The sequence below is a fragment of the Neolamprologus multifasciatus genome, chromosome 23 (genome assembly GCF_963576455.1).
Source record: "Neolamprologus multifasciatus chromosome 23, fNeoMul1.2, whole genome shotgun sequence".
In the NCBI taxonomy this organism is placed as follows: domain Eukaryota; kingdom Metazoa; phylum Chordata; class Actinopteri; order Cichliformes; family Cichlidae; genus Neolamprologus; species Neolamprologus multifasciatus.
The window spans coordinates 14,541,372-14,613,460 of NC_140460.1; the positions used below are offsets into that span (position 1 = coordinate 14,541,372).

The following is a 72,089-nucleotide window of genomic DNA, read 5'->3' on the forward strand; positions in this document are numbered from 1 at the left end:
TATATATGTTTATATATAAATATATGCGGTGGCCCCTAGACACAAAAAACGTACAAACTCCAAAACACATTTCTAGCATGAACTGAACTTCCAAAGCAGAGCTACTAGATCACTTAAATTACACAATTGAAAGCATGTGTGTATTGTTTGTGTATTTATACACAGGCACTCATGTATATTCAAATAATTAAAAAAAAAAAGTTCATTTACCTGTTACTACCACACACCAAATCCGGTCATTGGTACTTGCTGGCTTGTGTAGCCAGTAGGTAACAAAAGCTCAACACTGCGCCCAGCATCCTGGAGCACTTCTGTTGTCTTTTGTAAGTGTTTTGAGTTTTTACGTGCTTCTGAGTTTTTACGTGCTTTGGAGTTTGTACGTGCTTCGGAGTTTGTACGTGCTTCGGAGTTTGTACGTGTTTTTACGTGCTTCGGAGTTTGTACGTGATTTGAAGTTTGTATGTGCTTTGTCTCTAGGGGCCACCATAAATATACTTTTATTTATTCACTCCACATAAAATGTAATAAATAAATCATATAATACAAAAACCAACTATTCACATTTCAACTTTTAACTATTTAAAATTTCAGCTTTTTCCTTTTAAACAAATTTTAAATGAAACGACACAAAACACTGCAAACCACAACACAATTAAATATAAATTAAAATATGAAAACAAAAAGAAGATGCATATTCTCTGTCATATGGGCCCGCATGAAAAAACGTTCTGAATCCTTTATCATCTGCAACCGAAAATAGTTGTGGATGATTACTATACCTTTCTAATGTGACGTTGTTGTCCCTGGCTCTCTTTCTCTCTCTCTGGCTCTGTTCCTGTGCTACTGAGTGTAACTACCGTCCCTCCCCCCTCTGCCCAGCGTAAAGCACAAGGCTCGCGTGCGGAGTGAAGCGAAAAAAAGTGCGAGAGAGAGAGAGAGAGAGAGGCTGAGAGAAAGAAAAAAAAACCCCACGTGACGGCTCGCGATAAGGAGCCGGCTCCCGTCGTTCACTTCAAAGAGTCGGCTCTAAGAGCCATTTCGTTCGCGAACGACCCATCACTAATTGTTGGGCTGTACTGAACAGTCATTACAAGAGTAGTGAGTAAATAACAATTAGCTCATGTTGTTCATGAGACTAAAGTCATCTCACTGTGGTAGTGTAAATATAATATGGCCAATATTATAGTATTGCCAGATTATTATGATATATATATATATATATATATATATATATATGTATATATATATATATATATATACATCTGCCGTATTTTGCGCAAAATTATCCACACCCACCACCGCGCTATGAATTGTGGGATATATGGGACCACGAAGCGTGCACCGGACCACGCTTGATATTTGGGGAAATCGACGGCGCATTTGGAGTATGCATTTGAAGTACACTTCGAATTGGGACAGCCGTCGTCGCGTGGCGGTGACGTAATCGCACTTAAAATGCGTACTTCAAGCGTGCAGACCCTGAATTGGGACACAGCAAACATGTCCTGAAGTTCTCCAGAGGCCTGGTAACGAACTAATCATGTGATTCAGGTGTGTTGACCCAAGGTGAGATCTAAAACCTGCAGGGACACCGGCCCTCGTGGAATGAGATTGCCCACCCCTGGTCAAGCCCCACAGTACATATCTGACCTGCTGAAACTGCTCTAAGGTCATCAGATCAGAGACTGTTGGTGGCCCCATGCACTCGATTCATCGACTGCATTGATTCTTTTAAAAAGCAGCTGAAGACATTTTTATATAGGCAAGCTTTTAATTAATTTGTTGTATTTTACTGTTTTACATTGTTATTTGTTGTATTTCCATCCTTTTCATTTTCTTTGTTGTAAAGAACTTTGATTTTTATCTGTGAAAAGCGTTATATAAATACATTTTACGTACTTACTTAAAGCGCCTTGAGGCGACTGCTGTTGTGATTTGGTGCTGTATAAATAAAATTTAATTAAATTGACTTGAATTGCATTAACCCCTCCAAATATTTTGGCCTATGGTTGATAGCAATGCCAGTTATCTCACAGAAAAATTATTTAGGTGTGCTTAAGGATAAAAACGCAAAGTACTTTCATACTCAACTCTCACTGCCTTTCTTGTTAATACGTCAGGCCGAAGCTGTCACAGCAGCTGCCCTAGTCACAATCTTCTTTGTGTAGTTTTTTCCTGTAGTTGTTGGGGTTCTATTTCTTCTTCACGATGTAATGCTAGATTACAACACGTGCTAGTCAGTGTATGTTGCCCCTGTCAGTTCCAGAACCCCAAACAAACCAAAAACAATTACCATTCATTTTCAAATTTTTCTTATGGCAAGGTATCAAAAATGTTGGTTCTGGTAACATCCCTAAATAACACCATGTGACAAAAAAAAACAACCTTCCACCTGCAATCAAGGCTTAAATTATTCTCTCTAGTGTGATTTTTGTCTCTTTTATATTGCTGAAACCTCTGTAGCATCTGGAAAAGTAAGTTGTATTTTCAGAATTTCAGAAGAAACTGTGGTGGACAAGTGAAATATTAATGCACACGGGGAAAAATATGTTTGCCCTTGCTGGGTGAAGAACTTTCTTTCAAGAAAAAGGGCACCATCTTGTACCCAGTTCTCCTTACATGGCTTCAGGTATAAAGACTAAAAATATAGCTCCAACTTTTTCTTGATTTAAGTGAATCAAGTGATTAATGTTAATTTGAGCCAATCGAAACTCTGGTACTGTAGGGACATGTCAGTCACTCTCTTTTCACTTGGTACAGGCTGCTCCATAGCACCAGGAACGACGTCTATGAGAAGAAATTAATAGACTCAGTCCACATTGTCCAGAGATACTCTGTGTAAACCAGCTACAGTAATATGAAAAAAAAAAAAGTGTTATAAATCACTCACATTGTTGTGGCGGAATTTTGGCTTTTTCTTCTTTACATTGTTGCTTCTGGTCATTGAGTTTGTAGGCATTCATTTATGCACAGCTCTCTTAAGGTCCTGCACAGCATTTCAATAGGGTAGAGATCTGGACTTTGTTCATTGCAACACTTTGATTCTTTAGTTTTTCAGCCATTCAGCCAGAGATCTCCATTTTAGTCTAGTCTGTCCAGAGGACATTGTTCCAGGAGTTTTGCTGTTTGTTCAGATGCAACTTTGCAAACCTAAGCCATGCTGTCACATCCTTTTACAAAGAAGAGGCATTGCACAGTGTGACCTTGTAGTGAATTTGCTGGGACATGCTCTCCTGCGAAGATTGTGGTTTTGTGTTAACACACACCAGACTGGCAAACTGCTAAAACGTCTACTTTTATAGAGATAGTCATACTGGCTGATGATCAGTACAAGTGCATTACATACATTTGATTAGCAGCACTTCACTACTACTTACTCTCTTAATTCCTATGAAAACAGTAAGAGTGGAATTAGTTTACCACATGATTGCAACTGTGTTTTAGGATTACTAGGGGAAAAAAAATGAGAAGCCCTTTTCATATTATTTATAAATATTTATTAAAGTAAAAAGTATCTGATTGACCTGTTTGTTTACTAACATCCAGTTTACTTCCTGGATTAGCATATGCATTTAAAGTATTAGTTAATACCAACACTACCAAACAGAAGAGAGAAAGCAGGTACTGAAACTTAAGCATGGTTGTGTGGGCTTGATCTAAAACAACATTTAGGCCGGGGGTACATGCTGTAACAGCCACGTAAATGCCAGGATCTGAGATTTCTCAGCAGGACATTGCAATGTAACGACTTAACACGCACAAGTTTCAGTCTTTGCAGTGTAGTTGCATCACTGCTGTTTGTTTGGATATTGATTTTCCAGCCACAAAAATGAGTATCAGCTCAATGAAATTAGATTCAATGAGGAACACTGGCAAATACTTGTTCCGAGGCATTCGCGACTGTTGTCATTTCCACAAGCACTCTTTGTGTAGCTGAATTTGTAATCCCTTTTGAAATGCAAAAATGTGCTTTATATATGATATGGTTGAATGCATCCAATTATGGCCTTTAATTTTTAAATGATTTGCTCTTGAAACATATTCCAGGCAAGTGTTCCTCACTAAAATTTTTAGTACTCTTTAATCTCGCACTGAGTAAAGGAGAAGCTACGTCGACCAAAATGGGCTTTCGTAACTTAAGTGAAAATCAGCCAACCTCACACAAGTGTTAGGCTGATGGCCTTGCAGTAGTGTGTCATTAGCATTCATTATAGTCCTATAAGCCAGAGTAATTACAGGCCCAAGTGCAGGGAGGAATAGCAGTTTACACTGCTAGTAATTTGATTTGCATCTACGCTAATAACTTCTTTTGTGTGTGTTTATGTGCCGTGTCAGAACACAAGTGCCATTTGGCTGCAGGCTGTATGAGGCAAAAAAAAAAGCCTTTTAAATTCTAAGATTGAGTTGCCTTTGCTTTCAGCACTCGAAGCTCTCAATCTGCTAAAGCGTTCAGATTAGCGTGATCACAGAACAAGTGATACTGCATTTTTCTGAAAGTCGTTTTGATGGGCTTTGAAGGAAATGTGGGGCTGTAAAGGAACAAGAAAGCTCAAAGTTTTTGAGTGCAGATTTTTCTTTGCAGCACGCACATTGTTCCTCTTTAAACTGGTGGTATATGACAGAGAAATACCATTACCACATCAAGGAATTAACCTTTCCATAAATGCATGTTCTTCAATAATAGGTGAGGTGTCTTAACGGCTTCCTTTTTGGAACCATTAAAGTAAAAGCTCGTGTTGCCACAAGTTGCTGTGTTTGTATCCCATTCTACAGGTGTACCAGTGGGCCCTCGGGGTACTAATACCTGTGGTACCTGGGCAGAGCCAAGCTCCCTCTTCTGATGACTGACTGAGAATAGAGAAGCATTCCCCAAAGCTGATGAGGTCACAGGGTTAAGACTATGCTTTTGTTATGGCACAATGACATCCTATTTACCTGGTGGAGTCCGGCTTTCTTCTCCATGCAACTGTGACCTCAGCGTGAAAACCAGACTTTTGTCTCCCTGACAAATAGAGGCTCAACGTTCAGATTTGCTTGGTTGCACCTCAGTGGCCTCTAGCTGCGAGACCTGCGGGCTCCTTATGTAGTCACAATGTCTGTCTCTGCTGAAGATATTTCAGCAACAGCTTTGCTCTTGGACCTGGGTTTTTGATCAGTCGACAGGTTTGAAAACCACTTATGCATTATCATCTGCAAAATCTTGAACATTGTAGTTTGAAGAAATGATCTTTCTGAAATGAATAGGTTTTTTTTTTTATTTGTAAAGAATTCATAAATTGCAAACTACACGTAAAGTCTTTTTTAAACAGTGAAACAGAGCTGTTTCAAACACTTAGAGCAAGCCCACCATAAGTTGACTCCTCTGCACCCAGCCTTTGAACTAGATGATGAACACATAACACAGGATATAAAGAGCTTTCATGAGTTTTACCAAACCAGAGCTAAAAATTGCTAAAATATCTGCTTAGATTGGGCTTCAAAACTTTTGGCCTTTCCGTCTCTAAAGTTGCCTCCAAACCGCTAAAACCTGAGCAGTCCCTGTGATGTATTCTTTCTAATCTCGTCCAATCTGGTCACTCCCAATGAAAATCTTAACATCTCCAGCACTGCCACCTTCGATTCAGCCTCCTTTTTTTAGTGCCACTGTCTTCAGATGTGGAAAAACTAACTAAATGAACCTTCTAAAGTCTCTGAACTCAGTGCCAACACAAACACAATCAGTGTTAGTTCATCAGATCAACAGATCACTGACCAGATGTCACGCAAATTCATGTTACGCATGAAGCAAATAAAATGAAACGTATGCTTACATCTTTATTCCAAACATGACTGCACATAGTTACAAGTACTCAGTTGCAACTGACTTGAAACTTGTTCAGAGTCCCAACATAATTGGATCACATGTTTCCTGATTCATCTGTTGATTGGCTCATTTGGGGGTAGTGACAGGACACGTACCATCTTTTGATCTTTTCTAGATTTTTATTCACTATACTTTTAGTGCCATGTCTCGGCTAAATAAAGTCTCTCTGACTGCCTCCCATCACCTTATTTGCCTCCTCCAAGAGCACGATTCCTTCTTCTTTCCAAAGTTGTTCCAGCATAAGTCATTTCATCTGGGAAATGCTAAAGCTAAAGGGGAAAGCAGAAGCTTTATTGTTTTGGTTGCTCATTTCAGCTTTAATTTTCCTAGGGGTCAATATTCATTTACTTCATAATGATAAAAAGAATTGCTTAAACATTGCTCTCACACCTTAAAAGAAACAATGAAATAAAAAGCTCCAACCACCGCCTCACTGCTACTTACTTTTAAGGTCTTTGCGACGATTTGTGCTTTCTTTCTTTTCTTTTTTTTTGAAGGTTCCTTCAATATTTGAAGTCAGTTTTTATCATTTTCTCTGTCCCAACTGATTTCTTTCAAAAAGCTTTAAGTTATTCAGTCTCTTGATTAAAAGTCTGAGAAGAACTTGAGTTATATCGGGTTGTTTACCAGTCGCTAGTGATAAAATCTTATGGCTCTGTCCCAACTGCTTTTTTATTAAGACGAAGCCAAGTGTCAGTAAGCCAGTGAAGACTCTTTACTTGTTAAATGGGGCGGTACCATGACCATCAATTGCCACCCACTTTGCTTTTATGCTCTGCTAATGTATTGACACTGTCAAGGATAGGAGTAAAATGCTGAGTGGAAAGGCAGACTGCAAGAGTAAAGCTGCTCACTTTCACCCTGAGGAGTGTTGTTTTTTTTAGCTGTACACCTCGAATTGATACAGCTTTATTTGCAAGTTTAAACCCGAAGCCCTGACTGGTCATCTGAGGAAGTCGGTTATGAAAGCCACCTGATAGCTAGCCCCCGGGGCCCTTCTCTTTCCGTTTACCCGCTCTCCTAATCCAGCGCTAATGGTTAGCAATGGAGGCCCAGAGGAAGATTCAACCGTTGGTGTGTGGAAATCCCTGCTGGAGTGGGAGTGTCGCGCTTGAGGAAGTACTCAGCGAAGCGCGCCACAGACAGCGACGGGACCCTCATGCCATGTGCACCGCAATGCTCAAGGTGACCCGGCAAGACAAATTTACCAGCCGCGCACACACTCACACAGCACAGCGGACACACTTTTGATTGTGATCGCAGAGGAAAGCTATAAAGAAGGGATATTCCTTTTGGAACATCTTCTAAATCTGTCAGTTGGTGAATTTAATTTGTTGTGTCTCCACAGTTGTTGTAATAGTTGCGGCTTCTGTGGTATTTTCAGACAAGGATATCTGAGGCTTGACAATGGGACAGAGGCAGAACCCAGACGCCAGCAGAAACAAAAGACTTGAAAGAAGTGTTCAATATCAAACCTGCTGCAAACTGCTCCAGGCATTTAGGGTGATTGTAGAGAAGTGGTGGCAGAGATGTGATACAGCTAGATAGTACATAAACTGCTAATTAAATGTTTCAGGGTCGCAGCCGTGTAATTTCCTTCATCGGCTGATAAGAGACTTAAAGGTTTGTTCTCGCTGTCTTCTTTGCAGCGTTTTGGCCTCAGCTTTGTTAGCCTTTGATGGATGACTTTATGCATTATTTCACAGGCCTAACTTTTCATACATGAGAATTGTTACACAGAAGAAACCATGTTGTTTCACCTCATTGTTTAGCCTTGGGGCCCAGGGTCACGTTTAAATGCCATTTGTTAGTGTCTGCACAAGTGTTTGGAGGTCTGAACTTTGACCCTGCTTGTGTCTGAGTGGGATGCTGCTGTCGGTATTGAACAATGGCAGTGCGACAGGGCGGACTGATATGGTGTGGTCGAGGCCGATGCCGCAGGCCTTTGGTCTAACCTTTGGCCAGCAGTGCTGTCAGCAAAGAAAAAACACCAATCAGAATACTCAAATCGGGCTTAAAACTGAAACTGCTGATGAACTGTGTATTTATTCCTAACATTGCTTCAACTGATGGCTACAAGAAGAAATGCGAATCTTCTGTGTGTTCGTGTGTGGGAGAAGAGTTAATCTGCATACTCATGTAGCCTCACCAAAATACCAATTTAGGATTTTATTCTTCCAGAGCAAAGTACGTTTCACAGTGTCCCTATTAGACCAAAATGAATGTCAGAAAGGGGGAGAAAAAAGGGAGAGGTACTAATCTCAGTGAAGAAAAGTGTTAAAAGAAGATTGATATTAATATCAAATCAGGGCATGTATGGGAGAGGCAGCGTAGCGCGAAATGCTTAATCTAAACTGCACGGACGTCCATCGAGGAAGCACTATATGTGGACTGACCTCCTTAACCCGTCCACCAGGATCCTTTTTGCTGTAATGAATAATAGAGGATCGGTTGGGTCAAGCAAAGCACTGCTGGGTGCCCTCTCCTCCCCCGCGAAGGGTCCGCTTGCCGATCGCCCCTGAACGACACAATGTGCAATGTGTCCCAGAAGCCTCAATCAATTATTGATGCCTGATGAGAGAGGCGCCAAGACAATCTCTCAACTTCTAACTTCTTGGTGATATGAAAGTGAGATTGAATAGTCCTGGTGTACACGGCACACCCTTCAGGTTAATTGTGGTTAAGCATCATTTGTGTGCGTGAAGCATGATTGCTGCCCAGCACAGCTGAGATGAGGCTGACCCTGAAATGGGCGCTTTGAAATTGGTTCTGCACACAGATTTTGTCTGGAGTCCTATTAAACAGTGAATTTATTTGAGCTCAATCGACCAAATATGCATGCTCACTTTAAAATCACCCACTTCAGCTTGTTTGCGAGTTCTAGTTTTCCTTCCCACCCACCCCCTCTCCTAGTCTCTCTGGCCAGTGCGCCTTAATACCAGTCGCTGTCTGATAGAGATGCTGAACAAACATGTACAGATCAAAAACAACTCCCATCCAGTCTCACATTTCAGCCTAAATACATGTAGTGTCCTAAACAGAGATTATCTGGCCGGCCGATCTTGATTGTCTTCCCTTTTTTTGCGCTCCCAGGTGGCAGAGCGAGGTCCACATGTTTGCACAGGCACAGCAGCAGTCCCTCGGGGGCGATGCTACTTGCAGCTAAACCCTCTGATGCTTCTGATCACACATCACAGTGTGTCTGTGTGTTTGTGTTTATCTGTCTATGCATACAACGCGCGAACACATCGGCACACTGCGAAGGTGCAGTTGATGTACTATATCGCATGCTATTATGCCACCAAAAAAAGAAGAAAAAAAACCCAGATTGAGATAGCAGCGGGTTTGCGAGATGCAAATCTCCTTCGTGGAAATGTAGTTTTATGAGAAACTCGCGAGATAATCGAACACGAGACTTCTTAATCTGGCTGCTAGATATAATATTATGATAAAGTAATGAACAATAAAATTGCATTAGTGGCTTTGTGCAGTGAGAGCTGACTGATTTGCCTTCACTTGGATCCATGACAGTTGTTTATTGATGCCTTGGGGCCAGACGACAAAATGATGAATAGGGAGGAAGTAATCAGAAGCACTCTTGAGATGCACCACAGATACGCTTCCTCCACAGGGCCTGCTACAGTGCCTTATAACAATTAGGTTTTATTAATAGTATTATTCTCATTAAAATGTATCATGTCAAGCAAAAGAAATTCAAATTGACCTGGATTCTTCTTCTCAGATAATCAAAATTAAAATCAGAAGATGTTTCCAAAGTAGAAAAAAAAACACTTTTTTTTTAATGTATTTCCAGTTTCTCTATCTTTCATCTGAAGGTGTGGAGCAGTTCTGGTTTATGTGGGGATATCGCTGCCCAAGGTTAAACACTCTGTGTCAGGCAGCAGTTTTTGTTTGAGCTTTACACAATTAAAGAGAATTAAAGTCTGTTTTCTCCCCAACATAATTACAGGGTATGAAATGAGTCACAGCGGAGCGTTTGAGGCTCGACAATGGTGGAGGAAAAAACTTGTTCATCCGATTGTGACTGCCAGAACATTGCCCCGTGGAGACAGGAGGGAAACAAACACGCGGGAAGGAAAAATAAATCCAAATTCATCTCCTTATTTCTTTCATTCTTTTATTTGAATACAGATGCATTCAGTCCTGTGTCAGTCACTCTTTTTAAAAAATGCCCGTCTTGAATTTTTTTGTACAGTAAAGCTGTACTTACTGTTTGGGGATGCTGAATGGCAAAGATTTCGCTCTCATTGTGACAAATTTCCCGCTTCTGCTCGGAGACAGTGACAGACTAAACTTTCTTTTACGCACCCAACTCCTCTTTTTCTTTTCTAAATAGAAGGACACAAAGTGTTGTGTTGGGGGAGGTGGTATGCTTTTTTTTTTTTTTTCTTTTTTCAGAGGGGGTGGAGGGGGGACGTGAACGAGAGGTTGCTCACCCTGTGGGAGGATTTGACATATTTTGCAATCAGGAATGAATCAAACAGATAACAAATGTTTAAGAATCTCTGAACCCTATGGAGTGCGTTCCCTTCCCCTTTTATCTGATGCAACTATCGGTTGTCTTTCCTTTATCAGCTTACAGTAAGGGATGCCACACAGCAGCAGCAGCAGCAGCAAAAAGAGCAGACGTCAGAGGGAAAAATGCTTGGCTGCAGTGCCCTCTTGTGGTGGCTGGTGGCATTTCGGTTGCTGAAACTTCCTTGAGGTCTTCAGATAGATTCTCCAGTCAGTAGAAAAAGCAATGGCTAAAGTTGTTTTCAACCAGTTATTTAAAAAATGTCCTTAACTCTCCCTTTGTACTCAACTAAGACACTAAAACACATTTTTAAAGAGTAAAATGTTGGTAATCTCTCTGAAGTACAGTTTTAAAGGCCCGCAAAGCAGCAGAACTACTAAGAAATGAATGTTCTGACAAAGTTTGAAGAGTCGAAGTCACCCTCTCCGAACCAAATCCTCGGCCCTTGTTTGGGTTCTTTTGTCCGTCGCTTGCCCAAATAAGCCTCTCTCCTTGCTGTGGGGATGAGAGGACAGGAGATAGGATTATGCGATGACTTGTGTTTGTTCGATGATGAACAAGCCCTCGTTAGCGAGCACTTTAATGTGTGGACAGATAGCGCGCTCATTAGCTCTAGTAATGACCACTTCACAGTGTACTGCTGCTCTAATTGCATGTTTTGTTCTCTGTGAGGCTGCGGCGCTGCACAGTGGAAGGCATCTCTCCCCTTCCCTTCCAAGAAACTCGCTCGTCCTTTCTTCTTCCTCCTCCATCTATCACAGTTTGAGGATGCAGCATATTTTGTGGTCACCGTTCTGTCTGAATGAGGCATGGCGGATTAGAAGCTCCCAAAATCATGTCGACTAAATGGAACAGATGAGACTGGATGAAAAGCCCCGGTATTGTCCCTGTAGCTAGGGCAACTGAGGTTCCGACTCAATTGTACTTCTGTCGATTAATTCAGTTATGCGGCAGTAATAATTTTTGAAGATATTGAACGATATGATGGGGGACTAGAAATATGGAAAACTTATGATCTCACCTTTTGATGCCGAAAAAAAATACGAGTAGCTTCCAGCATCAAAAGCCCTAATCATATCATATTTTCGGAACATAAAAGGCTCTCTCCTTTCCCCATTTTACTTCCTCAGCTGTAGATATGTCATGTCAATCGTTACATTATGCACAAGTGCTGTCTTTTTTATTGTGAATTCCACATCGGGTGGGACATTTGATATGGAAGCTCAGAGGATTCTGATGCCCTTCTATTTTCCTTGATTTCGTTACCAGTGGGACATTTTTGCCTCCGTATTCTTTCATGTTCCTCCCTTCTCTGAAAGTAAGTTGTTTATTCTCCATGATGACTATCTCCAGCTCAAAAAAAAATATCTTCTGAAAAGACTTCTGAGCAAATCTGTCCAGGCTTGGTCCCTTTTTAAATCTAAGGCTTGGGTAGAAGCCTACAATGGCTTAGACTCCTTGGAGGAGGCAGCTTTCTTTTACTCTCTTTCTCCATTCCCAGTCATCTTTGTGATACTTGTGAACACACAGCTTTATGACAAGGAGCTAACTTAAATCAATTTAAAACAGCTTTTGAAATGCCTTTCGATATGCCATTGTGTTTACTTGAAAAAGAATGAAAAGAAAATCTGAATTGTAACATCTGTCATATTGGGTGCCCCCCTCCCGTGCAGCTTTCGTTACACGCACAATGCAGTATTGATCGATTCAAGTCCATTTAGGTTTTGAAATAAATATATATAAAAACATATAATCTATCCAGGCTAGAAAGCAGAGAAAGCGGGAAGAAAGAATCGGAGGGCCTGCAGGCAAACAGACGCATTAAAGACATCCAGAGCACAGAGGCAGCCAAGCTATGCTAAGCCAGCAGGATGATTCATTTAAGCACATCTCTGTAAGCGCCACAGTCATTGTTGCTCAGCTGCGTACACTGCAGTGAACAGCAGCTTTAAGTGGAAGAGAACTGCGGTGGTCATTCTTTGGAACAACAGTAAAAACTATCAAAGTTTGCTGAATAAAGAGCTGCTCGCTCACTTCGTCTGCTTGCTGTATTTCAGACCTGGGCTCGAGTGCTTTTGCTCCCCAAAGAGGATCAAGTGGCTCTTGAAATCATAGGAGGTAGTGACCATGAAAAAGACCTTAGCCTCATGTTCCACATTATATCTCATAGACCATCAGGCCGGCGCACAATGTGACTCAAGACCCTTCAAGTGACATCTTAGTACGAACAGAGCGGCAGAATTGCACTGAAATACCTCTTTGCCGAAGCCAACCTGAGCTACAAGCAAATCCTTTTAATCCAGTACAGTATACTTAAGGACTGACCATTGGTAAACCCCAGAGAAGAGAGAAGTATTAATAAGCTGTCACAAGGCTTACTCATTCTATGATTTCCACAGACACTTAACTGCCATGGTGAGAGGCAGGGGAGGGCTCGGGGATGAGTGCTCACCCCTGATCTTTACCCCTCTTAAAGCAGTAGGGAAAATGGAGGCAGGCAGGGGATTATGGAGTGCAGTAATTGTGGAGAGGTGTTGGAGTCAGGATGCAGCGTTTCTGCTGGATTAAGACAAGAAGACAGGCTAATCTTGGATTGGGAGAGGAGACACAAGGGTCGGAGTTGTTCTGGAGCCCTGAGGCCGTTTGGAAAGCTTAAGTGGCAAAAAAAAAAGAGGACTGCTTATCCACACCTCTCTTGTGCTGCGAGTCGGCCCTCCTCAAAATCACGCAACGCTACCATCTTTCAGCATATTAAATGCTTCCACATGTTGTCATTCACTCCCATAGAAGCAGACTCGCCCCGAAGTCTAATTTTCTTGCTTGTAATGTTCAGAAAGGATGAGACTCTTGGAGAATGGTCACTTTCTTCTGCTGACATTCAGCAGCCCTTGACGCTTATTAGCAATAATAATCATGATGGAAAACGCCGGCACGTTGCATTTTTTTTTCCCCGCTTTATTTCGCCCCTCTTCGCCTTCCCCTCGATGCCTTTGTGCCGCCACAGTCCCCGGTGCTTCCTCACTCCAGTTTGTTGTTGTGCTTCCATTGTCTCCCTGAGGGGAGGTGACCCCGTGTCTGTTGGTTGTATCAGCAGCCCTGCATTGTACTCGGGGGGGGATTTAGACTCTCAAAGCATCTTCCCGCTGCAGCTTTCCCAGCAAACACCCAAAGTGGTATCTCGCCTTTTCTCTCGCTCAGACATTAATCTTGCTCTACCCTTCTACATCAAAAATGCTTGTATTGTCAGCGCGCGCTAATGTTTGCCTCCTATTCACTATATATACACATATATGTATTTTTGTGTCTGAGGGAATCAGTCGAATGCATTGTTCCCAAATCATTGTAATATCTATTTAGAGTGGCAACAGCACTGGCTGCCGATGCTCAGTATTCATGGAGCATAAACCAGCCTTAAGACTTAGAAAAGCTGAAAGGGCTTATCCCTATATTCTTAAACTCCCCTCTTTTATGTTGGTCTTAGGCATTAAGGATAGGATTGTGAATAGCAATTGTTCAACTGCTGCACTGAGAGTGAGTGTGTATACGTGGGTGGGGGTGTTTTATTCCTTGGCAAAATCCTTTCCCTTTCTCCCATTTTTTTCATCTGTAAATATTAACTGTGTTCTTAACTCTTAACGGTGTATGGGACACAGTAATGTGCTTTTAAGGATATATTATGTGAAAGATTTTCCACTGCATACACTGCTGCTTGAAATAAGAAAAGGCTATTTTATGGAGCCTGAAAACAAATTTGCTACGGCAGAAAGAAAAGAAGAGGAAGAAGAAAAAAAAAAATAGAACTTTGCAGTATCAAGTCGTCAGCAAACAATGAAAGGGAGATCTCAAAGGGGGCCGGGCGAATCTTTAAAAAAGAAAAAGATTGCATATCGTTTTTATTTATTTATTTATTTTTTTTTTTTGTTGCGTCGCAGTGTTTCAAATCCGTGCTCCGTCTTTCTTCAGAAAGTGTGTAGTGCTAATGCATTTCAAAAGCCCTTTTTCAAAGCACAATGGAATATCGCCACAGAAGTTTAGTGGTTCCGCTAAAGAGAGTGGCTCAGTCATTGAGAGCTGTTCCCCATTGTGCCCGAGCCTAAGACATTCTCGCTGAAAAGTCGCCATCGTTTTTCACTTTTCATAGCTGGAGTTAAAAGGTTGTTGAGAAAGCTTACATATATCTCCGCTGCCTTATAAAGTGTTAGAATAATTACTGTTGTGAATCTAATTATTTGGGGTCTTACTATGAGACAGAGCGAGATCTGGTTTATCAAAAGAAAAACACGCACAGATCTCAGGTATGTTATCCACGAGGCTGAACCAAAGTCCCGAGTCCTGTCTAGCATACACCGCCTGTATAAACATATTTCAAACCCATTTAATTTAGCTGTAAGAGCGGGACTGAGCAAACCGTTACATGTACTGTAAAGTGCAGTCAACTGTGTATAATCAAAACAGAGAGCGGCACTTAGGGGATTGTGACAGCTGCAGCCACTCCTGTTGATATCAAATAAGACCTTCTGAAACCTTAAGGATGAGTTAGCATGAAACAAATTGCTCCTAATTGTCAGGAGGATAAATTGTGACTGTGAGCGTTTGTAATTCTGTCAGCTACCATTCACCCCCACATCTCCATTCATCTGGGCTCAAGCACTTTAATTGAGAGGGTCTGGGCTGGCTGAGTGAATTGGTAATAGAAATAAGGACCCAGTGTGGATATTTTAATCAGTGCTGACTTTTGTACCGGGGCAGAAATGAGTCAGTGCACCATGGAGTGGCGGGCCATCTATCTCCAGGGCCTCAGGTGGAGATGGAGGAGTGGCGTCTCCACTGGATGTGACAGTCACTCAGAGGATCTAACGGCTCAGCACTCACTATTGATTGTTATTGGGATATACGCTTCCCATCCGAAACAATAAATCGAATCAACCACAAGGATGTAGAGTCTCGCTGTAAGAGCCAACTCATTCAATACATTATATAAAAACAACTCTTAAAAAGGCAATGTGGTAAATAATACATTAAAAATATATGTAAATATTAAGTTATAGTTAATATTGGTACTAATGTACTTACCTGTTAACTTGCTTTTAGTAGTAGTAGTGTATATAAGATCAATATCACTCTCATGATATGGCAAGGCTCAGAGGGTAGCTAGCTTAGCTTAGCTTATCTTAGCTTAGCTTAGAGCGTAAGACTGGAACAGGAGGAATCAGCTAGGTTTGTCCAAAGATACAGGTATAACGATTGAAACAATGCATGCTATTGAATCTATATACAAATCTGTTTTAACTGATAGGATAGTGAGTCTGCATGCCCCTGTGCTGCTTCTATGTGGTCATCTTTTATATCTGCTAGCTTCATATGTAAACAGCAGTGTTGTATTACAGGTATAGTTATGATGTATGTCTCAACTCAGCCACTCAACTCAGCCTATCCATATAAAAACAGATGTTTTTTGGAAAGCAAACAGATTTTGTTTTTGCATAGATGAAGCAAAAGGGTAAATATGTAATTCTTAGCATCCTGCATGCATTATTTTTCGTTTATTTGGACAGAGTTCAATTATCTGTAGCCCCAAACTGAAATGAGGGTAGTATTGCGCTAATTTTTTCACATGAATGCAAAGTGTTTGGACTTTAGAGCATAGCTGAACTGCTTCATTTACTATAATATAAAATGTAAGCACTTCAGTATGTTTGCTCATTGCTGTGCACTTTAGCTGTCCTCTTCTTCTTCCTTTGTGCTTTCCTGGTATCGTTTTTTACCTCCGTGTGTTTCTGTCTTTGCAGAATTTCCATGACTATTTTTTAGCTGTTTCTACTGGCTTTTCCTTTATCAGGTTTTGTTTTGCCTCTTGTTTTGATCTTTTTTCTTCTTTCTCAACATTACTAATGATATCTGAATGCTTTTGTTCCCTTCATGGATGCCATTTATGGGAAGGATGGTGTCGCTGTGTCCCTACCACTTTTCTAAAATTGTCCCCTACCACTAATTTAATACCAACTGCATTTGTGGATTTGGTACATAAACCATATTCCTGCCTCCCTCGCCCAATTTTGGTGATTAGCTCTGCTATTTCCTGCTAATGTACAAGGCTGTTGATGTAATAAGGCATCGATTTTAAATGGGGTGCAATTGTCCATGTCAATCTAGGTTTTTTGCGTCCTTCCCCATACTGAGACCAAACATCCACCCTACAGTACCTCTGACGTTCCTAATGTTCCTTGTCATATTTTCTATCTATCATGTCTTTAGTACTTATGGTTTGTGGCTCTTTTTCCACCTGAATTTGTGAGTTTTTTTACATTAACATTAGTTCTTAAACTCCCTTCCTTAAACTCTGCCTTGATGTTTCTGTTTTGATGTAGTGCTGCTGACGACTGGATGTGTAAATGCTGATCATTCACTCTCTGTCTGCAGTGTTATTACATGTGACAGCTGAAGCCCCTGTCCATTTAAAAACACATACTGTAGTAGTTCATAAACAGGAATATTCATAGGAATATTTATAAAATTGGGACAACAGGGAATAGATCAGAACTCATGTCTATTTATTCAGCTCCAGGATATTTTGCGTGGCTCGCACATGTTAACTTCTGCATATTCTAATTTGTCCTTGTCATGTTTATCATTAATCTTTGGCCCTGGTTTGCTTGAGACACAGTGATTTGTTGAGATGCCCCCTGGGAGAACTAAAGATATTCTCCAATATGATAATGCCATTACACCCGCCTCGGAAAACCTGTCATATAAATTATACATTATCAGTGCCTACATGCACTATGTGTTGATGTGACAGTTCTCAGTCTGGAGGAAAAACACTTAGACCTGTCACTTATAATGCATTTTCCTTTTTCCAGTTAGCTAACCTATCAGTGCTCAAGTGTGGTCTTTGATTATTAATTAAATATTCATAAAGGAATGTGTATAATTGACTATAGCTGAATAACACTTCATTGACGCTGTTGGATTTTATCAAGCCATACACGGGATTTCTTTTAAGTTACAACATTATCATTATTTTACTATAATGAGCTGGACATATCGACAACTACGATGGAGGATGTTGGCAACATGAACACGAATCCTGGCTGAGGTGATATTAGCTTTTCTTTTCATTTATCATTAATTTGACAGACGCATAAACTGTTTTAGGCCATCGCTTGACAAAACTCATCAATCAAACGACACAGTACAGCACACTTGATATTATTGAGCATTATTCACCATTGTGCCTCAATGACTCCACTTTTTGAATGTGGTAAGCTCATATATCAATCAGAAGCTTTGTTAAATGTTGATTATTTTAAACAGGCGGAATCACGAGATTAGGAACAAATGATTAATCACAAGAGTTTTTTGAGGGGTTTTTACTGCAAGAAGTGGGATTTTTTTTTTTTCCGTGCTTAATATCAACTTTTGCGTTTTATAAACAGAAGCAGAGAGGCTGATGACTGGGCGGATCGGTGGACTCGTTTCAGTGCAGTTTGGGAAGAAAAGGAACGCAGCAGAGACACGTTGCTGGCAGAGATGAATTAGAGCTGTGGAAAAGCACTCAGATACTAGCAGGTGACATTTTTCGCCTTGCCTCTCTGTTCCCTCTCTCTTCCATTTTCTCGCCAGCAAAAAAGGGAACAGAGGGTAAAAAGGGTTGCATTGTGCAAAATGGGACAAAGTATAAAACATATTCAAAGAAAGTATGAAATTCTCCAACTTCAGAAAGCCATTTAGATCATCCATCCGAGTGACGTAAGGGAAAATAATATACTTGACCCTTTTGTCTGTACACTTTGAGAAGTTTGTTATAATGGCAAGCCCTGTAATAATTCACTGTACCTCATGTATATTAAGTAGAAATTCACTGGCTTTTATGATAAATTGCTAGGGTAACGCCAGGACACCTCTTTTGCATTTCAATGTGAGAGAGTGTCAGATTCTTATTTCATTACCAGGCGACACATTAGCTGATGGATTTTAATTTTCTTTTTTTTTTCCCTACTGCAAGCAGGAATCCACAGAGACCAGGTCGAAACAGAAAGGCTTTGAATGCGAGGATGGATGAAAAATGAAATAAATAAATATAAATCATTGTCAAGAGCCTTTATAGCAATTTTGAGGCCATCACCAAAAAAAAGGAAGGAAAAAGTAGTCAGTTTGTGTTGTGTTCCTCTGCATACCTTTGCCGATTGCCTGTCCAGAGTGGGAAGCGGTGTGGAGCTCACTTGCTGACTGGACAGAAAATCAAGGTTTAATTCATATTGTGATAAAAATCTGGATGCGGTTGAATCTAAGACATGCTGAGCAGGGGCAAATGTGGAGCAGACGTGAGAGTGTAGCCTTTTCAGCGCATCGCACAGCGGGGCGCTGAGCCACTCCTCTGCAACCCTCCCTTGCCTTTGCCACGAAGCTAAAAACTCTGCTGAGGGATTCTTTCTGCTCGGTTACAGAGGAGAGGAGAACAAAACGCAGGTGCCAAAAGCAATTATCAAATTACCTAAGCCTTTCTTGCCTCTGTTTAATCTGTTTGTAGCAAATCCAGCTAATAATACATTAGGGCAATAAATGTGGCCCTCTGCAGTGGTAATAATTACAGTCACTTCATCTTTCAGTGGGAAAAGAGTGAACAAAAGTAGGTCAGTGTGAAAACTCTGCTGTGGTGAAATATTGCAGGCAGGGAGGAAAAATGTTTTATACTTGTGTTGTAAGTGTACCCATGAGCAAGGCACACAATCCCCAGTGAGTATTTAGCAACCTCTTAGCCCTGGTTTTCTGCTTCTTATGTGTATTTGAGACACGAAGACTGGGTACAAGTGAAAAAAGGAAAGTGTACACTGAGTGTCAACAAGAACACAAACAACAGGTTGGCTCAGACCACAAGGGGCAAAATGCTGCTTAGTTTATGTGTATTAGGAACAACTACATTTTGAGGAAAGTTTAAGGTATCAGACTTGAAGCACTTGTATGGTGTTTTTTCCAGTATTTTGCTTCTTTTATGGATGAAATGTAGCAAACTGCTCAGTGACACTAAAGTATAAAACAGCATCCTCCTTGCAGGTGATTGCAGTTAGTAACACTTACCATTTGGTTGCCCAGAGGTTGACTGTGCAGCACTAAACCTCTGGACAACAACTTTCGGATACAAGGCGACTGCACAGGTCATGTGATGGGAGACAGCTTTGCCCCAAATAATCGTGGTCTGATTTAAACTGACTGCAGTTACTCTCAGATTGGTTAACAAATAATTGCTGTCCAATTCAGATAAGCAAACAGACGAGTGCAACTCATCTGCGCAGCAACTCGATTGGTTGCCACTTGGTTGTATTCTGTTTATAAAATCAAGCTTGCTGAGTGCCCATGTTATTTTATAGTTAAATTGCATTCGTGCAGCAACTACATCACCATTTCTGGAGGCGTTTCTGAATTTCGGTATCAAATCTACGAGGTTCTGGCTCAACTCTGGATGTAAAGAGTGAATGTCAATTTCTGTTTAATACAAATTTATTTTTATGTAGAGGAAAGAATTTTTGATGGCAAACTGGCACCCTTTCATTGCCCTTTATCACCATCTTGAGACACCAGAACTTATTTGAAGACTGACGCTGACTGTTGCTGTCAACCAGTTTGCAAACTAATTGTAAACAGTTGCAAAAACTTGGATTGTGTTGCTGTTTCCAACCACTGATTTGTTAGTGTAGTGTAAAGGTTGCACGGCTGAAACACAAAGTGCTGAGCTAGTAAAATCTTTAAAGCTCAAGCTGTAACTGTTTCCAGAAATAATGCATTTTGATAGATTAAACGCAACTAAAACTTTTTGTAAAGGAAAGCATTACTATCTTTTATCTATATGTGCATACATATATTAAAACTGGCTGTTCGTGTGATTTAAGAAAGAACGTAAAACTCGTAAGACTTTGTGCTAACCAACAGTTTTTACTTTTTTCATTACCATTATAATGCTACGATATGCTGACTGTACTTCACAATATCTTTTATACTCATATGTCTGCAAAGCTCATGCATTACCAATCTTGCTTTGTTTTTAAGTTGCTGTTCAGTTGCACTTGCAGTTAGTGGGTGGAAACCTTTTCAAACCAATTTTTAAATAATAGCAACCTTGTGTGGTGCAACTGTGTTAATCAGAGATAAATTAGAACAATTTTAATTTCTACTAAATAAAAAGATAATGTGACTCTTTTCTTAAATGATTGGATATGGTTCAAGTGGAAGCTGTTTGGTGCAGCAGGATATTGGGCCATCATGAGCTGAAGCTGTTGGTGTTTGGCCTAAACCATTTCTGTATGCTGAATATTCTCATAGCCATCAGCAAAGAAGCAGCACTGCAGTCTTTCTGCCTCTCAAATCTGACTATATTCACAGAGAGAACAAGAACCTCCCTCATTTCATATCCAGTCCTCCGTCTGTGGAGCGTCTTCCTACTATCCATTGTCACCGCATTAACCGTAGGCTAGCATAAAAGTAATTGGAAACTGATGCGAGCCAAAGCTTCAATTAATGCACCACCAAAGTCCCCGTTCTGTGTAATCGGCAATAATGGTTTCATGTTTGGGAGGGCGTTTGGTCACTCGCATTCAGCACTCACCTCCTGACAGAGGCTGTTAAACCCTGCTCAAAATCCCCACTCCACAGTAATCTTCATTTCAGTCATTTTCCTTCTTTCTCCATCTCTGATGACAGCTCCAGTGTCTTCGTTTTGCTTGCAGTCAGATTGTGCGCCCGAGTGAACAGGAGGTGTAATTGACTACTGACAACTCGGCGACAGGATTCTTAATTATTACTCTAGGGTATGGTGGCTGGCCGGCCGGGGTTCAGCTCTCTTACTGAGTATGCTAACAGAGTCATTTTTCCTCTTCTCTGTGAATATTGAAATGTAGTTTTGTTCACTGCGTTTCCACGTCAGACCCCGAGACTTTGAATTTAGGGAATGATTGCAAATGAAATGCACATGCTGTGGGTTTAACGCTGTACATTTTTTATACAAGTGCACTGCAGGCTATAGGATACCTGACCCTATCAGTGCTGGTGCAACCAAATGTATTAACAATATATTACAGTTTTCCTTGTGAGAATTTCTAATCAGATGTAAATGTCTGATTAGAGCTGTTAGTTGAGAATATAGAACTTTTGGCTCGTAACACGAGGCTACGTGGTACCTTTGGTTTCTTTTGGCGTTGTGTGTCAATACTTCATCTGCCCTTAAAGCGATAAGACATTACACTGAGGCTTCTGCTGCTACTAGTAAGTACAAGAGCATAATTCCTCTGGTCCTTGCCTGCGCTGGGCCTGCTCAGTGTGATAGAGCACAGTAAAGAGGGTGAGCATCGCTTTGTGCTGCAGTCTGTATCTTTTGTGCGGGTGGATATGGAAGAGGGCGTGAAACAATTGGACAAAATGGCCCTAATGTGCTTAAAGAATCTTCTGTCTTTAATCAAAGCTCACACACATGCACCACAAAGGCAGACAGAGCAAACCCAATTCTCCGCTGCTTCTGCCGAGTGGCTGTTCCTCTCTTGGCTTCAGTGCTAGAAATCAGGATCAGGTTGGCTTTGTGTGTGTGTATGTGTGTTTTTCTTCCGCTGTCATTCTCATAGATTCATTGCCTCATCTCTTAAGGAAGGGACAACGGGGATTTGCTTTAAGACAAGACAGTAAACTTTGTGTTGTCATGATTGCGTCCTGTTGTTTGATCGCTTCATCCATTCAGAAGTCACGATTTGCTTAATCGTCTCGCAAACAAATAGCTTCAATGAGAAGACAATACAAATACAGTCATAAAGTAAATCAAATTGACCACAGACTGAATAATACGCTCATGTGGACTGCTGTTGTGTCTAAAATTGTGTAGCCCTTATTGAATTTATAGTGAGTATTGTTATACAAACGTAGTGCACATGCCTCATGAAGAGCAGGCTTGGTATTGCAGCGTATTGCGTCAAGCGTCGTCACAAGAATTTGATGTAAGTTGATCTGTCATGATTTGTCTGAGCATCTTTCTGATGACCACTGCATAGGACGTAAGGAATGGTGAATGAAGAGGGTGAATGAGATTTCTACATGTGTTTTGGCATCTATGACCAAACAGTGGTGATAGATTACTCAGTGTATACACATTCAAGGGACAAACTTGTTTCATTTGTCAAGGTTTGCAGATTGTGGACACAAAGTGGACTTCAGAGACAGACTTTAGACGCAAGAGGTAATTGGAGTGAGTGGCGACGTCACATTAACGGTGCACGGTGAAAACCAATTAAGATAATAAGGACGTAAAACTAACAAAAGGGCAAAAGAGACAGAAGGCCAACAAAACAGGTAGTGACCAAGCGGGGAATTACGCAAATCAAATCAATTTATTTATATAGCACTTTTCACAGGATAAAAACCACAAAGTGCTTCACAGTAATATAAAACAGAAATACATAAAATACATTAATAATAAAACACACAGCACAAATCTAATTAAAAGCCAATCTAAATAAATGTAAATTAAGCTGCTTTTTAAAAGAATAAATACAATCAAGGCAAGATAATGATGGAGGGAGAGCATTCCATAACCTGGGGGCCACCGGTCTAAAAGATCTATCACCTCTAGTCTTAAAACGAGTTCATGGGACTACCAACAGCCTTTGATTAAAAGATCAAAGGGAGCGTGGGGTTCTAAAAGATCAGAAATGTAAGCAGGGGCATCACAATTCAAAGCTTTAAAAGTCAGTACCAAGATTTTAAAATGAATTCTAAAATGTACTGGAAGCCAGTGTAATGAACGTAACACTGGTGTAATGTGCTCTCTTTTTCGTGTCTTAGTTAAAAGCCTTGCAGCAGCATTCTGGACTAACTGGAGACGGTCAAGATTCCTTTTGCTCAAACAAAGAAAAAGGCTGTTACAATAATCTAAGCGAGATGAAATAAAAGCATGAATAACCATTTCTAACTCAGATTTAGACAGCAAAGTTCGCAGTTTGGAGATGTTTCTTAGCTGAAAAAGGCAGTTCCTAATTAACTGGCGAGAGTGTTGTTCTAGGGACATGGCAGAATCAAACATCACACCAAGGTACCTGAGGCTCAGGTGAACAGATGAGCCAAGAGAACCAAGATGCTGTTTGATTAGAGGTATCTGGTTGTCGGGGGCAATAATTAATGTTTCTGACTTCTCAGAGTTCAACTGTAAGTAGTTGTCACCAAGCCACTGTTCAATGGAAGCTAAACATTTAATTAAAGAGGACAGTTTATGGACTTCCATCGGCTTAAAAGAGCAATAGAGCTGAATATCATCAGCATAGAAGTGATAAGACACCTCAGGGAACTGCCTAATTATAAGTCCTAGAGGTAACATGTACAAAAGAAAAAGAATAGGACCCAGAACTGAACCCTGCGGTACCCCACATGTCAGATCTTTAGAATGTGACATAAACCGATTCGCAAAAACACTAAAATATCTGTTGGAGAGGTATGATTGAAACCACTTCAAAGCCAGACTGGACACACCAACTACGTCCCGGAGCCTGTTAATCAGGATGGTATGGTCAATGGTGTCAAAGGCAGATGTCAACTCCAACAAAACCATGACTGAGGATGCTCCGGAGTCAGCTGACATCATAATGTCAATAGAGACTTTAAGTAATGCGGTTTCTGTTGAGTGACTTTTACGGAAACCTGACTGAAATTTGTCATAAATTTCATGTTTTTCTAAAAAAGTGGTACTTAACTTAAAAAAGTGGTAAGTTGATCTGCAACTACGCAACAAAGACAAAGACATGACGACAAGACACCAGAAGACAATCAAGAGCCGAGACTAAACAAATACAAGTAATCAAATATATTACAATATATTAATATATATATATATATATATATATATATATATATATAATATTCAAAACACTCAAAAAACAGATTACAAGTCTGTAGCCAAGAGCATCATAACATTATAATGAATGTACATTTCACACTGCTTGTAAATTGCTCTCATTGACTCAGTAATTAAACTCCTTCACAAAAAAACATTATCAGGTCTCGTCATACAAATCTTTAGCTACAAGTAGCAACCAAAATCACAGCATTTATAAATCATCGCATTTATTAATCTATAAACTTATATGATTTTGTTGGACATTGAGCAAATGTATCATTTTCTTTCTTGACCATATCAGTCACAGGATGGTCACTCACTAAGCAAACCAAATGAAAGAAAATGTCGTTCTGGGGCATTTTCTTGCAGCCTGTCACATTTAAAACAAACCTCACAGCTACTGCTAGCAAAGGTTTGAAGAGTGAAGAACTAGGTTAGGTAACCTGGACTGCCCTGACTATACCAGTAAATGAGTTACATGTACAAATACTTAAATGCAGAAGATGTGTGTTAGCTAGATGCAATGTTCTATGAACTGACTACTGCACAGGGTCTTGCTGCCTTTTGGTGCACCAAGGCGTCAAAATGCCATTGCTAGTTTATTAAAATCTCTCCGCAGAATCTCACACACACACACACACACACACACACACACACACACACACACACACACACACACACACACCTTCATACTCCAAGTGACTTTATTTGCATGATACTCATACTTTTGCACATTTCGATTGCACTGTTGCTTCTGCACTGTCTTGTGTCTGTATCCTGTCTGGTTTTGCACTGTCTTTGTTTTTTTGCAAATTTTTGCACATTGCACTTTATGAAGTTCTGTGTTGATTGTGTGTTATATGTCATATGTAGCACCGCGGTCTAGGAGGAACGTTGTCTCGTTTCACTGTATAGCGTACCATTGCACATGGTTGGAATGACAATAAAGCCACTTGACTGTAACCTCCAGGTACTTTGGACCTTGGTTCTTTCTGACATGCAGTAAGGTGATGCTCTGTTCTCCTCAGATGTACGCATCTCTGCAGTGGCACTGTAACAGATCAATACTGGCTGAGTTTGAGTTTAACCTACAATATAAAATGATAGATCAAAGTTGTATAGAACAATTTAAATAGTGTTTAACAGTATTGTTGCCACATTCTTTAAACTGTTCTTCAAAGGCATTTGCCTTGTTCAATGTAACACTATCCTGTTTTTTATTAGATAAACAGAAATATATGCTTCAGCAGGTCCAACAAACAGAAATAAATCTGTATTTGAATTTCTCAGTTTATCTTTTATCAAGCATCTAAGAACTTATTTGTTTAAAATTAATTAGGTGGAAATGTTGATTAAAAAAAAAATCCTAAATGCACCTGCCAGGTGTTCTCCAAAATTATAAAACTGACTATCTTTTAAATCAGATATTTATCTTTAGCATTTATAAGAAAGCAAACAGCTGAAAACGAGGTAGACATTAAACATGAGCGAAACCACAGATCTTATAAAGTCTTTTGCACTGCTATGGTTCTGTGCAAGAATATGAAGGTGACAGGTGCAGAAACAGGACCTAAGGGGAGGCTGGGTTCGACAAAATGGTCAGTTGTTCTCTTTATACACATTCAGGCTTTGTTTGTTGGTGGGGGCAGAGTTCATGAAGTTTTAGTGATTACAACACGGCCCATTGACATCCGATTTTTTTTTTTTTTATTCTTGGTTCTGTCTATTCGGCACAGTAAAGAGATCAAGAGAGTGATCAGGAATGGCTGCTCATCTCATCTGTAATTTGATGATGAAATAGAAGGGAATGAAAGGGGAAAAGACGAGTGCATACCTGGGAGCGTGAAAATCATGATGGTTGCTTCATGACCGCTCCTCTTGCCCTTAGTGTAACATTCAGGGGAAGAGTGTCCCTTTGTTATCGCCCCCCTCTCCCTGGCAATTATCACAAACTCCACTTCCCCTGCCCTCCAGAGCCCAGAGAACTGAGCGGCCGGAGTGGGAGAATAGCTACATTTATAATTTTTTTCTTCTCTTTCCATAGATTAATTTTCTAGGAAGCCCTGTCACTGCTGTACAGGAAAGCAGAGCGAGTGGAATGGAGTGTAAAAGGAGGGAGATGGGGGTGGGCGGGTGGAGAGAGATTGGGGCTACAGTGCACGAGCCTTCTCGCTTTTTCGTTTCCTTTCTTTCTTTTTTTTTTTCCTTGACAGATCATTTTCCATGCAGGGGTATCAGGGGGTCTGGCCGATAATTGGCATGCAGATTGCAGCTGATGGCGTCCCGCAACAGAAGAAAAGAACTGGCTAGTTAGAATAATGAGCCAGCCTGCCTGATGGATGGGCGAGGGAGGAGGTCATACAAAATGTTTCAGACACAATTCCTACCTCCCCTCCTTTCTCCCCCTCCTCCTTGCTACCTGCACCTCCCATTTTTATTTTTCTATTTTTCACAAAGGCCTGATATTTCATTATTTCCTCCTCTCTCTACCCTTCTAGGGTAATGAAAGCGTCCCATCTTCCTCTTACTTCCACTCTTCTTTTATTTCTTTTTTTCTTTTTTTTCTCTCTCCTTGCCCAGCTGCGAACACTTCCTCTCCCTTACGTAGTGCATGGTGACAGTACAGTTTTGGGTACGCAGAGACTCTAAAATGTCACATCTCATTAGGAGCCTGACACCCTTTAGAGACTTTAGTGTTTTAATTACAGTAAAGGAGTTAATTACTCATCTCTCAGCGGATTTCAGTTTCTCACCCTCAGTTAGCAAGAAGAAAAGTTTGAAACACGGGAAGTAGGCCTGAATGTAAGAATAAGAGGTGCTCATAAATGCCAGTGATGTTCTTGTTTTTTTTGTACATTTTTGTGGTGTAAATCATTTTTGAATAAACTGTTGTGTGCTGGAAGCCATTACGCCCTACAAACACTGAGCAGAGGACAGACTTGAGGACAAAGAGGGGTTAAAGCTTTGAGGCTGGTTAAATAAAGTGGAAATGCATTTTCTTAATTACATGTAATGCAGATCATTTTGCACTATAAGTTGCAATTTGTATAAGTAGTAAATAAGACGAATAACGGAACTGATAGTTAGATAGCTAACTGTTCACATTTTATCATATGGCACCAGTTTGGGTCTAGATACTCAGGTAGCTGGGGGCGGGGGTGGGGGTGGGGGTTTCGATCTTGCTTGTGTTGAGTGTTTTCTTACTGCTAGACTTTTAGTCAAAGTTTTTCTTTCTCTTTAAATCTATTAGGAAATTATTTCCGTATAGATGAATGGATCTCTGCTCCCAAGGATTCAAGAATAAAACTTCAGGCACTTTAGCAAAAGCTTAAATTTAGTTCAAATCTACATCAACTACCTGCTCGGAGGAGAAAACAAAACCAGCAAGAAAAGAAAAACAGTTCAATTCAAGCTGAAGTTAACGATAACACCTCTAACCCTTAGCATCCTCAGTCAGGTAATGTAAACGTTCTTATGATGAAGCAACATTTCAAAGAAGCAGAGAGCTGAGTTGGAGTGCTCAGAGCTTCGCAGCTATGAACTCAGGGTCTCCCTCAGTTATGTATCAATAACTTGAAATGTTGTGTAAGAGATGGATTTTGGTTGGGAAAAACTGCTTTTGCTCTTGTTAAATCCATGTAAGATTTTCCCTCATTTGCATTTTATTCTGACTGGCTGCACTGGCAGCGTGCATGCTGCCTTGTCCGTGTATTAACTGTTCCCTCAGAGACGTCTTAAGATCTTAAATTATTACTTATGAGATTCCTGTGTACTTTTAGGGGAGGACTGTGTTTAAGGAACTGTTAAACAACATGTAAACTTTTATTTTTTCATCTGAAGAGGCACTTGCATTTTAAATTATGTGAAATAAGGAGACATTTAGTGATGATGTTACCAGCTGCACTGGTTTTATTCTGTGTGTATATAACTAAGCCTTGTGTTACTTATATAGAAAACGAATGTGCACATCTTGAATTCTTCAGTGACTGGCTACTGCAAATTTTAACTAATTAGTAACAATTACTAATATGTTGGATCATCATCTCCATCAATAAACCCTACTTACTATAATAACAGATGCTGGTGAGTTTCAGCATGCACTGCAAGACCCTCTTGCAGGGCAGCATTGTAATGAAACAAAATATTTTTAAGGATGCTTTAATTGCTTTTGCAATAAATAAATAAATACAATATCACACAATGAATGCATGGTGCTATCTTTGGTTTATGCTGAGATAAAATCCAGTCATTCTAACACAGCTTCTCTGTTTGGGCGAGTGTGTTTAAGAGTAGATCCTGGGCTTTCCCTTCAGAAAACGCGTTTTACCTTTTCACCACCCCGAGGGTTGCATTTTACTGCGAATGCCTCTAATCCCAGCGGCTTTACAGATAATTAACCCAGACTGTCATTTTACCCTGCACATCACGCCGCTTTTGATCAACCTCCTGGGTCAGGTAGCTATAGGTAAACAGAGGAATTATAATAAGTGTTATTAAGCGCCGTGTTGTGCATGAGCGGATCAAGCACTTCTTCTTGTTTTTTTTTGTTTTGCTAACATCTTTATTGATCTTTACCTCTGCCTATAATGCATCACCAAAGAGCACACTGTGGTCTTTCAGGAAACTAAGACAGACAGTGCTTTAGTTTAAAAACATTCATACAACTTCATACTTAAAGTCTCCAGATTGCAGAAGGAAATATTATACAGTGGTTAGCTACTTTACAGGTTAAAATTTTACCAGAAAGATAGCTTGTTACAGAATGTACATCCAAGGAAGTGCATAAAATGACTGTAATAATAACCTATTTGTTTTTATTACCTACCAGTTACCATGTTATACACATCCTTTAACCATAATACTGCTTCTTATTATAACTGGTTTTGTACCTATCTGCCACTCGCATAAAGGCTAGAGTTTTGTCATGATTTCTTATTTAATCTGATACCTAACTCATTTACTAGTACTTAATCATTAATAAAAAGTATGAATCATATTTTATAATGAAAATTTAAAAGAAATATGCTGAAGTGATTTTAGAACCACAAGATAAAGTAACTTCCCTTACTTTATCTTGTGGTTATAGATCGGCTTTCCTTTCTGTGGCACTGTCACCTTTAACCTGACCTCTGACCTTTTGGATTTTGCTGTATTTGCTTTTTGGATAAGCCAATAGCTCCCCTTAAATGAGCTGTTTTGTTTCGCATATGCCTTAAAAATTGGATAATGGTTGTGCCATGAACTTTTTATAAAACTGGAATTATTGATTGTAGTAATCAAATTAACACAAGGTGGTACTCAGGTAAGTATGCATGGGAGCTGCTACAACCTACACATATTCACAGGTCTCAAATGTTTCTGTGAAAAAAAAAAAAAACTTTTACTTTGAGTAATTTCAAGCTTATTCCTGGAGCTATCTGGTTGGCTATTCTGTTTGTTTGTTTTTTTGCTTGCTTCTACTCCTTTTTGAGAGAATATTCTCCACCAACAGCTTAAAAATCGTATTTTTTTCAATAATGGTGTTGTGGGAATTTGATTTTTCCCCCATTTCCACTTTTTCCAGCATGGAAAAATAAATAAACGCTACATTACTTCCGTAAATGCCAACAAAGAACAAGAACCAAAGAAAGTTTAACGCTGGTGAGAATCTTGATCGAGTTCTGGGGCTGCACTCGCTCTCAGCAGCTTAATCTCACTTGCACCCTCATCAACACAACACAGAAGAGAACAAATTTACTGTTTCATCCTCATTCTTCCAAGCACGCTAAGGAGCTGTATACAGTACACACCAGATCAAAGCCTTAATTGAAAAATAATTATAGGTACTTAATCATAGAAAGCACTGGGCTAATTGAAGTGAAAACAAGGAGGCAAACGCGGGCCCTCAGAATCGTGGCAGAAAGAGGATATTGTAAAAGCTTCTTCTTCAATCTCCATTGTCTTCCAGATTAAATAGGAGAGGGCTATTAGCAGAGTTAATTGGCTCTCTAATTTAGATCTCGCCCCACTGAAAGCATAACGGATGTGAGCCTGTCGACCAATGATGTGTGCACTCTGTCACACTGTCCTGCTGGACTGTGATTGGTTAATTGCTCAGGGATTTTTGAAGTTTTCTATCATTCTTCAAATGTAGCAGATTTGTGGGGGCTGTGCTCATCTCCCTGGCTGCCCAGGTAGCGTCCATTGTTAGGATGTTTGAAGTGGGTGAGTGTTACTCATTTACCACAGCTAGACCACTCACACTGCCTTCTGGCTCCTGTTAAAGCTGCTTTTTTCTTTTTTTTAACCAACACTGCTAATTCATACTGATTTTGCTCATGCGCCGCCTTATTCACAGGAGGGGAAATGCACTGAAATGCTGATTGTCCTCCTTCTGACCTGCTCATATTTTGTTGAAGTTCCCGATGCCCTCAGAGAAACAACACTCCAGGCCCTGTAACGTGAAAGCCCTCCTTATCACACTCCCTGCAAGTTAGCTCCCTGTTGTGATCGCAGCCTCTGTTCTCTGCACTCACTCTGCCCTCTAGTGTTCGTCAGGAGACAGTGCACTGATTGCTGAATAAAAATCCATTTAGACTCCCAAAAGGTGGAGGACAGTAAATGGGCCATTTTTCTACCATTTTCTGAGACAGCCTTTCATCATTTCAGCACATCTCTTTCTAGTGTTTTCTTATTGTAGCCTGAGTGGTAATGGAGCTCTTGACTGGAGTTCAAAATAGAAGTTGGTGTGGAAATTTTCTTTCAAGGTTTGTCTCCAAACTTTCTCTCTCTTTTTTTCCTTTTAAAAAAAAAAAAAAAAAAAAAGTTATAGAAAATGACACAGACGCAGATTGTGCTGTATCCCCTCCTACATGAGATATATACACTGCATCAACAAAGAGTCATTATACAAGTTTTGAAACTCCTCAACTAAATATTTGAATCCAGGCAAAAACCAGTGAAAAACATTCACAGTCAACAGAGTATGAGTTCTAATGATCTTTTGCGACTTTTATGCACCACAAGAAAAGTCTTAACAGCTGCTGAATGGATTGCCATGAGATTAACCTCTTGTATTCACCGAATCACAAACATGTCTTTCCAAACAAGGATTTGCAATGCTAACAGCATCCGCAGCTAGATGTACAGATGTTTACTTTCTCCAGGGAGGACTCTTCCCAGGAGAGTTGAAGCTTGCTGTCTTCACCATCATTTCTCATAGGAGCCAGGACTGTCTAACAAGGAGTGCAGCTGTTGCCCTTCACACTCTGGAAACACTATCAACCCACCACCTCAGACCAAATTTGCACTAGCTGAGTAAAAACATTGGTCCAGATATGGGTAAACGTGAGCTACTTTAGCTACATTGTGCTAAAGTAGGTATTCAAGTACAACTCGTTCCTAAATTTACTGAAAAAGATTTTGACACGTGGGTTTTCTTAATCTACCTTCTCAACTGTGTCTGTGTAAGTTCTCAATACTGAATAGTTGAGATCAAGGCAGGTTCATGAAGATGTGTCACTCTCATCCGGGAGGCTTTATCGGTTCTAAAAGGTGATGGGGAGCACCAAGAATTTCACTCCCAGTGAGGTAGTGATGGTTCACCATCAATGAACAGAGGTGGTGGCCTTTGAGACCAGCTATAACTCAGTCTTGAGATCCCTTCCCTGGCAATTCAACCCCCACTCAGACCTTGACCCATGTGACTTTAATAACTCACAGGAGGACAGCCTAGGTCATCATGTGACATGTCTCAGGACTACCTCCAAGGTTAAAATGCATAGGTGTTAAATATCTGTTCCTTCACTTTGGCTCTTAGAGGTGAAGAAGCCTCTTAGATGAGAGATGAAACATCTTCATGAAGCTATAAAACAAGTCTAGTTGGCTTCGACTCAGACATTTGAAAGGTTTCCATCCCTGTTTCAATCCAGAAGAAGTTTGTAGCTGGCCATTAAACCCCTCAGACATTTTCCCAAGTTGCTATAACCCAAACACAGCTAAAAGGAGTATTGGACACAAATATGTTATAGTAATAAGCCGGTATTTTATTTCCAAGTTGTTGGTATGATGATTTTTACAGCTTATTATTTTGTGTGAAAATGCATGTTTCTTAATTACTCTTTTGTCTGCTTAGCTATATATGGATCAAATGAAATTATTAACATTTTGTGCATTAATGTAGATGTTTAGGTTTTGACAGTATTGAGTGGTACAGTGAGAGTTTGTGGCTGCAGACCTACTGACATGTGGAGGCAATGTCAGCTGTTTCTTACAGTCTTATTCACAGCAGAACAAACACCTTCAGTGAACAAATCTCTGTGAAGTACCTTCTCTTTTTATGGGCATTTTCATGGGCAGCTCGTGATAAGTAAACAGTGGTTCTAGCAGAAGCTAGAGAAGTTATTTGCTCAAGGTTTGGCCTGCTGGGGGATAAATGGCTTTGCCCAGCAGACAGCAAAAATCATTAGTACACCCTGTTACTAGCTGCTGGTATTTCAAAGGATGTTAATCAAATCTGGCTGCCTATGTAAGGGTACATTTCACTGGGTGGGCCAAGACTTGTTTTCAGAAAACTTTCAGGAGTAATTTTTGTGTGGGAAAAGAGGCCAGAGAGGCGGTGTAGTTAAATGTTTTTTTTTAACAATCTTCTTCTCTTGTATTTTATTAGGTTTAATTTCCTTTATTTTAGTTTATGTATTAATTGTGTGCTTGCACTGAGACTAAGGGCTGAAACTGTGTTTAGGTTATTTTGAAATTACGAAATCATGGCAACAGCAGTTTTAATGTCAAATGAAAAGATGAAAAAGTAAAGAAATTATATATAAATGTGTGAATACTGAGCGGCGGAGGCTGTGTTTTTACTCCGAACAAGGCCCCAACCCAGTTTCGATTCAGTCCCGGTGTCTCAAATGTTCTCCCCGACATATCAGCCACAGGCAAATTGGTTTCAGTTCACTACAATCGTATCAGTATTTACTTTCGCCTGACTGGCTGCTGGTGCCACAATGATACGCAGCACCCACCCCAACAATGCTGTCATCCAGTATCGTTTAACAGCCTGGCAGAGGCATAGAACAATATTTAATCTGCAGATGTTGTGCTTCTAAACTGAAGCCATTTTTACAAGTCTAACATACAGTTTAGTGAAGAATAACGCTCAAAATAAATCTTGAAAGTACCATGTTAATGCAATCATCTAAGCTGATAAAAGCAAAACTGTTGTGGGTGCAAGCACATTTTAATGCTTTATTTCCGACTGTTTCTGTTCACCTCTCCTGGGGAAAGATTCAGAGTGAATCAACAGAGTGAAATGCTTGAGTGCTACCTTGGATGACAGACAGAAGTAATCGGCAGTAAGTGGGAGAAGCATATTTACATCTCACAGTATCCTGCCTGCTGCTACTGACACGCCGGGCTTCCCATCTTCAGGACATGGCCTAAACCTGCATGCCCTGTTCTGAAATAACCTAATTTTGTCAGTTATTTAAAAGAAAGAAAACAAGTCCAAGTACATGGCAGCTTATTGCAATTTGTTCGAAACTGATCTATTCAATTATAACATAACAGAATAAAAATAATCGTATTAAACCAGAAAAACTGTCCTCATCTTTACAAGATTGTCTTAATGATATCATTCTCGTTATTGTTTCTTGTTATGTCTTCACTATAACAACATATCTCGGGCAAAAATATGACCAGAAACTGAGATGATGTTATGTTACAACAAGAAAGGATCGTACTTCATTGAAACCTTTGTAATCATTAGCTAAATACTTTGGATCCCATCTCACCAATATGGAATTGTTTACACAGATTTTGTATTGTTTGTACTGTAAATTTGGATTTTTCCAATATTTGTCTTTTCCTGCATCATTCTTAGGGGGTGTAAGTGATGATTCGATCCAAAAGTTTCACATTTACCCATCACTTCCTGTTGCTATGATTTTCAAATTAGTTCTTGGGGGATTTGGTCTCTTGGCGTTTTCTCTCCTCTTCCTTAAAATATTCTTGAGGTTGTTTTCTTGACAGTCGCCCTTCTACTGAGACCATTTCTGTTGAGGGTTTAGCAAACAGTAGATGGATCAACTGGTCCCTGAAAGATTCTTGTCAGTTTTGAATGGTAGCATGTTGGCTAGCTTAACAACTTTGCAGAAAGTGCTTATGACGTTATGATTAAATATTAAAAGACTGCTTGTTTTCTGAAACTTTCAAGAGGCGTGTGCTGACATTTGCAATCAGAGTCTGCTTTGTAATGCCTGACTGTGCAGTTTCAAGCTTCAAATGTGAGCACGCCCCTCTTGAGCCAAGTCCCCACAATTGTTCTGTCTTGTATTGTTCTGGATTGTTTGGCTTTGGCTTTACTTTTGTAAAACAGCAACGTATGATCCTCATTTTCAATCTACTGTCACTCAAATCTGACCAAACCAAGTCTGAACAGTCCAGGTAGAAAGAACCTATTGGACTTGGTTATAAAAAACCAGTCTGCACACTATGTGTTCAAATTCGTTCAGAATCAGGAAGTAGGTCACTCTTGTGACACATTTATTGTGGTGACGTGTTTAAAGCAGAAGAAAATAGTGTAAAAGGATCAATTTCATGGCATGACTAAAACATGACCTTGAGTGTTTGTTAATCTAAAATCAAATGAAGTGGTCTAACTTTATTTCTTTTTAGATTAACAAACACTCAGACGATTGTTGTATAAAGCACTTGGAGTGTTCCAGAAGAGTAGAAAAGCGCTATATAAGAACCAGTCTGTTTACCATTTCTACCCAACAAATCTGGTATAGAAGCTGAATGACCTCCTTCTCCAAATTTACCAACAGACCATCATCATTTCCTCATTTTAGATTTTCAAAGACCATTAACACAAACTCACAAACAGACTTCCAACCCTCTACACGACGAACACTCCTTACCAACATTAATCGACACTGATACCGATACGCTCCACCCAAATCTGTACATAAGTGCAAACACGCGGGGTTACTGGTAAAGTCCTTTTAGACTTCATACTGGACGATATCATATTCAAACACAGCTGCAGTGCTGAGCAAAGGCTGAACTGAGAGCACTTTACGGTTTCCAGCAGCAGAAAGAAGACGGCAGCATGGCGGCCACGTTGTGTCAGGGTTTAGGCTTCGTTCTGAGTTTGATAGGAATAGCGGGAATAATCGCGGCGACGGGGATGGACCAGTGGGCTACACAAGACCTCTTTGACAACGTTGTGACAGCCGTGTACTCGTACTCGGGCCTGTGGAGGTCCTGTGTTAGGCAGAGCTCCGGCTTCACAGAGTGTCGACCATACTTCACCATCCTCGGCCTGCCAGGTATGTTTTAAATCAATAATTAATTCAGAAAGAAGAACAATACAAAGAACCATGTTTGGCGCATGTTTGTCACACCCTGTTTCGAAAGGAGGGGAAAATGTGCTCCCCACAGTTTCCCGAAACCTGGAAGTAAGTCTTGGGTAAACATCAGATAAGGTCTGTTCCATGTCGAAGCCTACATATCAGCAGGCAGCAGTCAAACACTGCCATTTCATGACTGTCCGACTCTGGTGGTAACTCAGTTTGAGTGGAACATCTAAAATGGCTGCCACAATGACCCAGTTAATAGGATTCATGTTGTCGGCGTTGGGCCTGTTTTTAATATCGGCTGCAACAACAATGGACGAGTGGAGCTTACAAGACCGATCTTTTACAGTAATAACAAATTTTTATACCTATTCTGGTTTATGGAAGTCGTGTGTAGGGACGACGTACGGTACCACACAGTGTCGGCCTTATTTCACCATACTTGGCCTGCCAGGTAAGAGAATTACACTCCAAGAGAAAAAGACATTTATCAAATATTTCTCGACATGTCGGATTAAGGAGAACATTTTCTAAAGGACCTCGGAAGGTACTTTAGAATATTTGGGAGGTTTTAGGGCAGATTTTCCCCCCCCCCGTTTCCACCCCCTGCCACTTTTCCGACCAGCCCTGGAATAAAAATGCAGTCGACTGCAGAAAAGATGGTGTCTCTCCGGAATCAAATAGAAATTTGATGAGACATCCAAAGCTTAGCTGAGCAAGCACAAGCTTTAGCAGAGTGTCACACAATGTAAAGTACATTTCCACACTCTGTACTTAACAGCTGAATGTAGTGTAGAGCATATTGTATATAAGGTCTTAAGGGATTAAATCTAGAATAATGCAGGTACAATATCTGAGGACGCTGAAAGATGGCATTTAGTTCAGTGTGTTTCACCACACGCTGCTTTGATTTATGAGTGCTGGAAAATAACTGTAATGTGCTTTTTTTTCTTCCTTTTTTAAAAATTTTAATTGAAAGTGAATGCCGTGACTGTCTGGCTTTTCCTGCCTCTATTCATGATGCACATGTGCATCAGTAAAACTAATATTATTTACTATTGCCGGGGATTTTGACCCCCTTTCAGAGACTTTTTAGAACTACTGCTAAACTTGTAATTCAGCCCAGTTATTCTTGTATGTCTATGGATTCATATATTTCCATGATATATGTAGAAGAAGGTAGAAATCCTTGCATAATAGTTGATTGTATTATGCTGTAAAACACCTTGAATTCTTTTTGTATTACATTTTAGTCATTTTAACCACGGTTTCGAACTAATTACGCAAATAAAAGCAAGTTCAGTTTCTAATGACGATATCTCTTGTCTCTTTTATGCCAGATATTATCTTTAGCGGAAACTTTTAATGATAGCCGACCTGCCGTTTTCCTGTGACAAAATATATTGAACTATTGAAGCTGCTACCTTACAGTTATAATTAGTTTCTAGTGTGTGATTTGTATTATGGTGGCCATGATCAAAGAAGTACTCAGAAGTAAAAGTACAAAAATATAATTAGCGAAAAGTGGTTTTTAAAAAGAGCTTCTCATGACTGGATGAATATAAATGATGCTGAGTAAAAGTTAATTTGAACCTTTTAATATAATGTTGCATATTCAAATCATAATCACATTTTTTGTATATATTACCTTTAGTACATAATAACTGAAGTTGCACAAGGCACAGTGTTGCCTTCTAAAACATACAGCGCCGTACATTAACCATAAAAAGAAGATATTTTAACATGCATGCTTAACTTGCAACACTCCAGAAATATTTAAACCTAAAATTTGAACTTATGTATTATAATACATTTCAATTTTCTACTCATTTGAAATATATTTAGGTTTGGGTTGTTTGAATATTGTATATCTTTTATTTATTTAAACTCATTGAGTTAATTGTCAGCATTTTCTTTTTCTTTTTTCATTTTCTTTTTGATAAATCTTAAAGTATCTACAAGGTAATACCAATCTCACAAACAGATGTATCCTAAACATATGCTAAATGTCATAACTTTGATTTTCAGCTCTGCTCCAAGCCGTCCGAGCCTTGATGATTGTTGGGATTGTCCTTGGCGCTATCGGCTTACTGATCGCCATATTCTCGCTGAAGTGCTTGAAAATGGGGAACATGGAGGACAACTTGAAAGCCACCATGACTCTGTCGGCTGGGATCATGCTTCTCCTTGCAGGTTACTTCACTAACAATGCTCAGGTGATATCGAAGAAGAACGGTTTTGCGGTAATACCAGCATTAATTCTGATTTTTTTCAGGTGTCTGTGGGATTGCTGGGGTGTCAGCCTTTGCTAATTTGATTGTACAAAGTTTTCAGTTCACTACATTTGCCAGTGGATTCAGCAGTACAGGCAATGTTGGTGGACTAACAGGAGCTCTGACGCCAAGGTAAAGATAAACTGAAATTAGCATATATATAGTAATATATTACCTGCTGAATTAATTTTGGTAATGTTTAACCTTAATAATCTTTCAGGTATACTTTTGGCCCTGCACTTTTCGTGGGTTGGATCGGTGGTGCTATCTTGTTCATCGGTGGCATCTTGATGTGCCTGGCCTGCCGTGCAATGACACCAGAGAAACACCGGTAATTTATAACTATTTGTGATCTTTAAAAAGATTGGTAGGAACAGTGGCCTCTCTGTTCCCGAACAATAAAGTAGCAGAGATGTGAAAACTGCAAAATAGGGCAAAATACATTACGCACACAGATTATATTTTCAGTGTTTGATGTATGTGACGCTATCCCTCAGGTATGATGGGATGGCCTACAAAGCTGCCTCCCAGAACACGATGTACAGGCCTGACACCAGATCCCGGCCCGTCTACAACGACTCCTACAAAGCTCAGAGTATGGATGGAAGGCAGACAAACCAGAGATTTGACTACGTGTAGAACCATGTCTGTTTTAATACTCTCTGTGATAACCTTTCTACATTCAGCATTCATTTTTTTATTTCTCTCTACTTTAATTTGGAAGACCGGTTTCAGGCCTAATTTCATGTTACTTTTGTAATGTAATCACAATTATAAAGTCTGTGCTGTATATTTTGTATGTGTGTCTGTGTTAAATAAAAGGTGATTCTTACCTGTTCTGACACTAAATTCAGTAGCACAACACATAACGCATATTAAACTCAATGGAGGGATGTGCAAATGTCATGTTTGACAGGGATAAAAAAAAAAATTAAAACAAAGGAATATTTGCACAGGTTCTTGTGCAGATTAGTACTTAATATAAAAAATCTACCCAGTAGGAAAGCACTAAGATGCAATACAACAACTACTACTACCTATTGCTCCCACAGAAATTAAGAGGCAAGAAGCATCCAAATGCTAATCAAATGTACTTGAATTACTGATTATCAGCAAGTGTGAGCGCCTCTACAAAAGCAGAGGTTTTGGCAGTTTGCTGGTCTTGAGCTGTCGGGCGTGTTTTGCACTCACATTTGCTTGTGGCCAATGAGGCAACCATGAACTGCATGTCAAAGTATTCTTCAGTCAGATTTGAGGTCATCTGTCTGGCAGCTAAAGCTTGGCTGAAACTGGGTCGTACAATTATGCTGCATAATAACATACATGACAACAGAATGCCTGACAAAATAAAAGAATCAAGTTGCTGCAATGGCCTCAAGAGAGCTGTGCACAAACAAATGTCTTCAAGTCTCAAAGAACTGAGCAAAGTTGTACAGAAGAGTGGGCCAAAATTCTTCCACAACAACGTGAGACTGAGTCATACAGAAAATCATTCAAGTTACTGAATCATGAGGTGGAGTTTGGTTTTTCACAGGAACAGAGTCTTGCGAAAACGTTCTTTTTCACATAACCCAAGTGTTTTTTACCAGTTTTGTTTGTGATATTATGTCAGTAACATATCTTCTACTTACTTGGATGAAGGTCTGTTTCCAGGTTGGGGCTTTCCAGTCAAGGTCTTAATAGACAAACCTTTGCTATGCCTTTCGAGGAATTTAGACACACATCAGCTCAGTGGAACCACTGTTAAATTGTATCTGAGAGCCTCTTTAAGTGAACCTTTGTAAGACTGTGTAAAGAAAAGAGAGTCTCTTTATGGACCCTTCCTTTACATCATACTATTTTTTCAAAATGCAGCTGCTGTTGCCAGCTAGCTTAGTCAAAGTTAGCATTAGCAAATTAGCATTAGCTTGCTAATGCGTCCCCATTTTGAACTGGAGTGGAAAAGATAATATGTTTGCCACATTAACCTGATACTTTAATAAATAAACAAATAATAAATAAATAAAAATAGCAAATGTCATGTCTAATTCTTGCCTAACTGACCAAATGTTGTTATTGGTACTATTGGTTAAATGGAATTAAAGTTTATTTTATGAATGTATTATTTTAATGTGCATTCATACATGCAGCAAAGTCATACCTGCTCTAACATGACTAACCTTAAGGCCTTTTATCCACCTAAAACTACTGTTTTAGGGATTATTTTACAGCCTATAAAAATACAATGGCTTTGTTTTTACAGAGGCTAGTTTACTCTCCTCTTGAGCATGAATATAGCATCTGGGTCTGAAAAGTAAAACACATGCAAATGTATTTTGAAGGGCCACTCTTCTGGTTGCAAAAAGAAATAATCTCAGTCAGAATCTGATAAACAACTCAGCAAGTGTTATAAAATACCAAGATCTGCTACTGTTTTCCAGACAGGACTTTATTAGCCAGAGCTCCCTCCTCACTATACAGTCTATGAGCCATATATATTGAATGTTTACTTTCTAGGTTATTGGTTATGTTCTAATGGTACAGCGACATTTAGTAGGTTTGTACAGTTTGAAACTAACCAGTGGAAAATGAATGTGAAGAGGCTTGTGAAATGTACATATAATGTAGTAATTAATTTAGGGACAGCTGATTTTTCATAAGACTGCACCATAGTTTTGACACTCTTATACTTTGAAAGTTTTAACATGATTAAATTTTCTGCACTTTGAAAAATGTGTACTTGAAAGAAAGCTTGAGAAAAATGAAATTACATTTATCAAAAGCCAAAACAGTTTATTTCTGCTTTCATACAAGTCATGCTCCAACCATCTGAAACAACACTCATATTGATTATTGTGTTGTTTATCCTATTAGCGTTATCAAAACAAGTGGTCATCAGTTACATGTTATCTCTTGCCCTGCAGCGCCCAATGATAAATACAATTACTTTCACATTGTTTCAGTGTAATTGAATAAAATCTGTGCTCCCTCCTCAGATAGATGCTGTGTCTTTGGTATAATCCTTGCTGACTGTTCAGATGTAACAGGACTGATCTTTCATACCACGACAGCATAGCTGTCTGTTACTCTGCTGGATTATGCCCTTAAATCCAGCAAAGAGAGTTTCAGTGATTTGCATGAAATCACATTTCTTGATAATTGAAATTAATGAAAGTAATAAGTAGTAGTTACATTTAATAACATTTAATCACTTGTTAATTGTTTTAATTTAATTTTAAAGGAAGTTATTGAGACCATGAGACAACCCTTTTTAAGCTTCTTTTCTGCTTAACAATTTTTGGCACAGCAGGATCATGTTCTATTTTCTTTTCCTAAAGCTTCACCAGTTATTAAGTAAATGTAACTGCGTTGGGATTGCAAAGTATTGCTCATGCATTACTTATTAACTCCCTAAGAAAAGTAATTTGGCACATTAACAGTATGAAACCTCACATGTTCATATGTTGCACCTGATCACTGCAATTTTGCAATTTCAATCTCTTCCTTTCTGCAAAGCAAATTCACAGTACTTTGATCTAAAGTCATAACTATGGCAAAAGCACACATGAAAAGGCCTGAACTAAAGTGATACAATTGTTTGATGAATAATAACAAATTGGGCAATGATTTTATGAACAGTGTTTCTTTAGACAAATAATATGATTACAATAATGTATTGCTTTTTTTTTCTTGCCCCTTGCTTACAATGCATGACAATTTTAATATTTTCACCGACACCTAGGCACCAGGGATTACTCTAGAGCTGAATAAATTAGCTGATTAGTTATTTGACAGAAAATTACTTTCTTAAATGTGAATATTTGATCATTTTTCATGTTTCTGTGGTATAAACTCCACATTTGGAAGTTTCTGAAAGTTAGTCAGACAACTAAAGATGTCTAAATAGGTTCATTTGGCACTTAAAGAATAATAATCCCTGTTTTTCGTTTCTTTCTGACATTTTATGCACAGACAGATTTCAGATATTCAGATGTTTTACAAATACACCTGACAACTGGCTGCAGTCTTGAATTTCACTATGAAAAATATTACCTTTCTGGAGGACTTCTAGCCTGAAGTCCATTGAGGGTCCAAAAACCAGTAATCTAAAGCTTTGCAAGGCCGGGGCCACAAGGCCGAGCATGGACCCATTATTTTTCATAGTGCTCTTCAGTTACGTCCAGCGGACAGGGCCCAGTTTCCATCACACTGGTCTTTGAAAAATGGCTCTTTTACTGGAAACATGTCCTCATACCCGGACCTCTGGCACCACCTAGTGGATCAGTTCAGCATCACTGCTTTTTTAATGAAGCGTAAATTCACGATTGAAGATCTTTTTTCCTTTTGTTGTTCTTATTTCCTGATCACTCTAAGAATCTGATCTTATCTACAGTACCTTCCTTAAAAAAATGCAGGAAAACAAAATATTTGGGCGGTTTTTCTTTCTCCCAATGTTAGAAGCCTAATAATCATCCCTGTCTGACAGTACAATCCAAACACTCCTGATTTTAAAATAGCAGGACCATAAAATAAAAACGTAAAAATATAGATAATTTGAATCCATGTGTCCATGTGCCCAGTGTATAGAAGTAAAAATTCAAAAACAACAATAACTACTTTTAGCACTATTTAATGTAGAATATAATTAAGAGAGATCAGCCACAATATTAAAACCTTCTCCATAACACTAAAACAGCTGTAGCCAGTCGTTGAGTGGACAGCAGATCTCTGAAACTGGTTGCGTGGCATTAGGATGTTGGAGGTTAGACCTCTGGATCTGTGGGCTTTAGTGGTGGTACCTCTCTGACCTGGGCTGGTTCAGTCTGAGCAGATGTTGTCATGTGGCAGGGTTTTTTGTTTTTATCATTCTAGTGAGGTGTCGTTTAAAACCCTGGGTACTGGCTGGGATACATTTACTACACTTTAGTTGTTCTCAAACATCTTCTAGAGTCAAAGCTCACATCCAGTGGCCGCTTATACAATTTGACTTTGCTGTGTTCACTGAGAGGAAGCGTCAAGATCCAACTCACAACATAGATTTATGAGGGAAACTAAAGGTTACCTGATACATCCTCAATGCTCTGATAACTCACTTTGGTATCTCCCCCCTCTTCCCTACTCACATTGGACAAGGAAATTAACTTATCTGAGAACCGCACACGTGCAATGAGACTTCTGTTTGACCTTTGAGGTGTGGATCAGCTCTGTTACCACCACCTCATGCTTTTTTTTAAAGCCCGAGTTCCGTCAGCAACCTGAACTTCTGCTGACAACGTTATCAGTACAATACCAAAAACATGCATTCACTTACAGAAATCAGCTATCAGACCTCTGAATAGCTGCAATGGTGAAAAACTTGAGTTTCTTTATAATCATCTCAAGTTTCTAAATATTTGGCTTTTGCCTGAAATTCAAAAATCCTTTAAGGTTTTTCATCTTTACTCACCCACAGATCCAAATTACATTCATTCCCCTCTGTGTTTAATTGGGAACAGGCCTCATAATCCACACTATGTCAGTTGTGCAATGTAGTGGAGAACTAAGAGCATGTTCAGCATTTTAATAACTCTTTGAGATGGAGATGTGAGATAAGTTAAACATCTTCATAAAGCAGGTGATAGATTGGATGAGGTTAAGAGATTAAAACAGAACAAACAGTTTAAGAGAACTGTAGAAGATTTGTGCTTACAATAAAACAGCAAAATACACAGCCAGTAACAACATAACACGCAAACAATACTAAATAAATAACATGAAATATTTTACAAGCTTTTAAACCATGGATTTCCCAAATTATTAAAATCATCACTGCCACCAAAACAGTTCTCGATTTATAAAGAAATTTCATAAAAGTAGATTCTTAACTCCTCCTAATAACAATAAAATACCAAAATTCTCATCTTTTCCCAAAATCTGCCAAGATCAGGTTCAAGTGGAAGGATCCCTGTTGCAATTATGCAGATACACTTCTTGCTAAGGTTGCAGTAATCCAGGGTTCAGGGGTGTACTTCTTCAGATTTGGAAAGTAACTTCTTTTTCCTTGTTTGATTCCAGCTTAATGTAACCTTGCTAAAGGTTGCTAAAAACAGAGTAGCACCTTTCATTCAAGTACTTCCTTATGGGAATTTGTCAAACTTACCTTTCTGCATTAATTTATGAAGGAAATGTCTTTATTTATATAGAGAAAAATACAGAAATAAGGCACAAGGTTGATAGTCAAACTTATACTGGAATATAAAACAAACCTTCTCTTACTTTTTGGGTTGTCCTGTGTCCTCACATGAGAGCCAGACTGCAACAGTGTGTTTTTGTGTTTTTTCTAGTCAGAAGTAACTTAAAATGTGTGAGCGTCACCTGATCAACTCTTGGATTGTAGTAGATTAGATGTGTTTTAACAAAGTTTCTGCACATCTTTAAAACTTTTTGTGTATTTACATACCACAAATATATGTTTGTTGGGTTGTTTTAATGACTTGTGTATATCTGAACTATTGTATTGAGTTTATTTACTGACTTTATTTGCTGAAGAAAACTAAACAAATACTAGAATTTATTTAATTAATCATACATTTATTAAATTACATACATAACTATGCCTCTTAGATTGTGACAGAAACAACAGTGTAAGAATTTAAATAAGGTTTTGTATAGTCAGTGATGATGAACCATCTTTAAAGACAGCAAAATTAAGGTTTTATATATCTATTGGACTGTTTGGCTAAGCATGGTGGTTCTAACCTTTACTTATTTTCCGTCTCGTCTTCTTTTGATTGGTCCCTTTAGGGCAGCAATGGACCTTACCCACCCTATCCCAAGCATTCTCCTGTTTCTGTATGGTCTTCTGCGTTTCCTCCTGCCTGGCAGATTCTGTTTCAGCAACCTTAGTTCACTGTATGCACTCTCTCTTCCATGCACATGTCCACACCATCTCAGCCATGCCTCTCTAACTTTGTCTCCAAAGCACCTGTCCTGAACTGTCCTTCTGACATGTTTCTAATACTGTCCACTCAGGTCACTCCCAGTGAAAACATTTTCAACTCTACCATCTCCATCTCAGCCTCCTGTCTTTTTGTCAGTGCCACCATTTCCAAATCATACAAAACAGCTTGTCTCACTAACATCTTGTGAACTTTCTCTATGCATTGCGGGGAATAATTGTTGCACACACTGCCGTCCAGTAGGTGGCGACATGAGCCTTTAGAGTTCTTCTGAGGTTGTCCAATGAAAACACAGGATGAAGAAGAAACGACACTCCTGCTAGAAGCTTAGTTTGGACTCGGTTATCTTTCATGCAGTCACCTGTGTTTCGCTGCCTTCATGTCTGTGAGCTCAGCACGAACTCGCGGTTGGCAAAGCAGGTTAAGTCCAAAATAAAACACGAACAGCGAAGCTGGTTTTGAAATATGCCGGTGGTGTGAGGTTGGCCAGTGTTAGCACGGAGCTAGCTGCTGTTAGTTTGTTTTGCTAACGCAGAGTTAACCCTGCAGGATGGCTGCTGAGCTCTATATCTACTAATGATGCTCAGCAGCTAACCTCGGCGTCCGGATTTCGATTTGCAATATATAAATCAAAACATCCGAGTCAGTCCAGTTTCCAGCAGCAGACGCTTGTGCTGGGTTAAACGTTATCAGTGGATGTGAAACCTGAAGCTACCGGCATCCACGGCATGATTCATTCGGTTGTTTGATGGGGATTTTAAGGATCATGATGCTGCCGAAGATCCAGCTTTTGGCTGTTTTGGCATTCGGAGTGGCGATGCTCCTGATCGAGAATCAGATCCAGAAATTGGACGAGTCCAGAGCCAAACTAGGTAAGACCACAGCAAAGGTGGGTTCACCTAGTAACCCAGCTTATTGAGGCTTGAAAACTGAGGCAATGCAACATAGAATTTGTAATTTATAAAAAGTAAAAACATTCGGACAAGTTTTTACCAAAAATTACATTATAGGAAAAAAGTCAGGAGATTTTTAAAACTTAAAAATCATTTACACAACAATGCTGAAAGTCCTCAACCATCGACGTTATTGTGATTAATTTATTTTCATTTTTATTTTCAGTTCAGTTTGGTTTCAGCTAGTTTCCATAGTGGCTTTGCTTATTATTGAATTCAGTGTTTATTATACTCTTTATTATCATCAGATTGTAAGACTGTAAGATAATTTAGAAGAGTAGTGTTCATCAACATAGACATGTGACACACATACATAGATATTCCAGTCTCAATAAGCTTATGCACCAAAGCCTCCCCAGGCTAATTGTGTACACGGATTTGACCTAATTGGAAAAGGATGAACCTGAAAACAACGCCAGTATGTTTTAATTTAGATTTTGATGGAAATCCATATTTTTCCACCCATCAGAAGTATATCCCTTCAAGCACAGGGTTTTCCCTGTTTATGTAAATAAATAAATAAAAACTTGGCACCCACCAAAGAATCTTTGGTCATCAACATAAGGAAAGTACCTTAGGACCAAAAGTAAATAATATAATATATAGACATTTTTTTCAAAAGTAATTTTAAACATTTATTGCAGAAAAGTACACAAGAAAATCGTTAAACAACACACAAGCAATGGCAATTTTTTTTTAATCTAGCCATGTTGATTCCTTACTGCACAATTACTTCTTTCACTTGTACCTTTCAAATGTGAAAACAGAGTGCAGCCAACACCTGCGCAGACTGCCAGACATTCCACATTAATATTCAGTAAAGATTCCTGGAAACACAGACAAGTTCCATGTTGGGTTACAAGCACAAAACGTCAAGCGTGGTTGAAAACAGACATGCTGCCATGAATCATTTTGTTTGGATCAGAGCTCTGTGAGGCCAAATCGTCTACAGCAGGATCTGATCTTCATTTGGCTCTGTGTGTCTGCAAGTTTGAGCTCGTTTCCCAACTTTAGAAGAAATTTGGGACACTGAAAAACGCTGACACTGGAGGCTTTATGCGTTTAGAAACCAGGAGATTTTGGTTTTTAGTAGTTTTGTGCAAGGGACTTCTAAGATAAACACAAACAGTGTTTTTCATCATTTACTAATAAAGTTTGATTGAAGCGAGCTGTACACGTGTATATCGAGAATATGTGCTCGCAGCAAAATGTGAAAAAGTGACTTATAATAAATCTTATTAGTTTATATTCAAGGACATTAATTATCACATTTTTTGACAAAATTTATTCAGAGGGGATGCATCGCCCTGGCAACCAAGAAAATTGACCCCAGTCATCTGCATTTTATAAGCCTAATCAAGCAGATGTTGTGGAAGTGATAATTAAGTATTTTAATGTTTAAAATAATACAAATGAATACAATAGAATAGAAGATGTTTCACCTCTCATTTGAGAAGCTTCTTCAGTTCTAAGTCCAAATGGCAGAGAGTCAGCTATTTAAGATGTATTGGGAGTTGTCCCTTAAGAGGGTCGTAGACTCATCAAATGAGCCAAGGTATGAAAAAGGGTGTGGGTCATTATTAACAGAGGTATTGGGTGAAACCATTTTAAGGCCTTGCCTCAACCTGTCCTGTGACCTATTGAGATCAAGTGACGCAAGACGTGAGTGGGTGTTAAGGTGCTTCGGAAGGGATCTTAACACTGGATTGTGGGTGGCAGACAGTTGGTGTTGTAAGCCACCCCCTCTGTGCACATACAGTGGCTTGCAAAAGTATTCGGCCCCCTTGAACTTTTCCACATTTTGTCACATTACAGCCACAAACATGAATCAATTTTATTGGAATTCCACGTGAAAGACCAACACAAAGTGGTGTACACGTGAGAAGTGGATCGAAAATCATACATGATTCCAAACATTTTTTTTTACGAGTAAATAACTGAAAAGTGGGGTTTGCATAATTATTCAGCCCCCTTTGGTCTGAGTGCAGTCAGTTGCCCATAGACATTGCCTGATGAGTGCTAAATAGTAGTGACTAAATAGTCACTAGTACTAATAATGACTAAATAGAGTGCACCTGTGTGTAATCTAATGTCAGTACAAATACAGCTGCTCTGTGACGGCCTCAGAGGTTGTCAAAGAGAATATTGGGAGCAACAACATCATGAAGTCCAAAGAACACACCAGACAGGTCAGGGATAAAGTTACTGAGAAATTTAAAGCAGGCTTAGGCTACAAACAGATTTCTCAAGCCTTGAACATCCCATGTTCAAGCGATCATTCAGAAATGGAAGGAGTATGGCACAACTGTAAACCTACCAAGACAAGGCCGTCCACCTAAACTCACAGGCCGAACAAGGAGAGCGCTGATCAGAAATGCAGCCAAGAGGCCCATGGTGACTCTGGACGAGCTGCAGAGATCTACAGCTCAGGTGGGGGAATCTGTCCATAGGACAACTATTAGTCATGCACTGCACAAAGTTGGCCTTTATGGAAGAGTGGCAAGAAGAAAGCCGTTGTTAACAGAAAACCATAAGAAGTCCCGTTTGCAGTTTGCCACAAGCCATGTGGTGGACACAGCAAACATGTGGAAGAAGGTGCTCTGGTCAGATGAGACCAACCACACATGCAGGGCCTTGGAGTAGGGGTGTGTCACCAGGGTGCAGAGGAGGTAACCCCCCCCCCCCTCTGTCCCCTTCTGGCTGCCTCTGCCTCAATTTTATCCCGCAACTTAGACATTCACATTACTCACACTCTCATTACACATACATATAGGATCTTGGGGGTGGGCACGCTACACGGAATCCCAATTACCATCAGGGTGTACACCTCACCCCCGGCGTCGTTGCCCACCTCTCAATTTTAAATACACGTAGACATTGAGGGCTAGCAGGAGGGACTATGCGCTTACCTGCTGCTCTCTGGCAGGTAGCTCCATGCCCTCCTGGGTTTTAAATGCACCTTAGAACACACATACATCAACACTACAATGAGCGGGTGGAGGGAGGTTAGGAGTCTTCTCTCACCCTCGTTCTCTGCTTCCTGCTGGAGCAGGGGGGCTAGGAGGAGGAGTTGGCCGTCCGACTGGGATCCGGAATGTGGGGCCTCCCTGCTGCTGCGGAGTCGGGGCGGTCTGCTTCTCCCCACCGCAGGGAAAAGGGTAACACAACCTGGGTCTGGGTGCAGTTCCCCCCTCCAGGGGCAGGGGTACCTAGACCCGGTTCGTAGAGTACGCTTGGGGAGTGTGATTGTGTGTACAGCGTCTCTTTATGTCTGTCTCCACGTTGGTTGAGTGTGGAGTAAGTGCATATGAGAGCATGAGGGTGGGAATGGATGTTTGTATCTGTGTGTGCCTGTATGTCTGTGTCTATATGTCAGGTTGGGTATCAGATGCCACCTCTCTGAGGACAGCTCAGGCCCTCCAAGGTTTGGAGGCCTATCTCCCCCCACCACTTCCCCTGCCGGGGGCGGACTCCCTCAGACATCGGTGCGTTGGTGGTTCTTTGTGTCCGGGGGTGGGCGTCCGGGTACACACCGGCTCACTCCTTGGCGGCTGCTTATCGGGGCCTGGAGCCTGGGGCTCGCTTGGGCCACCTCGGAGGTGGGGTGCCCCCGGCCTCTCGGCCTGGGGCTCGGTCACTCAGGCACAGCTGGCTGCCGGCGGAGCTCACGGGCACGTCACTGCAGCCCCCCCTGGCTTCTACTCCGTGGCTGCTGGGTGACCCCTCATCTGGGACTCTCCTCAGCTCTTTCTGGGACAGTGGCGCGGCTGCCCCTCTGTTGGTCTTCCTTGGTCTCTTGTGTTCTGGGGGCCTCTGGATGTCTGGAGTTTTGATCTCCTCCATACCTGCTTCATGCCCTGGAGGACGGGGCAGTGGCCCCCCACACCCTCTAGCAGATCATTACATGAGGGAACCTTTTAAGAAAACAAGCGCGTCCATGCTCACAGGTGTACACACGGGTGATCACACACACAAACTACACCCTTTTTGGCTCCTACCTCAATGCACACTGTGCTGTCGATCTTACGTGCTGCACAATAATGTTTAATATTTAGTAGTTACTGTCATATTCCCATATATCATTGTGATGTGGTTTATTGTATTACTCTCGTTTTCTTCTGCTTGTTTTCTTTTTTCTTTCTCAACAGGTGATCCAGGTGATCGATATATGTATTTATTTTTTTATTTATTTATTTTTTTTCTTCTGCTTATTCTGTTGGTTTTTGTTTTTTGCCCTTCTCCCCCGTCCCTCTTCTCAACTGTCTTTCTTTCCCTCTTTCTTTCTCCCTTTTCTTTCCCCCAGTCAAATCTGTCCCGTATTCAGCAAGTGAAAATAAAATAAAGAATAAAAGGTGAATCAAATGGACCATTACGGCAAAGCTGGGATGGTCAATTTGGTAAAGAAAAACCGTTGGGCATCTTTCTTCGCCTTTAGACAATAATTCTGATGGCAAAAGAGCCAAACGGGACAGGCAAAAAAGAAAAAAAAAAAAAAAAAAAAAAAAAAAAAAAGATGAGACCAAAATGGAACTTTTTGGCCAAAATGCAAAACGCTATGTGTGGCGGAAAACTAACACTGCACATCACTCTGAACACACCATCCCCACTGTCAAATATGGTGGTGGCAGCATCATGCTCTGGGGGTGCTTCTCTTCAGCAGGGACAGGGAAGCTGGTCAGAGTTGATGGGAAGATGGATGGAGCCAAATACAGGGCAATCCTGGAAGAAAACCTCTTGGAGTCTGCAAAAGACTTGAGACTGGGGCGGAGGTTCACCTTGCAGCAGGACAACGACCCTAAACATAAAGCCAGGGCAACAATGGAATGGTTTAAAACAAAACATATCCATGTGTTAGAATGGCCCAGTCAAAGTCCAATCCAATCGAGAATCTGTGGCAAGATCTGAAAACTGCTGTTCACAAACGCTGTCCATCTAATCTGAGCTGGAGCTGTTTTGCAAAGAAGAATGGGCAAGGATTTCAGTCTCTAGATGTGCAAAGCTGGTAGAGACATACCCTAAAAGACTGGCAGCTGTAATTGCAGCAAAAGGTGATTCTACAAAGTATTGACTCAGGGGGCTGAATAATTACGCACACCCCACTTTTCAGTTATTTATTTGTAAAAAATGTTTGGAATCATGTATGATTTTCGTTCCACTTCTCACGTGTACACCACCAATATTTTAAGAGCTTTCTTTACCTATGTGTGTTCCCTTTCTTTCCCTTCTCGCTTAGAGGGAATGTTTTTGGCTCAGTGTTGCAGGGTCCTGATTACTTCAAGTTTGTGTTGCAGAGGGTGGTGGGAGTCAAAGAATAGGTACTGATCTAGGTGTGTGGGCTTCCGTTAAACTTCAATGTTGAGGTTTCCATTCTCTTCAAAGAGGAAGTCCAGTCGCTTTTCTTTCCAAGTGCCTTAAATTTCCATGACCTACACAGACATTGTGTGCATTCCACAACATATCTGAAGTCATCGCTCATGATTCCACCCTTCTCTCAGTTAATGCCACATTGACGCCCTGCGAGATCAAGGCCAAAACTCAGAAATTGTTGATAAGATCTGAAAATCAAAGATGATTTAAAAGGCTAAAAACACCCCCAAATCTGCAAACATAAAATTTCCAACTGAAAAAAATCATGATCTTAAATATCAAAAGTTATACTGTATCAAAGTAAAGATGAAAGTAATTAATGCTTACAGGAAATCAACACAGATAAAAATAACTGTACATGTTTTTTTTAGTTTGAATAAACTGTTGAAGTTGTAGTTTCAGTATTTTTATTCCTCAGCCATCAAAGGTTCCCTGAAAATCTTCTGAATTCGATAACTGAACAAGAAGTCATATGTGTATCTACTAGGATGCTGAGTACCACTGACGCCTGCCAGTGTACTCAGTTTAATCTTTTTTCTTTGAAATTAAGAAACATTTTGTTTCAGATTCGGCTCCATAGCCATCTCAACAGCATTTTGACATTTTGACATCATACAAAATATGCTTTCAAGCGGCTCTCATTAAATACCAATGCATTAGTTTAACCTCACCATTTACACTGTGCTCAATTTGGACTGCTTTCACTGTCTTTCTTGCTTAAAGACTGGTCTGACTATTTTTTCTTCCATTTAATCAACCCGTAAATAAGTTACCAGGAACACACGCCTAACAGAAAAATATGCACACATCCCATTTTCTTTAATCTTTAATATAAGTGACCATCCATCTGCCTTAAAATGGAGACAAAAGGAACTCAAACAGCCTCCACCCCCTGAGCTTCATCAGCCTTCATCGTGTCAGACAGTAAAGGACTTGCTGGACTGCTGGATGTTGCAGCATACTGAGCGCCACACATCCGGTCTAAGAGACACAAGGCCATTCGTGTAATTGTCTTTAATTAACATTGCAGTGGAGAAAAGAAGAGGGAGAAAACACCTTTAATTATGCCTCCTGTCAATGTTATCATCAAAAGCCTAATTAGTTGTTTTGATGTTATTGTGCTTTGAAGGACTTGTTGTTTTCTTTAATTAAGGCATGCTAACTAACAAGCTTCACTGGCCTTATGCCATGTTCCTGTGGGAGGGGAGAATCTCATCTCAGGGTTTATTTCATCTGGCAGCTGCCAGTCTGCTCCTGCTCCTCACTCATTCCAGCTGTTTAGCTAATCAGCAAATACAAAGAAGACGAATAGGAAGACATAAAGGTTAGATCAATCTCTTTGAACAACATCCAGCTACATGGAATGCAAATTGCTCCCTAAAACTACTGACTGACTATTTTATGGTGGTGTGATAAGCTGGAGTGACTGTCCTTTTTAGTGCTAAATCGAATATTATAATATTGTGCTTATTCAGTTGTGCGCTGTATAATTAAAATGTTAACAACAGACTGTGTTTACTTGCTTGTTCAGAACGCACCATAGCCAGACACGAGGTGGCCAAAGTAGAGCAGCGTCACAGCGAATACGGGGGTGGGCGGGAAGTTCCGCCGATAGTAGAAAACGACGACACGGTCATCATCTACAACAGAGTGCCCAAAACAGCCAGCACGTCCTTCACTAACATCGCCTACGACCTGTGTGGGAAGAATCGCTTCCACGTTCTGCACATCAACACAACCAAGAACAACCCTGTCATGTCTCTACAAGACCAAGTAAGACCTCATACGCTCAGCCAAAATGACAGAGTAACATTTATTATATTTTGCGCAGGAATACATTTTTAAAGGCTCTGTTTATGCTTCTATACCTAGACAGATCGCAGAGACGATGTAAGATTTTGGGATCACGCTCGGGTTCCTCCACTGAAATGTGGTCCTGGAGTATTTTCCACTAATGTTTTTTCTGTATCTTAGAAATATTCATTATTGTCCCTCATCTCACTAGGTTGAGATAACTTTGTTTTTCACATATTTATGCAACTCTTACATGCTGAAGTCCTAGAGAGAATATTTAAGAATGTGCAATTTTCAGCCAAGCGCCTGTTTTTATGCGTTGTGGTTAGCAACAACAACAGTAGCAGCATCGCGTGTCCGCACATAAACCACATAAACCTTTCACAATAAAGCTCAAGATCCTGTTGAGACTTTTCAAAATAAACTGAATCACGTGAAAGAGCAGATTATTTACGGATGAGAAGTAAAAAAGAGCCGCCAGGTGCTAAAAAATAAACGTTAGAAACGTTAGACTCTAGAAACTTAGAGTCTAGAAACTTAGACTCAAACGTTAGAACAGGCTTTTGCCCGCAGCACGCCGTGTAATAAATACTCACAAAGAAAACGGCGGCTGTTACAACTTATGTCTAAAAATGTATAGTTTCATGCATCTGTTAAAACACTCGACTCCAGCTACATGACGCGAAGCTGGAAACACTTCCCGCAAGTCGAGCTGCTCAAGATTCACTGAATTTACAGAAAATGTTACATTTTTGTGATTTATATTGTTATCGGGACGATAGAATTCTTATATTGGGATATGAGATTTTGGTCATATCGCACAGCCCTATTGCCAATTTCACGCTATTCTGATGATCCACATCACTCATGAAAAAGGTACTCTGTGGTGGTGGAAGGGAAAATCATCTGCGGCTGTTGTCTGTTAATGAATCCCTCTCTCCGGTGTGTTTGTTTGCACGTTGAAAATAATGAAACCTGATGATATTTTGGTTTGAGAATTGTCTGTGTCTTTCTACGCATCCTGTTACTCTTAGTGAATGTTTACTGCTGAGAGCAGCTCAGTTCACACAGTGTAAATGCCCTGAAGCTATAGTGGTGTTATTTGTAGTTGCCAATGTAATATCCTGTCTGCCGTCTCACAACAGGCTCGCACCTACTCACCACCCCCACCTCTCTCTCTCACACACACACACACACACACACACACACACACACACACACACACACACACACACACACATATGAGGGTAAACGACAGTCTGCAGTCCCGTCACAGCCAAGATTCATTTTTATATATGAACACTTTTGTATCAAGTTAAAACATCCAGTCCAGCCAAGGTATGTTTGACTTTGTGTTATTTATTAATAGTGTAGGGTGATATTAAAATGTGTGTGTTTCAAATGTCATAATTAATTGTCCATAATATTGTCCATGTGTGTAATGTGTTTTGTTTTTATGCTGTTGATCAGTGGCATAATTTACACTAGAAGCAAAAGTTTATAACGTCTAAGGCATTTATTTATTTAATAGTTTAGATCAGTGGCCCCCGATCTTTTTTGCGCCACGGACCGATTTAATGTCAGACAATATTTTCACAGACCTTTAAGGTGTCGCGGATAAATACAACAAAATAAAATGATACGACCAAGACAAAAACAGTGGTATTTGTAAATATAATAATAAACGCAAATTCACAGTGTAATTGTGTAGCGTTATTAGCAGTGTCCTCCTGAAATGCGACTAACATCCTCCTCTCTGCCCCTTAATGCTCTCTGGTCGCTATGGTAACACGTAAATACTTCTTTCAAAATAAGACAGATGTACAACACGGGAAAAGACCCAGAGAAAAACCCTGAAAACCATAAATTTCACACCCGAGCCTCAACTCTCGCGGCCCAGTGCTGGTCCGTGGCCCGGGGGTTGGGGACCGCTGGTTTAGACTGGTGGTGTACCCTAAAGCAAGTCCAAGGGGCCTCATTAATCAAAGAGTGGATGGGCTCCATATTAAGCGTGAGCAGAAAAAACAAAAATAGTTTGAGCAAATAAAAGGCAGATTTTAAAAAGGTACATATTCCACTTTGTAAAATCATAGTCCATCTGGGAATGTATCTACACCAGCCTCATATCTAAACCTCTTTATGTTTATCACCCTCATTCCACAAATGGTCAAAGCACCCCATGAATATCTATGGATCATATTTAGGTTGGTGATCATTGGTTCTTCTTACTGCAGTGATGTGTGTCACCGCAATTTGGTGAGTGTATTTTATTTGAGTTGGTGCATTATAATAAAAACATCTATTACCAGGCAGTGGATATGTGCAGGTGGTGATGATATGCCAGGTGAGAGCTGCCACTGCGCATCCAGTGTATTCGTGGAGAGGCCATGTTTGCAGAATCTGAAAGAAAACTAACATCATCCTGGTCATTTATACAGTTAAATATTGATGGAACCAACTGACCCTAACATTCTTCTGTGCTCTTTAATCTCAAATTTTCTGAAATTCATTACGGTAATTTGTCTCAAGGTAATAAGCATCATATATAAGGCAAACCAGACTTTCCTGAACCCTGCCACCAGCTTGATATCAACCCGCAGTCCAGTTGCTTTCTCTCTGCTCTGAAGGTGGTGGATGTGATAGGGGGATGGTGACATACATATTAGACTGTTTTTATTAGGTTTGATTTGGTTTATATTTATCAACACTGCTGGTTTTGGTGTCTGTGATGAAATACATTTATAAGTGATGCGTTATATTGTTTACATATTGTGATTCAGCACATCACCGTCTGCGACGCCAGTATGTTTGCAGTCTTTCTGTCATGCTTGGTTTTATAAATCCAACTGTGGGCTGTTGTATACTGAATACTGTTCATACGAGCAGATATGATTGCAAATATGAATGAGGTCTTGTGTTGTGCCTTGGGCACAAAAAGTCCCTGAACTTCAGATTAGCTTAGTGCTTGTTTGCTTCTGTTTTGTTTTCCTGACTGCAGCATTCAAGAACCAGTTTTATTCCAGAAGATTTCAATATTCCCATCACCCTGTTTCCCTGTGGGCTTGATATGCTGTGGTATAATTCTGTATGTGTCCTTACATTTCACTTTTCTGTAATAAAGTTTTGTTCACATCTAAATCTGTCTTTCTTAACCCAAGTTTTTGGCCTTGTTTGCTCTCCTCAGCATTTGCTCACAGATGCTGCTCGTCCTCTCACAGCATGTAAACGGCCTTTCTTTGACAGTATTCTTTCTATTTAGAGGCTTTTGTTCTCTATTTAGAAAATTCTTTATCTATGAAGTAATTTCAGTGATGGTGGTTTTGATGATCACTTATGTTCCTTCTGATTGTGCTTTGGTTCCACCTGATCCACTTTCCAGTGTTTTAGTGCTCCATGTGCAGTTTCCTTAGAAACCTTTAGTAGACACACAATTTAATCATCTTTATTTAATCCGAACGCTGTTTGAACAGAATGTTACAACTTAAGGAACCTTTTATACAAACGTTGGTGCCAGAATTTGATTGAAATAATTTTTTTAAAGTTACCAGATTATGTGCCTTATTTAAGTAAGAACTTCTTTTCAAGCTTACATAAACACATTTTAAGTAATCTCAGAGTTTTAGATCATTACGTTATCATGATGTGATGTTTACACCATTAATACTCATGTTTCATTTCTGTAGTATCTTTATGATAAAGAATTTCTGTACTCCAGTTTCCTCCCACAAGCTGAAGACACGCATGTTAGATCAGAGTGTGATTGTGTCTCTCTATGTTAACCGTTCAGTGGACTGACAGACGACCTGTTCGGTATGTATCCTGCCTCTGTGACAGCTGGGTTAGGCTCAAGCCCTCTAAATTGGATAAGTGGTTTAGAAAATGGATGGACATTGGACATTAGCTACTTAACGCTTGTTTTTACTTTGACATTCTACTTTGAACTTTTTCTCCTTAAACGGCAGCTTTTGTGACTCATCCAGACCAAAAACATGCATGGATAAATATTCTGTACATTCAGCTGCGCAGTGTAAGAGGAAAGACTGTCAAGGATGTTTTAGTGACTGGAGCTGTACGTGAAATTCAAGTGCTCAAAATCTGCAGCTTGTTCAGAGCTTGTGCTTGAAAACAGATGAAGAAGTGACAGGCATGTTCTTTGGGATTCACCTGCATGTTATAACAGCGTTTTGACCTCCAGGGCTCCACCCTGTCACATGACTAAAAATTATTTTTAAAGTATTTATTATTCATTATCAAAATGTGTTCCAGTTGTAAATATGAATGCAAATGCTCATTTGTTCATTGGGAAGGGTTGACACTTTTGCTGTATTTGAACTCTGCGCTGTAACTGAGTAAAGTTTGTAGCAACATGTAGCACAAACATTTCTGTTGTGGCTCCGTTTCCCCGCGGCTCCGTAATTAGTTTCCATTATCTTTGTCTCCAGGTGCGCTTTGTCAGGAACGCCACCTCATGGAGAGAGATGAAGCCCAGCTTCTACCACGGCCATGTAGCTTATCTGGACTTCTCAAAGTAAGGCCCTTCATTTCCTGTAATACCATTAATATCCAGATTAGTTACAAACAGCCAGCAGAGCAGATAAAGGGAGGTCACGTATTGATCGCTAACATGTGCTTTAGTGTTGATTAATGGCATTGTTGTCCTTATCTCCCCTGACACTATCATCTCTGTGATCACAGGTAATTATTCTAATGGTCTAAGTGTTTCTCAGTGAGAGAGATTCGGTTAACTTGCACTCTCACTCCCTGATGCTGCTCCATGCTTTCACTAGGGAGAATATGCTTTTTGAATGCAATAAAATTCAGCAGCACAGCTTCATGTGCTGCTGCAGTGAAGTATAAATTAAGTCTCAAAAGATTTTAAAGAATGTGCCCTCCCTTTTCTTTTTGTTCAGATATGGCGTGAAAGGTAAACCACTGTACATCAATGTTGTGCGTGATCCCATAGAGCGCCTTGTATCGTACTACTATTTTTTACGTTTTGGAGATGACTACAGACCAGGCCTTCGACGAAGGAAACAAGGAGACAAGAAGGTGCTTCTTTTACAGCTTGCATCCTTTTTGAATGACCTGTTTTTTGTCTGGATAATACAATGACAAGTGTTTCGCATTGTGTTTCAGACCTTTGATGAGTGTGTGTCATCAGGTGGGTCTGACTGTGCTCCGGAGAAACTGTGGTTGCAGATCCCTTTCTTCTGTGGTCACTATTCAGAGTGCTGGTGAGTGGGCTGCACCTGATAGCCCGATCATTCTCTTTCTCTGAACTGCTACAACTCCTGTTTAGGCTGCTAGCTTAGCATCAACGGGATGCAGCAGTGGCACAGAGCAGAAGTCGTTTCGAAGCGACAAAATGGGAAGTACAAATAAATGTAAAGAGGGTGCATGTCCAGCATGTCCCGGGTCTGCCCCAAGGCCTCCTCCCGATGGGACATCCCCAGAACACCTCACCCAGGAGCCATCCTTGTCAGATGCCCAAACCACTTCAAATGACTCCTTTCAAAGTGAGGCATAGCGGCTCTACTCTGAGGCCCTACCAGATGGCTGAACTCATCACCCTGTCTCTAAGGGAGACGCCAGCCACCCTTTGAGGAAAGCAAATTTCTGCCACTTGTATATATGATCTCATTCTTTCAGCCACTACCCAAAGCTCGTGACCGTAGATGAGGGTAGGAATGTAGATTGGCCAGTAAATACAGAGCTTCGCCTTTACACTCAGCTCTCTTCACCACGACGGACCCAATCCGTCTGCCGATCGCCCGCTCCCATCAATTGTGAGCTTCAGAGGACCATGGCTTCAGACTTGGAGTTGCTCATTCCCACTGCTTCACACTCAGCTGCGAACCGCTTCAGTGCGAGCTGGAGGCCACCACCTGACGAAGCCATCAGAACCACATCATCTGCGAAAAGCAGAGATGAGATTCTGAGATCGCCCAAGTGAAAGCCTTCCACCACTTGGCTACGCCTAGAAATTCTGTCCCCTAAAAATTATGAAAAGCATCAGTGACAAAGGCGGAGTCCAACACCCACCTGGAAACGAGTCCAACTTATTGCCGGCTATGCAGACCAAGCTTTTGCAAGGATCAAATGGCTCGTAGCAACGGGCCAGAAACCCTATACTTCCGAGGCTCTTTCCACAGAAGACTCAGAGGGACACGGTGAAACTCCTTCTTCAGAGTCCACAAAACACATGTAGACTGGTTGTGCAAACTTCTATGTACCCTCAAGTATTCTCGAGAGGGTAAAGAGCTGGTCCAGTGTTCCGTGAAAAGGATGCAAACCGCATATTTCCTCCTGTATCCGAGGTTCAGCTAACGGACGGACTCTCCTTTCCAGCACCCTGGCATAGATTTTCCTGGGGAGGCTGAGGATTGTGATCCCTCTATAGTTGGAGCACACTGTCCAGTTTCCTCTTCTTAAAGATCCATTCCAGAGGTACGGTCCCTAACCTCCATGGAACATTGTAGAGGCATTGTTAACCAAGACAGCCTTGCAGCATTGCCTCTACCAGGCATTCTTAGCGCACCTTCACTATACCTTTAGGGGCCCACAGGTCTGTCCAGTATCATCCCCTGCCACAGGGTCCAACACACCACCAGGTGGTGATCAATTGACAGTTCAGCACCTCTCTTCACCCAAGTGTCCAGAACATACTGCTGCAGATCTGATGATACATTTACAAAATCGATGATCAACCTGCGGCCTAGGGTGTCGTGATGCCACGTGCACTTATGGATACGCTAGGGTTCAGATCTGGGAGGCCGTTCCTCCCTTCACGTCCCTCCAGGTCTCAGTGTCGTTGTTGACATGAGTGTTCAAGTCTCCAAGTGAGACGACGGAGCCCCCAGGTGGAGCACCCTCAAGCACTCCACCCATGGATACCAAGAAGGTCCGGTACTCTCAACTGTCGTTCGGCGCATAAGAGCAAACGAAAGGGAAACAGGCTCAGGGAACCAAACCCTATTGTTCACTGGGAAAAACTCCAACATAGTGGCAGCAAGCTGAAGGGGTACTGAAATACTCATCCCTGGTAACCCTATCCCAGGCAGCGTGAGCTGTTCCCTAGATCTTTCACTCATAGGGGTTTTTGAATCGCTATTTGTCTGCTCCCTCACCCAGAGCTAGCCCCTGGGACACACAAACCCCTCCAACACTAACAAGGTAGTGAGTCATGGAGGAGTGTCATTACATTTTAATAGAATCTTAATGTAAGGATTAATTGAATGTAATGTAATTAACTATCTACTAAAGTGTAATTCACTGTCAGTGTCTGTTATAAAATGTTAGATGACTGTTTTGAATTAGTCGCAGTGTGACAATTTATTCTTTCTCCAAGCTGAGTGAAAGAAAAGGCTCCATCTGTTGTTTGTAAACAGTGATGAGGATATGGTATAGTTCTGTTTGGGGTTTTTTTCTCCTCACTAATCACATATTACACAGACGATGTAAACAGCACATATATAGATATATAGTCCACAATCTGTGTACTCAGACTCATTAGTGACTGAACAGCCTGTGGCAGAAGCAGTGTTTATATATGTCCAACCTAGGATGTTCTCATTAAAGCCTCCCTATCCTCCAAAAGAAGAAAAACAACAGTCATTCATCCTCATAACCCTCAAATGTCTTTTGAAAGCCAAAGACAGATTTTTGTTTTTTGTCAGCATTATTCTAAAATTTCACCTCAACAATAGGAATATGTATTTTTTTTTAGCTTTTTGTACAGTGAAATTAGAAATACCACTAAAATCATAATCACTCATCTGTTATAAAAAGAAGAAAAAACCTTGTGTACAGTTTGGAAATGACTTTGAATTCCCTTTGGAGATTATTTTGATTATTTTCAAATAAATAATAAATAAACTGAGTCATTCCTTTTCATTATTAGGAATTAAACAGTAAATGAGTGTGATCACAGTAACCTTGTTACTAATGCATGCAGTTTGACATTTTTCCTTTTATGTAGTTATTTTCTTTTAATGATCAGCATTCCTGGACATTGTGCTCCTTAAATGCAACAACGGCTTTGCTCATCACTGAGAAAATTTAGAGTTTGCTGGAAGAGAGCTAGCATGAAAATAAGAACAGCAGAATTCAAGAAAGCTGCTCAGTCTTTGCATAATACCCACCTATCGCTAGGGAGTATTGTGCAGTGATGTCAAAGACGTAGATAAGTAACAGAAGAAAAGCCTGGCCATCAGATGAGGCGATCTAAATTAAACTGTGATCTCCGTTTCTTGTGCAGGAACGCGGGCAGTAGATGGGCTCTGGAACAGGCCAAATACAACCTGGTAAACGAGTACCTGTTAGTGGGAGTAACGGAGGAACTCGAGGACTTCATCATGATCCTGGAGGCAGCACTCCCACGCTTCTTTAAGGGAGCCACAGATCTCTACAGAACAGGTAGCAACAAAACACAAATTCATACTGTTACTTCTTATTTGTGGCTGTGATGCCCTTAAAACGAGCCCTGTCAGTACTGGAGTTACCTTTATATGATGAATCCTTTTCCTGGTCTCAATTTACACTTAACTGACTGAATGCTTTTTTAGTAGAGCAGTAACAACATGTTACCTGGAATCATTAAACCTTCTTGTGTTCCTCCAGGAAAGAAATCGCACCTTAGGAAGACCACAGAGAAGAAGCCCCCCACCAAAGAGACAATAGCCAAGTTGCAGCAGTCAAACATCTGGAAAATCGAAAATGAATTTTACGAGTTTGCACTTGAACAGTTTCAGTTTGTGCGTGCCCACGCCGTCAGGGAAAAAGACGGAGAACTCTTTGTCCTTGCACAGAGCTTCTTCTATGAAAAGATCTACCCCAAAGTGAACTAAAAGTGTCAACAGAAAAGCATTACAGGGACAAGTCGTGTACACTGGGAAAGTACGAGACATTAAGCAGTGCTGGTTTCACTGGGGTCTAGTTGGGAAATCCTTTCAGACACTGTGGTGGAATTTCTACTTTTTTATTGCTAGTGCAGCTGTTGAGAAAACGAAGGTGTCAGTCTATACTGTGAGAAAGAATTTCCCAAACCTTAAGACAAGAAGGGGTTTTTACCATGTTTGATGTTTGGGTGGACTTTCAAAATAAAAGCAGGAAACCTCAACTACTTTAGCAGCTTCAAAACAGTGTTTAAAAAAGTGCGGATAGTCACGGCTACATTCCTACATGCTGTGTTAACATGTTTTTGGACCAAATTGTAGCAAAAGAAAACAGATTGGATCATTGCATCCTTTGATGCGTGACTGGTAATTTTTTATTCCACTGAGATCTTCTCAATTTTTACATGTGTCACACATTATTTCAGTGATTTATCACAGATATTAATGTGCATGTTTTTTCTTAAAAGACAGCTGCTGTTCTTTTGGGGTTTTTTTAGTCTGAAAGGACAACCTGGAGTAGGAGAAAGGTACTAATGACTAACAGCTGGAATGTTTGAGTACAGTATTACTGCAAGCAAGAAGAAACTGATAGTGCCTTTATATTAAAGTACAGAACATTTCTTTAATATTATTTTTCCTCTGATCCCACATTCACTTTCCTTTTATTTTGGCGCATTGCTTCTATGATTACTGTTTTCCACTCTCCACACTCTGAATATAAACAAATAACTACAAGTTTGTGTGATGAATTTTGTGAATAAGTTTGGTTGGCTTTTAAAAAGTGATTTACTTGTTTTATGCAACTTGAACCAAATGATACAGTCCCAGTCAGCAGTCCTGAAACCAGAGCAGACTTAGACCAGAGTTCTGTAGTATGAAATGACTTCGACATACCCAGGATATATTTCACATACTGTAACAGTGGCAATCAAGCTATAAGCAGTAACACAAAAGTGTTGATAAACTCCATCCAAGCTATGAGCACGTTCATATGAAAGGAGTGTTGGCTGTGTGCCTGAGATGTAGACAAGTCCACTGACATCAGAGTGAGGGATTTTTACAAAAGAAGATAAAAACTATAACATTACAGTAGCATGAAGAAATTACACAAATAACACACGTTGGAAGTGGCACAGCTGCTGCAGATACATCAGCAGTATGAGTGTCTTGAACAGCAAAAGCCTTGTGTAAATGTTTATGGACTTTGGATGGTAAAGCTAGAAAGGAGCTGCTGTATTAATGAAATGCCAGGAAAGAAAGCCGCAAAAATGAAGACTGTGAAAGTTGACTGTGTATTAATACTCTGTGTATTAATACTGGAGACATTGATTATTTCATTAAAATTGATATTTACATGAGTTTAAGATAGTTTTAGAATTAAAATCTATTAAAATTTATGTCCAGAAAATGATATGCTTAATTTTAGGATCTTGCATTCAGGGGCATAGAACAGTTGATATTAAAATTGTTTGCAGCCAGTAAGCAAGAAAAAGAAGAAAAAAAAAATCAAGGTTCACCTAAATTCACTTAATACTTGTGTATATAAAGGATTTTTCCATGGTTGTTCAATTGTATTCTTTGGTAATGTGATTATTGTGGATAATACTAACTTTCCACTCTCCACTTCTGGCGTAGAAGTGATGTTTTTTTCCCCCTAATTGCGTATTTAGAAACTGGCATCTTGGAGCAGCCATTTGACTGCATTAACAGCTGGATCACTATCTGGGGATACTCGCCAGGTGAATGAATCAGTTCAGTTTTATTTATATAGTGTGAGCTGACAACAGTCACCTCAGTCTGCTATTCTGCATCAGTGTAGTTTTACAGACAAATGAATGGATGAGACCCCACGAGCCAAATTTGGCGACAGTGGAAAGAAAAAATCTCTTTTTAACAGGAAGAAACCTCCAGGAGAACCTGGCTCGGGGAGGAGCAGGTATCAACTGCAATGGGTGGGTTGGGTGATGAGTAGAGTGTAGTGACATTCACAGTCGCATTAATAGGAATTTGCGTTAAATTAGATATTTGAGAGTTTCGCAACCAAATGTTTTGCAGAATCCATCAGCATACAGTTTCAAATACTCTGTATGCTTTATGTACCTTCATTCTATTGGATCAGGGATAGTATGGATATTGGATAGAAATACGTTTGAGCTTTAAACATGTTAAACCCATACAAGAGAGGTTCGGAAATAACTGGATCCTTAGCTACTAAATTTTTAGTAGAGAACTCTGTCATTTCACCTGACTCCAACTTGATTTGGAGGAAGGAAAAATGTAATTGTCCACATATTTAAGGTCTGGACTGTACTTGTGGACAATCCAGCCTGTTTTTGCAACCTTTTTAGATCCGTTACAGTGATTTACATGAGCCCAGTAACTCTTGACTCTATTTCTCGTCTTTTGGCTCCATAATTACAGAATAATTGCCTCGCTATATCTTACTCAACAGGGAGCACTTAACCACTGAAACCGTGAAATAACACACTGGGACGGGATGATCTGCTGAAGTCAGCTGTATTACCAACTCTTGCCTCCTCTCTGATGGGAGAATAGGCAGTGGGGAGGGGAAGTGTCTGTGGGGGGAGAGCACTACCACGCTCCACCAGTCCACAGCCTGTTCCTGTGTCTGCACAGAGACGAGCACAAAGGCCCCAACCCACATTTGATGCTTTGTGGCCGTGGACACAAGGAGAGGCTGCCTGTCTCAGAAAATAGAACTCAATTAACAGTTTTGCTGCAGGCATATTGGAACATTGTTTCATTAATGAGATGAATACAGTCTGATAATTACTTCATCTCAATTAGGAAAAAAGGCTACACTCTATATTGATTGTGCCTGATGAGCTTGAAGGTTAATTAGGAACACGATTTTTCAAAAGTCTATGCTGCTCTTGTAGCTGTTTGTGGTTGACATTCTGGTTTAAAGCAGGTCTTCCCGTCACAATAAGACCACTTCATTTGTTTCGTTTAGCAAAAATAACCTGCTCTTCCTTAACCTTGAAGCCAGCCTGTGTTCTAAGCACTCTGATCCACAAGAGGGAGCCGTGGTGCTGCTGAAAACCTGCACATAGCAGCATGGGTTCTTGGACTGACTGCAACGCTTCAACAGGCCCACATTAATACACCTGTGCAAAGCCAAATGGAACAAACTAACAGTGCATTACCATTAACAATACAAATTACACCATTAGGCACACTTGGCTCACAGGCCTAGTGACGGCTATAAATAGTTTCACTTGGTCTTGGACAATTTGTGCCGTACTTGCATAATGACAGCACTCAAATTAATTCAGAATGTGTGAATGAAGTTCCCTGCAAACAGGAACACGTTGGGCTTTTTTTAGTGGTTTGTCTCTTCCTTTGCAAGAAGAACTGATCAGCAGCTTTGATATAAGTGAAATGATCTAATGTAGTATGCACAATAATGACCTCTTTTTGTCAAATGGCCCTCTGGATTGGCTTTGAAGCCTCTTTCAGCAGACCATAGGAGACCCAGCACAGTTTTTGCAGCTAGCTGACCTCAAAGTGGTTTCACTACTGCTCCATAAAACAAACAGAGCAGAGCAGAGGCAGCTTGACTGCCCCTCGCTGGGACTGTGGACAGGACCTTAAAGCGCTTGGCCAAAGGGGACCATTATGTGTACTACTTCTCTCTGTGTTTTATGTAAATGCGCCACGCTGCAGTGGAAGGTAAAATTAAGCCAGCATGTCAGAGGCTCTGGGCCAAGAAAACCTCAAGTGTCCCTGATATTTTACTGGAGCCTGGTGCAGATGATAGATTGTAGTTGATGGGAGGGAGAGAAAATGATGGAGGCCATCATCATCATAAAGCATCGCCAGACTCATCCATTAATGCTTTCTTGCCTTCTGGCCTGTTACTCATTGACATTTCATGATGTGAAAAGGATAGTTGAACAAGACAAAGACTCTTCAGCCACACTAGCAGCTATTTGAGGCTACACAGATAGTTTACCCCCTCCAGTATCAGCATTACATTTAAGACACGGAGCTAAGCATCCATTTCTATGGAGGAGAAGTACATGGTAATGTTTGGGGAAACTCACAAACTGCTTCCCTGAGAACACTTATGTGATCCTAAAATACACTAATAACCATCACACTAAAAATATTGTGTCAATGCAACAAAAAAAAAGCTCTTACTCAAACTGTTGAATGCCATGAAATTTCCTTTTACCCCTGGTGGTTCATCACCAAACACATGCTAAAATGAAAAGTATTCCCATCAGCAACAGTGTTGTCTAAGGAGCAAATATCAGTACGCTACACAAACTGAAATGGTGAACATGACTACGGTGAACACTACTGTTTATCATAGACTTAACTGGCTATAGGTATGAATGTGATCATAGACAGTTGGCTGACTCTGTGCATTAGCCCTGTAACAGACTGGCGATGTATCCGGGGCGTACGCTGCCTCTGTGACACTGAACTGGATAAGCAGAAGAAAATGGATGAATGAAGGGATGCAAAACATTGACATAACTACTGTGACATCAATCACAGTAAGAAATACAATTTATCTTGCTTGTGGCCTCTAATGAGGATCATAAATTACAAAATTATCATGATGTTGCATTTAACAAGGCCTTGAATCAGTAATTTAAACCTTAGTCATCAGAAAAGCAAAAAGGTTGTTCTCTATTATATTTAGCCGGACTTCTTTTTCCAACCATGAGTCGCCCCCTGCTGGCTGTAGAAAGAATGTCGCTTTACCACAGTCTTGGACTAGCCTCACTTTTTAGACTTGGAAGAACCAGTTTGATTTGGGTATTTTTTTTGTTTTGTTGTTTTAAATAGCTTATTTGGAGTAAATTGTATTTAAGTGTGTCTGTGAAGGTTCTCAGTCATCCAGGTCATCGTAGTCAAAGGAGCTTGCAAAGAAAAGCGTCTGGACTTCTTTAAGTTGCTTGAAGACGTTTCACCTCTCATCCGAGAAGCTCCTTCGGTTCTAAGGTCAAATGGTGGGGAGTCCCAGATAGCATAGAAGAGCCACCTCCACAGGACAAGACTCAGCAGTCCATCTGCATCTTAAGGATAAAGGACACTCTTTCGAGGATGCCAATGTTCATATTTTGGACAGAGAGGACAGATGGTTTGAAAGAGGAGTGAAAGAAGCCATCTATGTCCACTGTGAGCGACCATCTTTGAACAGAGGCGGTGGTTTACGACACCAACTGTCTGCCATCTATAATCCAGTTTTGAGTTCCCTCCCCAGACGCCTTAACGCCCACTCACATCCTGGGCCATCTGACCTCAGGAATTCGCATGATAAGGTGGGGCCAGGTTTCACAATGAGCTCACCCGAAACCCTGGCTGATTGGGACCCACACCCAATTTCACACCTTGGCTCAGGCGATTAGAGGATCATCAGGGGGTCCTTTTGTCCCTCTGTGGGGGGACACTCCCACTAGGTTTAAATCTGGGACTCCCCACCACTTGACCTTAGAACTGAAGAAGCATCTCGGATGAGAGGTGAAACGTCTTCAAGCAACTTAAAGCAGTCTTTGCAAGCTCCTTTGACTATTTAAGTGTGCTTTTCATCAAACAGAAAGACTTTTTAAACATTTTGAAATGAATTCCAAAAAATGTAAGTCCACCCATTATCTTCCACATCCAAAGACGGCTCATGGTGGCAGCAGGCTAAGCATGGTAATCAAGACATCCTTCTCTCTGGCCACACTTTCCATTTCCTCCCATGGGATCCTGAGGCATTCTCAAGCCAGATGAGAAATATAATCTCTCCAGCAGGTTTTGGGTCTACCCCGGGGTCTCTTCCTAGTTGGCCATCCCAGAACACATCCAAAGGGACATGCCCAGGCTGCTCCACACCCCAAAACTATGCCTGGCACCCATCTCTTGGTGAGGGCTCCAGTTTTCCACTTCCAGCTCTAAGAACTGTATTTCATTGGGCTTTTCTGAATTGCTCATTGTCTGGTCCCTATCCTGGGACTTATTTGGCATGGGAGACCCTACCTGGAGCTATTGCTCCAGACAATACAGCTCCCAGGATGACAGAAACAAGCAAATGTCTCCTACTGTGGTGTCAGTGGGAAAATATAGTAAGTGCTGATCAAAACAGAACATCATTGTTTTGTGTTACTCATGTTTTACTTATACAAGAGCGTTGCCAATTAGGGACCATCAGTGCTTTGAGCTAAATGCTAGCATCAGTATGTTGCAATCGAACCTGATGTCATTAGTCTAGCAGGTGACAGGGAAGGGAAGGCGTGTAGAGAATTGATGCTGTGTGCATCAAACAAAATGTTCTTTCATCCAGATGGTTGGAGGAGTCTTTGAGGGTTTCAGAAATTCTTTCAGAACAGCAATAACTCTTGCTGAATACCCAAAACTTTTTAAATATCACCAGAAATAGACGTTTAGCTCTGTGAAGAAAATAATCGCTTGTCACTGCCATTGTCCTTAAAATAAAAGACATTTAGCTACTGAGTATAGGACCCAAGAAGTTTGGAGCGAGAGATGTTGTACGGACTAAAAGTCAGGAGGTCTCAGTCTCTGGTGCTTCAGGTTTGACCATTTTTCTTTTTAGTTTTATTTAAGTCTCATCGTATCTCTCTGTGGGTCTGTTTAGGGGTGACGTGGTAGGTCAGCTGCTCTACCTCTTTGGTCCACACTGAAATTTATGTTTCTTTGTTTTATTGCTGATAACATGATGCAATAAATGATGATGCAATAAAAGAAATGATTCAGGACATTTAATCTAATTTGACAGAAATACCAATCCTCTATTGAGTGATTGATAGAGCAATGGCTGGATTAAATTGAATCAGATAAAAGGTCTATCATTTGCCTGGTGGTGATGCTTTGACCTTTGCTTTAGCAAGAGGCTCTCTAAGGTTGTTAGAGTTCATTCTGAGGCGGACATCAAACTTTCAAAAATTTAATAAAAAGCACAAAGTTGGACTAACTTGGAGGAAAAGTCTGGGGGATCACCAAAGTAGGGTTCAGCCTCTAAGGGCAATGTACCAAACATAATGGTAATATATGTAATAGCTTTGGAGATATTGGTTAATTGGCTAATGATCTGTGACTGTCAACTCAGGAAATCATCAACATTCGATGTTGCTGACTGCTGAATTCCTATCACCTCGAAGCAGTCTGGCCATTCTCCTCTGAGCTCTGGCATCAATAGGTCATTGTCATTTTTCTGACTACTCTTCTTAAACACTACGGATGCATGTGTAGGATGAGCAGATGAGCAGTTTCTGAAATACTTACACCAGCCTGTCTGACAACAGTGGAGTTGCTGCCCATGTAATTGGCAGATGAGATATTTGCAATAACAAGCAGTTGAACATTGGACCGACTGAAATAGCCAGTGAGTGTATGTGTTACTAAAGTGAAAACTGTGAGGGACTAGTACTACTGAAGTCAACTGCAATCCATCTAATACTTGCTGAAATATTAAAAACCCAAATGTCCCCCAGGGTGACACAAAAAGGATTATTGTCCGCTGGGGACTCTTCATATATTAAGTGACGGACTAACCAGAAGCATGCTGTTAACATGGTTTAAGTACAGCTCTCACACACACACCTCTCTACAGTAATCTATGCAAACATACCGCTTGTTAAACAGACAATGGCTATGCGCCTTTTTATAGATAAACTTTTAAAATTGTATTGTAATAAAGATCAGAGTAAAAAAGATTTAATCAGGATCATTTCTGTCATTTACATGTTGAAGTACATAAACTAATTCTTAATGGACATTATGAGCCAGTGAGCACAACAGGGAGGTTGACCCCATACAGGAAACTCTCTGATACTCTTAATTAGATTGCTGTATTGTAGTTTGACCTTGGTGGAAGACACTCTACACTGCTCCATCTCTCTCTCCCCCTCCCTCCCTCTCCGTCTTTCTCTTGCTCTTGGTTGTGCCGGCAGGCTGAGAGAACATTGTGGAGCATGGGCATTTTCTCCTGGAGGGTAGGAGAGAAATGCAATCAGCAATTCAATCGTGGCCATTGTGTAGCAGTGCTGATGAGCTTTGCAGAGTAGATAATGGATTAAATTATTTATCCCCCCTCCTCCTCCTCCTCAGTGCTCATTGTTGCCTCCTCTTTGTGCTGCTACAGCGGTACACAGACGTAGGTTGAAGGCCTCGATCACTCCCTGCCTTTCATAGATCTAATTTTTCTAATTAGCGCCTGAATGAAGAACGGTCTCTCCCCCTTTTTACCTCCTGCTTCCACTGTGCCGTTCATTGTCAGATGCATTCCATGAGGTGAGCATGTGAACCTATCAGCGTTCAATTCAATGCCAGAGAATATCACTGTACCACCACATCGCCATCAGTCCTCCCCATACTCCTCTTATTGAACCGCTAAGTGATTTTGATAATAACCTAATCAAGGACAGTTTCTTTAAATGAGTGAATTAGACTGCAGCAGCTGAGCACCAGCTGATCTGAGATCTGTTACCAAAATGCCACTCCTCAAAGTGTTTTCATTTAGCTGGCGATGATACGGAGGCTCCTGGATCCACACTGAACCACAGACAAACATGTAAACAATGGCCACCAGCTGTCTTTATCCACAGTTTTCTAACCAATGTAACCTGCTACTCATCGCTTTCAGTCTAACAATGAAAACTCTAACGCGCTCTCATTTTTAACAGTGAAATTAAAATCTCAAACATCCCCCAAAACACGTAAAAAATTAAACAAAAATCAAAGTTGCATAAATGCTTTAAAATCAAGTGAGTCACAAGCGAACAGAATCGAGTGATTGAACCATTTAGAAAGCTTTAAACTTTTTTAAATTAATCAACTGAAGTTCTAAAATCAACAAAAGCCAGTGATATCGTATCAGACGGGTAGAAGAAGAAAAAGGAACTACAGTAAATCATACTGTTTGATACAAAATAAATATTTTCACATTAATCTCAAAGTAATAGCTAAAATGAAGCAAAAAAGATTAAGAAGTTTTAAAAAAAACTTCACATAGTCAGATAATTTAACTGTGATATTTCTTGGTGCACTGAGTTGTAGTTTAGACCTTTCAGAATTTTTTTTATATAGAGTAAATCTTTCATACAAAACATGGCAGCTGCCGCCACAGTGTTTGTACCTTTGTTTCTTTTAAACCAGACACAATCATAATGGATGAATGTGTAGACCTGGGGCGTTTTCAGCCAACACCAACACTAGCTTTGCAAAGTATAACCAGAATTCACAGTGATATGAAGTCCCATCGTTTGGCTAGCATAAAACCAATGCTAGCCAAACGAAGTCCCATCGTTTGGCTAGCATAAAACCAATTTAAAATGTAGTCACCAGGAAAACAAGAGGTGGCTTCACTTTTTTGTGCATGTGTGTGCTTCCGTCACATCACTGCAGAAATCTTTTAATTCAGCCACATTGCAGAGGTTTGGGTATGGACAGCTTGTTTAAAGTTCCATCATTTGGAGCAAGCTAAAGCAGCCCAAGACCATCAGACTACAACCAGTGTTGGTCAAGTTACTTGAAAAATGTAATCAGTAACTAATTACTGATTACTTCCCCCAAAAAGTAATCCAGTTACTTTACTGATTACTTATTTTCAAAAGTAATTAATTACTTAGTTACTTTTTAAAAACACGATTTACAACCTGAATAGGTGATAAAGAAATAGATCTTTCAACCCAATTCTACTTTTTCTGCATAATCGATCATACAAAATGTAATCAAATGGAAAAGTCTCTTTTTAAAACTTGTTTTATTTGTTTTAATCTTTTAACTTTATGCATCAAGCAAAAATTTAATTATATGCAACATTCTCTGACTGGATGAAATTTGTTTAACATTTAAACCTATTTTCTGCACATTCCAGCACATAAAATAAAATATTTTTTTGTGTTTACACTCAGTCTTTCAAATAGATGCAAGTAAAACACACCAGAAAATAAATAAAATCAAAGACTAGCGGTCCTGTTGCTCTATTTTCACCTGTAAAGCAGGAGTAGGGTAGGCGGAGGTTTACCATGGTGCAGGTGTGCCGCAGCGGTCAGTGGAAGAATCCGCGAGTTTCTCTGTGAATTTCCCATTCTGTGGTAGCGCACTCAGTGCTTGCTTGGAAGTTTAGGGGTTTTTTTCGCTGTAAAAAGAAGTTTTCTTCCCACGCACAATGGACGCTAATGTTTTTGTCACTTTTTATGGAATCAAACTCAAAGTAAGGTCAGTACTTCCATGCTTTAAACGCTGCATGCTCATACTCTCTCCCGCACTCGATATATTATCCATTGTTGATCTGCACACAGCTGTTGCAACC

General features: G+C 40.3%; 2 protein-coding genes and 1 long non-coding RNA gene across 4 annotated transcripts; all 3 read left to right on the forward strand.

The window, feature by feature from the left end:
• The first annotated feature begins 6,203 nt into the window (after nucleotides 1–6,203).
• On the forward strand, nucleotides 6,204–23,456 carry LOC146491230 (uncharacterized). The gene is made up of 2 exons (XR_014872459.1): nucleotides 6,204–7,048; nucleotides 17,837–23,456. It is a non-coding gene; the product is annotated as an uncharacterized LOC146491230 (long non-coding RNA).
• An 11,472-nt stretch (nucleotides 23,457–34,928) lies between these two features.
• On the forward strand, nucleotides 34,929–39,920 carry LOC146491231 (claudin-18-like). 2 transcript variants are annotated; one of them, XM_085151906.1, is made up of 5 exons: nucleotides 34,929–35,573; nucleotides 37,629–37,793; nucleotides 37,876–38,005; nucleotides 38,094–38,204; nucleotides 38,371–39,672. In XM_085151906.1, the coding sequence occupies exons 1-5, from the start codon at nucleotides 35,354–35,356 to the stop codon at nucleotides 38,510–38,512; spliced, it is 768 nt and encodes a 255-aa protein (XP_085008032.1). In that variant the 5' UTR covers nucleotides 34,929–35,353; the 3' UTR covers nucleotides 38,513–39,672. The 2 variants fall into 2 exon arrangements, with proteins under 2 accessions (XP_085008032.1, XP_085008033.1); XM_085151907.1 differs by lacking the exon at nucleotides 34,929–35,573 and adding an exon at nucleotides 35,600–36,054 and having other exon boundaries at nucleotides 38,371–39,920.
• Nucleotides 39,921–45,069: 5,149 nt separating this feature from the next.
• On the forward strand, nucleotides 45,070–62,533 carry hs2st1b (heparan sulfate 2-O-sulfotransferase 1b). Its single transcript, XM_085151667.1, has 7 exons — nucleotides 45,070–45,662; nucleotides 52,642–52,883; nucleotides 57,347–57,432; nucleotides 57,815–57,953; nucleotides 58,041–58,138; nucleotides 61,162–61,319; nucleotides 61,524–62,533. The coding sequence occupies exons 1-7, from the start codon at nucleotides 45,539–45,541 to the stop codon at nucleotides 61,748–61,750; spliced, it is 1,074 nt and encodes a 357-aa protein (XP_085007793.1). The 5' UTR covers nucleotides 45,070–45,538; the 3' UTR covers nucleotides 61,751–62,533.
• Nucleotides 62,534–72,089: the final 9,556 nt, after the last annotated feature.

Bases quoted from the DNA above. Each gene is read 5' to 3' on its own strand.
- LOC146491231 (XM_085151906.1), top strand. From the start codon at position 35,354: ATGGCGGCCACGTTGTGTCAGGGTTTAGGCTTCGTTCTGAGTTTGATA. The intron at 38,006-38,093 runs GTAAAGATAAAC...ATAATCTTTCAG, and splicing joins ACAGGAGCTCTGACGCCAAG to GTATACTTTTGGCCCTGCAC. The intron at 38,205-38,370 runs GTAATTTATAAC...GCTATCCCTCAG, and splicing joins ATGACACCAGAGAAACACCG to GTATGATGGGATGGCCTACA.
- hs2st1b (XM_085151667.1), top strand. From the start codon at position 45,539: ATGGGGATTTTAAGGATCATGATGCTGCCGAAGATCCAGCTTTTGGCT. The intron at 57,433-57,814 runs GTAAGGCCCTTC...CTTTTTGTTCAG, and splicing joins GCTTATCTGGACTTCTCAAA to ATATGGCGTGAAAGGTAAAC. The intron at 61,320-61,523 runs GTAGCAACAAAA...GTGTTCCTCCAG, and splicing joins CACAGATCTCTACAGAACAG to GAAAGAAATCGCACCTTAGG.